This window comes from Sinohyriopsis cumingii, unplaced genomic scaffold (assembly GCF_028554795.1).
Source record: "Sinohyriopsis cumingii isolate HCF-2022 unplaced genomic scaffold, ASM2855479v2 utg002263l, whole genome shotgun sequence".
NCBI classification, from domain to species: domain Eukaryota; kingdom Metazoa; phylum Mollusca; class Bivalvia; order Unionida; family Unionidae; genus Sinohyriopsis; species Sinohyriopsis cumingii.
The window spans coordinates 255,562-327,650 of NW_028316174.1; the positions used below are offsets into that span (position 1 = coordinate 255,562).

At 34.8% G+C, this 72,089-nt stretch overlaps 2 protein-coding genes across 2 annotated transcripts in view; one reads left to right on the forward strand and one right to left on the reverse strand.

The window, feature by feature from the left end:
* Positions 1-1,288: 1,288 nt before the first annotated feature.
* On the forward strand, positions 1,289-58,206 carry LOC149770836 (dual oxidase 2-like). Its single transcript, XM_089949060.1, has 31 exons — positions 1,289-1,418; positions 4,960-5,040; positions 9,068-9,229; positions 10,689-10,873; positions 11,533-11,764; positions 19,050-19,216; positions 19,740-19,839; positions 20,939-21,038; positions 23,362-23,461; positions 25,049-25,148; positions 26,832-27,013; positions 27,358-27,542; positions 30,577-30,695; positions 32,084-32,245; positions 33,303-33,407; positions 36,588-36,796; positions 37,699-37,884; positions 38,361-38,571; positions 39,076-39,169; positions 43,567-43,748; positions 46,079-46,146; positions 46,650-46,881; positions 48,221-48,451; positions 48,980-49,073; positions 49,372-49,421; positions 51,594-51,875; positions 55,020-55,249; positions 55,836-55,994; positions 56,274-56,429; positions 56,950-57,078; positions 57,654-58,206. Exons 1-31 carry the CDS (start codon positions 1,358-1,360, stop codon positions 57,777-57,779), a joined length of 4,680 nt encoding a protein of 1,559 aa, XP_089805186.1. The 5' UTR covers positions 1,289-1,357; the 3' UTR covers positions 57,780-58,206.
* A 4,094-nt stretch (positions 58,207-62,300) lies between these two features.
* The window catches only part of LOC149770837 (dual oxidase 1-like), a 64,442-nt gene continuing 54,653 nt past the window's right edge, over positions 62,301-72,089 (reverse strand). The window contains exons 13-16 of the mRNA XM_089949061.1: positions 67,058-67,216; positions 66,329-66,481; positions 65,472-65,600; positions 62,301-64,674 (exon numbers count right to left, since the gene is read on the reverse strand). Coding sequence (XP_089805187.1) covers positions 64,552-64,674; positions 65,472-65,600; positions 66,329-66,481; positions 67,058-67,216 — 564 coding nt within the window. The 3' untranslated portion in view covers positions 62,301-64,551. The remainder of the gene's footprint in view (positions 64,675-65,471; positions 65,601-66,328; positions 66,482-67,057; positions 67,217-72,089) is intronic.

A 72,089-nucleotide genomic window follows, 5' to 3' on the forward strand; every position in this document is an offset into this window, starting at 1 on the left:
GTATGTATGTATGTATGTATGTATGTATGTATGTATGTATGTATGTATGTATGCATGTATGTGTGGGTGTGTGTTACTTAAAATACAGTATAGATCTGTCAAGAAACAATGTAAATTAATGATCTATCAATGCTCTCGTTTCAAGTTTGCGGGTGCAGAACTTCCGCTCACTGTAAACCAATTGCATAATTAGAGACTGATTTGTTTTGATGCATGGTTTAAATTCTTTTAATTAGGCAAAAAAAAATATTATAGTTTTGCTGTAAACTACTAGAGAGTATCCCGTCGTATAACTCATATCGTTGAACACTTGTGTTTTTAGTTACGATTCAATATCATAGCTGCAAATTAATCTTTTCGTGTGACTTATTGTTCCCATGTGGAACCGTTTTAAAAAAAAAGGGCACAACTGAGTGAAGTTGGCTAATGGGATGCTTGGTAATGTAAAGATGACCCAGATACGCGCACGTATCAGTTAAACATGGTGAGAAAGATGGTGTCGCAAGAAATTGTTGGGAGCATACACTATAATAATTTTAAATTTCCAAGCTCCCGTCTTCATTTAGTGGTATCCAGATTTGAGACCCCTACTGCTTGAGTAGTTTTCTCCCTTGTGACACTTTTTGAATCACCAATAAATTGAAAAGGGCAAAGAAACTTGTTCGATATTTGTGGTTTGAAACTGGCTTAAAATCCACATTCAGTTTTAACACATTTGTTTATTCGAAGGTGTCCTGCAAATAGCACGATGTGAAAGTCAAGCACAGACGAGAAATGTGTCCATACACCCATATCATGCAGTTAAAGGGCAATGTAACAGACAAGAACTGGCAAAATTTATTTTACGTTTTCCAAACAGAAACGAAAATGGAACTTCAGCTTGGTGTTTGTAAGTAAAGCTTCATACAATACTTTATTTCAATCCTAAAATTTATATAAAAAGGTATTAGACGATAATGATAGTGACACGAACAGGACGTGAAACATTGCAGTTATCGGGAAAACTTTATGGTCCCCGGTAGATATTTCGTGAGCACAAAAAAGACATTCGAAAAAAAACCAGGAGTTGCACGTTATCTTGTAGACAATCAATCACTTAAGAGCTTGTGGAATACCTCAACACGCCTTATAGCTTTTTAATAGATGCCAATCAATATATGCATTCATTATTTTGATTTCGTTATTGGTGACCAGCTCAAATTCAATTGCAATGAATAAGTGAGATGGTTGGTTAACATTTAAAGACAGCCGTGCAAATAAATCAACACTTCCTGGTAGTGAAATTTGGTATATATGTAGACTTAGTAAAGCCTGTCAGCAGGAGGATATTCCAGTTCCAAGTCGGATCAGAGCCGAGATGAACATTATTAAGTTACTTTGTTCTGCTTCTGTTGTTCTTCTTGCAAATGTTTCAACAGGTAATTATTATATCTAGATTTTGTATTCCTAAAATATTCAGGTTTGTAGCATACGTAACAAAATATGGGAAATTTTGGACCGAAGTTAATATTTTTAAAAACTTCTCTTCACGAGATCTCCAGGTGGGGACAAGATATCAAGTACACTAAGCTATACATTATTTACTTATGTACGTAACGCCTTTTCCTTCCTGCAAAGTAGATAAAATGACAATCTATCCAAATAATATCAGAAGCTGATATTTTAAAACTGGATATTGTACTGGTTGAAATAATTAGCACATGACAAAGAGCATGCCGTTAGGCATTCACATGTACATTTTGGCATAAGGACAATGCGGCTTAAAAGATAATTGCTGTATGTGTAATTTAAGGGGAAATAAACATTTAAGCAAATAACAAACAATCGACAGACGTTTTACCAGTATGAATTAGTAACAAAATCAGTGCATAGTAATTTCCGAAGGAAATTCGTTATTATTCACAATCTACGGTATCTAGTGTGTTCATACTCCTGGATGAAAAATGCTTGATATCTCCAACCAACCCTGGGTAACTATAACCGATAAGATCTTTCTTTTTGTTATTGCTTCAATGGAATAGTGTACATCTTTGGCAGAATAATGACTTATTTCAGATGATATACTTTTCAATAGCATTTTCCATATTGGTATTCATTTTACTGTTCTCACTTTTATTCACTGGTTGTCATATAATGGGTATAGAGCACAAACATATATATTTATTTCTGGCATCACACAGTTGTTGCAAATACGGCCGACTTGTACTATCATTAGTCTAAGTTTACTGAGTATTCGAGCTTTGGCTTTGTTGTCATTTTGTCAGATAGATTAAATCTTTTAGATATATTTTCCGTAAGAAGGTACATTTCTGATACAGTCCCACTGATAACCTTCCATTATTTATAAAGTGTTGGATGTTGGAGAGATGTACAATAATGTTTCTTATTAGTGCATCATCTCAAAATACATCTCAGCAAACTTTCTCGAATAGGTAAATGTTTTGAATTCACTTTTTTGCATGTTGTTAATATCTGACAAATTCTGAACACTTTGTTGAGTTTTTGGTTTGTTGGAACATTTTAATACATGTAATGCCGATCGATAAGAAAGATAAAGATCTATCACTATGATCTGCAGCTAAATATGATGTATGCCGGTCGCCTTCAGATATATGCATGTGATTTTACATTGGTAAATGACAGTGACGTGAAAATATCGGAGTAAGAGAACAACTATGCAACTGTGCAAGGAGTATACTGCAAGGTCCTGGGGCTCTTAAGGTATTCTCCGACTGATATTAGACCAAGTCGCATAAAGTTTGCAATGCTTTGTTATATTCTTCAATTTTCAGGCGGCTTTATCAATTCAAAGTTGTTCAGGAAGATGACCCTAGTTTTGGACGACCGTTGTCTGTAATTGGTGAGCGGCAAGTGACATCTGTGACGGGAACAATTAGCGAAAGACCCTTACTTAGTTAACAGTGAATATTTTTCTGTTATTACGTGCATTATTCGTCAGCTCTTTCTAATATATTGAAGAACCAATTAAAGCTCAGAAACATTTGTAGGCGGCTCATTATCAACACACCCGGGTTGAAATCGCCAAAAAGCAACTCGAAAAAATAAGGATAGGATGACAAGAGACATTTGAATGAGAGTGTAGGAGGCGACGAAACATTCTTTTACTTTTCTTTACTCAACTTCAGAGAAAACAATAAAGCTAACAAATGAGAAAACTAGCAAAGGCTACAAATATCTTGACCTAGTCGGACTGCTAAGAGAATTATACACTCCTTATGTTTCGATCGAGAATGGTATTTCGTCCTGGTACCTGCAAATATGACTGAATGTTATTTGTGCTTCAAGATAGATTGTTGCCAAAAGTAATAGAACATTACCTAACCACACGTTTACGCGTCGGAGGTATCCATCAACTCCATCACTCCACCCCGCAGTCGTATAAATCCGCCATCTTGACCAATTTTCCGCAGGACTCTATCATCCAAACTTTGCCATTTTCTCGATACAGCCCTAATGTAGCTCCACGTGCTTTATGGCTGACTTCTGTTATCAATTATTTGCTATGGGGCCTGCAATTCGAAAGCGGTCGTTTATTTATTTACTTGCTTATTTATATCTCTGGTGTTCGTACTGATTCTCTGCCCACAATAAATTCATAGTTATATAAGTTATATTCTGTCCTGTCAAAATGTACCTTTAAAATTGTGCACTATGTTACTAAATAATTTCACATATTTAGATGCACCATTCAAAAAGAGGACAGGTTGTCTTCTTTAAAAACATCACGGCGAGCTGGGAGTATTGCTACTCAGCGAGTCATTTATTTATTTACTTGCTTATTTATATCTCTGGTTTTCGTACTGATTCTCTGCCCACAATAAATTCATAGTTATATAAGTTATATTCTGTCCTGTCAAAATGTACCTTTAAAATTGTGCACTATGTTACTAAATAATTTCACATATTTAGATGCATCATTCAAAAAGAGGACAGGTTGTCTTCTTTAAAAACATCGCGGCGAACTGGGAGTATTGCTACTCAGCGGGTTATACTGTCTTTCTTGTTACTTTCAGTTAGATTATTTAGGTGTTTATTCTACATCTTTATAATTATGTTCCATATGTAGCTATCTTCAATCATCTGAATTAAATTAAGTTTATTCATTCAAGCTACTTTTGAATTTTGAGCTGGGTTTCCTTCAAGCATTCTTACGTGGGCAGTCATTTCGCGCAGTTTTAAGGGAGTCGGGTGGCATTGGTAAATGACAGTGACGTGAAAATATCGGAGTAAGAGAACAACTATGCAACTGTGCAAGGAGCATACTGCAAGGTCCTGGGGCTCTTAAGGTATTCTCCGACTGATATTAGATCGGAAATTTCGTAGTAAAGACATAAACTGCATTTCAAAAAGTAAAGGAATCGGTTAGACAAATATGGAATTCAATATTAAAAAATACCAAGAGATATTTTTGTTTCCCTTTAAAGAAATATCTATAACAATCATTGACTTACAGTTTATTGCAGATAGTATAGATTTTGGGCATTCGTCAATTGATAAGAAACGCCCGATACCAGTGAGATGATACGAGACTGCTAATCAGTCCACTTATGTTCCGCATGCTAATCAGATGCTCTGCTTTTGACATTGAAATCGACAGTGTCAACTTTTCAGTATTATTTGATAGTTGTCTAACTAAAAATAATTACAGATTTACTAAATGTATTGTATCGCATTATAATCCAGTTTCCTTTTGCCCGCGTTTATTTACCTTTTACTTCATTTGTTTATTTCTGCTACATAATTTACTGATGTTTGAAACGGAACAGAAAGCACCATATTCGTATTCATTTTAATAAAAATGTAAAGTCTGACTGAAGAATTATTCAACATTTATAAATGTCTTTGGCTAGGTTTTGTATAAACAATAAGCACAACTATTTAAATTAATTGTTATAAAATTAGCAATTGGTTTAAAGGGATCTAACATATCTTTTACAGCCTTCTCCACCAAGGAGTTTGAATTGACTCCACAGGATGGATGGTACAACAATCTGATACATCCTGACTGGGGGGCAATTGGTGATCTCTCTCTCTCTCTCTCTCTCTCTCTCTCTCTCTCTCTCTCTCTCACAGAGACATACGCACAGACTTGGGTTTCGCAAACAATATTTTCAGACCTGCATAGCTGCATCGTTGATGTAAAATTTATGGTATTTGCAACATATGTTAATAATAAATAGAGTAGCCATATTGTTTCATTAAATGTTTAAGTATACGTGCTAATTAACAGCAAATTATTATTGTATTATTATTTTTGTTGACAATACAATGCTCTACGTCAGTAAATCATCACATCACATCAATTGACAACACCGATTGTTACCTAAATACACGTCCAGCTATGTTTCGTTTATTTTAGCTCAAATTACTTCTGAGATGATATTCTTAATTAAAGTTTTGTTATTTTGCACAGTCTGTTTATCCAGAACAAAATATTATTTCCAACTCAGAGCTGTTACTACGCAATAACAATGTAGCTTGTTTAATGCTGAGGCAGCTAAAGTAAAGTGTTTTGCCCAAGGACAGACCAGCCGACCTTGGCTGACCAGATGGTAGACAAAAAAAGCACTCTTTCTATTACTAGTCTTGCACAATACCCTATGTGGAAGAAAGATGAAAAGAGATAGGGGCAGCTTTAAGTCTGATCAGCATTACAAGTTTACGTGATAAGATGACTGTTTAAATAATGATCACTATATCGGCATGGGAACAAGATGAATCGATATTGTATATCCAAAGAGTTTCCACGGCACAAATAATGTATCCATTTTAGTATGTGATACAGAACCATTGATAACGATCCAGGTAAATCACAGCGGACTCCAATTTAACAGATTCAGTCACTAAAGCTATAACTCCTTTTTGATATGTCACCTAAACATTGCTGAAGGTTTGTAATGCATATAGTAACCGCAATTCAGCTTGTAATCCTTGAGTGCGATGTATGTATGTATGTATGTATGTATGTATGTATGTATGTATGCATGCATGCATGCATGCATGCATGCATGCATGCATGCATGCATGCATGTATGTATGTATGTATGTATGTATGTATGTATGTATGTATGTATGTATGTATGTATGTATGTATGTATGCATGCATGCATGTATGTATGTAGTATGTATGTATGTATTTATGTATGTATGTAGTATGTAGTATGTATGTATGTATGTATGTATGTATGTATGTAGTATGTATGTATGTATGTATGCATGCATGCATGCATGTATGTATGTATGTATGTATGTATGTGTGTATGTATGTATGCATGTAGTATGTATGTATGTATGTATATGTATGTATGTATCTATCTATGTATCTATGTATCTATGTATGTATGTATGTATGTGTGTGTATGTATGTGTGTGTGTGTATGTATGTATGTATGTATGTATGGACGGATGGATGGATTGATGGATGGATATGTGCGCGTATTTATGTGTTTATGCATGCTCTGGTCTATCGGTCAGTATGTCTGTTCACATGTATGCATATCTGCATGCATATGATTGTAATCTTAAGCACTCTCACGCACATATATATGCATGCCTGAATTGATGTTTAATATAGATGACTCCAGAGATACAAGGATTTCACTAAAGTATTTCGAAAACATTTTCGTTTTCATTCATTATTCATTGTTTATTTCTACATCAATATATCAACTCATTCATCAAAATTATCCATCCATCCATCTATCTTTCCACACACTGATGCAAATGTGTACGCGTGCATTTGGAGGCGCCAGAATTGAACATGCTTTGACATATATTGAGGTATGGCAACCTGTATGATGTGGCTATTAATTACTTACAACGGGTTCATGTTACGATTATGGACTCATTATCTGGCCCTAGACGTTGAATGCCTAGGGAAGAAAAACTAGACGGATATCCGGAGGCAATAAATAAAAGGGTTATGTATTTATTTTTACTGATAAACTCTATTTATAATGAAATAAAACCTATGTAGAGACGTTTCGGCAAAATGAAAAATACTCTGATAAATAACTTATTTTGTTTGTGTTGATTTGTATATGGCCTTTGAAAATGTATAAACTTGTTAATTGTGGAATACAATTGATGTTATTGAATCTGTTATGCAGTATGTACAAAGATATCAAATCATGTATATATGATAAAGGGAATGTTTATAATTTTAATGTGTGAAAAGAATTTGTCATGGGGAAAAACATTTCTCAGTACTGTTTTTACTTTATCTGAACGCTTTAAGATTATTTTCAAATTGCAAGAATTTCATAAAACAAATTTGATTCGTGGTGCCGTTCGTCTTGCCGATGCTCAACAAATACTTCAGTTCATGATCAATATGTTTGGTAATTATTGCTATTCTTGGAAATGCAGATTCTTGTTGACAAAAGTATATTAATAGCATCTGGAAATTTATTAGGGACCAAAGGTTTTAAATTTGAGTGATAAGTTCAAGTCCCGGAAAACTGAGCGCATGAATATACATGTATGCACATTTACCATTGTGATCAAAGAAAAATGTAATGATATATCATAACTCTACGTTTCCATTCTTTGGTCCTAAAATATACCGTAAGTGAAATATATTTAACATGTCTTAGCATGAATTTCAAGTTAGATAGCAATATATGATTTACATGTTGCACATTATGGCATTATACATACTGTATAGATAATAACAGATGACTACAATTAATATAATTCATTTATACTGACACGCTTGTGCCTCTGTTGGTTATGTATCCTCGTGTATTGTTCATCTGTAACAAGGAGAGCTGATAGTAATTAAGAATGTGTATGTATTGCTTATCTGTAACAAGGTAAACTGAGGGAAATTCAGATCGTATCTTGTATTCCGCGTCTGTAACAAGTTGACCAGAGTGGAATAAAGAGCGTATGTTTTATTATGACCTGAGGGAAATAAAGAGTGTATCTTCTAATGTTTATCTGTAACAAGGTGGTTTAAGGGGAAAGAGACTGTATCTGTGTCAATGTGATGTGAGATGAACTCAGATTAGATGTCGTGTTCCTTGTTGTTAAAGTATGTCCTGAGGGAAATATAGCTTGTATCTTGCAATCCTCGTCTCGTAAAAGATGGTCTGAATTTATTAAAACTTGTATCTTGAGTGGTACATCTCTACCAAGGTAGTTTAACTAGAACAGAGATTGCATCTTTTATTCTTTATCTGCAGCAAAGTTGTCTGAGGGGAAGAAAGACTTTATATTGTATTGCTTATCCGTACAAAGCGATCTGAGTGGAAGAAAGACTTTATATTGTATTACTTATCCGTACAAAGCGATCTGAACGAAAAAAAAATGTATGTTGTATTGTTTATCCACAACAAGGTAGACTGGAATGAGGAGAATACATACTGCAACCTGCGTTGCTCACCTGTGACACATTGATCTGAGGAGAGAAAAGATCGTATTTTGTATCCAACATTTATAAGAAGGCGCCATGATTGGAATAAAGAGTGTTTACTGTTTTCTTAATCTCTAACTACGCGACCTGAGGGAATAAAGATTGTATCTTGTGTCGTGTACTTGGACCTTTAAGTATAATTTCATGCGATTGTACGTACAACTTCAATAAAATTAATTAGCTTAAAACGTTGTTTGGTATTAGCAGGATCTAGAAACTCACTGATTTTGATAATATAAGATGCTTCAACCCAAAGAACATTTTCGTGTTTCAACAAAATATTATCATCTAATGAGGTTATCAAAACTAATGTCCAAATAAAGATGCGCGTGTTTCAACGAATTCAGCATGTAAATATAACTCACATTACCGTATGTTATTCTGGATATTCAACAGTTTGAAGGGATTTAGTTAGGTATGGAGCAAAAAGCAAAGGTTCTTTTAATCTGCAAAACGTTTGGCTTTTTAGATCTTTAAAGTAATCAAGGCGGTAAAATGGGGGTGTTTACTAATTTTTCATTCTCATTGGGGATTTTTCAAGCAGAAGAAGGAATGTATTTAGATAGCGATATATGATTTTATAACAAATAGCACAGCCTATTATGCGGAGTATCTGACATCACATTTCAGATGGACATCTAGTACGAAGAAGCCCTGTGGCATTTAGTGATGGTGTGTACGAACCGTCGGGCAAGGACCGCCCCAACCCCTTCATCATTAGCAAAGAGGTGCATGATGGACCGGCTGGTCTCGGATCACTTCGAAACAGGACGGCCTTTCTAGTCTACTTTGGTGTTTTCTTTCTTTCTTTCTTTCTTTCTTTCTTTCCTTCCTTCCTTGCAGATGAAAATTTATTTAACCAAAATAAACACATAATTGAGCAGAATAAAAGCTGGTAGATGTTACTAAAATATTGTCAAAATCTAAGAAAACCACTTTTAATGTATCTATTACAGATTTCACTGTTGTAATCAAAACGTTAACGATATTAATTTCCTCAATGTTACAAAAATGTAGATGTGTAAATTTCAAATTTGAAAACTATAAAAAGTGCAACTTGTTCAAGAAGCGATCGTTAATGTCAGTGATAGCGAACGCATTATTGATAAATCAAGCAAAAAGATGAAACGAGCGTGTAAAGCTCATATCAATTTATAACAATGGTTTACAATAGACATGGATGCATCATGTGGTGTGGTTCATACAGAAGAATTCAAAATAAACGAAGCTTAACTAATCACAGAAATGGTGCAAAATAATACCGCGTTCTCTGATAAATTTCGAACACTGAAACAGGAAATCGGTAAATGAAAAGGGCATTTGATGAGAAAACACATTGAAACCTAATAATACTTTGTTGACGATTTTAGCAGTGCACACCGCCTGCTGGATCGAGACGGTGTTGCTTCAAGTCTGTATGTAAGAGACGAACATTAAGTTGTCACCACGAAAATAGCTGCTAATGAATAAAAATATACGAAATGGCTGCTAGAATGTTTTTAGCATGAAACTATACACATGAATTTAGTTAACGTGCATTTTTTTTAAAGTATCATCCGTCCTGTTTAGCTGACGTCCTATCACATTGCTGAATTCCTGTCATAGCAGTTTTAGTAGATTAATATGCCAGTCAAGTCTCAAACGGCTTCGACACAATTATTGTCAAGTTTGAATGTTGAACCACTACAACATCTGGCCTTTTACATTGATATTTCCATTCAATTGGTAGTAAACTGCGAATATCTTGTTTACTCATTAAACATTTAAAAGGATAGTGGACCAAATCTTATATTGTAAATGAATAGCCAACACTAAAGCTAGAGAATAATAATGTTTCAATAATTCGATTGAAACACAGATAGTTAACTCAGCCGTCAGGATATAAAATATAATCTGTAAAGTCTGCAACATAAACAATGGTTTTAGGAATACCAGCAACACTTCTATCATGTGCATAAACATTCAACTGTTCAAGATACTTAATCCGGATTTAACTGTGCGGGAGACAAATATGCATGAATAACCATTTGACAATGTACAGAGAACTACTGCAGAGTGAACTGAAAATAGAACAAAGACACTTGGTTATTGGAGTGAACGACTGAAAAAATGAAGTTCCCTTTCAAATACATGTCACACTCACAGTCAGTACAAAGTTCTCAGTCAAGTATTTTAAGGCATTTAAAACAATTAAAGGCTGCTATTTTGACCATATTTAAAAATATGTTGTTGGTGTATTGCTTTTCAATAGGTCAACAGGTAGTAGAAGAAATTTTGGATGCCCAGAGACCGGGATGTCCGCGAGAGTTCTTCAATATCCCTGTGCCCATGGGACATGAGTATGACCCGGAGAGAAAAGGAAACATAGCGATGCCGGTACAACGAACGAGATTTGATCAGCGAACTGGACTCTCACCTAATAACCCGAGGCAACAGGTATATATGTTAGCTTCTTCAAACTTCAGATTAGTTTTTGAAATCAACCTCTGCACGGGCACTTCTTGTCAGCATGACATAAATAAATCAAAATGTATGGTGACTATCGATACAATTTGAGTAACACACTAAATGTATCGATACAATATGAGACAAAATGTATAAATGGATATGTTTCTACAATCCTTAACTTTTGTATATAGATAAAGATTTTGGACGTTCAGGACTAATTGCTTCGTACTGCTTTATATATTTTAAGTCTTTTATAATTTGCTAACTGGTTGCATTCAACATTTTCATAATGATTGAAGAATATGTTTAGATATTTTAAAAAAACGATGTTTCCTACCCTCGCCAGAAAGCGCTCAAAGATTATTAGCTCATTTATATTCATCATTTTTTGTGTTATATTAGAATGTTCTCATGACAAGAAAGCGATTACTGACAATGAAAGAGGATCTTACCCTTAATGTATATACTGATTTCAAATCGTATTCATGTCTACTAATGAGAGATATTACTATATCTCTCTACGTTCAAATATTTGCCTCCCATTATCCGACTCACGAGGTACAAGCGTGCCATAATAAACAATCGCCCAGTCTTTTATTGATTCAATGTCTTACAATAACTGTTAATGAGATTGGTCATTTTCATAGTTGAACGAGATCACTCCGTACCTCGACGGTGGGCTGTTTTACGGGACGGCTAAGGCCTGGACTGACGCACTCCGAGAATTTAAGGGCGGCCACTTAAGGGGACGTCTAGCAGCCCTGGATCCTAATGCTGATATTAGGGATAGTTTTCCCGTCCTAAACAACATCCGTCTGCCATTTGCAAATCCTCCCCCTCCCCGGGAACACGTTCTCAAACCCGTGAGAAGATTTTGGAGTAAGTAGCTATATGTCTTAAAATAAGACACCCCTTTTGCCACCACTAAAAGACTCATTCTGAGTTTTTCCTTTCCGTTTGTCCTTTATTTCTTATGTCCTCATATCTCATTCAATTAGCATTTCACATATATATGACTTCAATTTTGGTTGATATGCTGTATGCCATTGACACCACATGCTACATGCTTTGCGATTTATAAATGATAAACAATATTGTAGGGATGGCGTCCCAAAATCACCCTTCTGCAAACAAACATAATTTAGCAGACACTTATCTTTTTCCCAGTAATGTGGATCTTGTAGTTTTGTAACACCGTTTCCATTAGTAAATGTGTATGGCAACCTTCTTTGCATGAACACATAGAAATTTGCCCGACTTTCGTGTGCATATATAAATACACGAAACGTGATAAGATCTTTGAACCATTGATGTCAATTGCATATCTTGTGTGTATTTATGTATGTGATATTTAAATTTAGATGTTTGGTCTGCAGTAAGGGCATACCGTATGTATTTTACAATCTTCAATCAACTTGCGACTTTGTTTCACCACTATGAAAAATAGATTATACTTGATATCATAGAGATACCTCTTGTAACATATTACATCAGAAAGTTTTACTCTTGGAAAAGGGGCGAAATAATGCTAAAACCGTTCATAATGTTTAATATTAATTGAGGCTCTCTGGGGAGAAGGGAAATTTAACATCTGTCATTGAAAATGACATACCCATTATACCTAGAATCGGAATTTGGTTTTCAGTATAAAATGTCACTCTCGAGTAATCGGAATTCCCGCTATAAACTTCAAAGAATTTCACATTAATATGGACCTGTTCGGCAAAACGATTTGAACATGACATATCCGTGTTGAAATATATGTAGGGGATTGGAAAATGTTAAAAAGAAGTTGCATGAGCAGCACCTACACTTACTAACCAACATTCCGTTTAAAATGACCAAACCCAGTCAACTGCTCACTAACACCTTCACCTACTAAACAACGAAGAAAGTACTAACAAATGCAAACAGACATCCATGTCAAGGATAGGCGTGCTTATAGACATGCACACAAGCATCCGTGCAAACTCTAGCAGTCCTAACACATTCACAACAGGATAGTAATGGTAACATATACACACAAACAACAATGAAAGGGAAAGATTGCTCAAGATACACACACACAGCAATGAAAACAGTAGGCGTTCTTATGTCGATATACGCAAAAATAATATCAAACTGTCACCAGAGAATATGAGTGTTTACACACTAAAGACATCTTAGGGAGTTTAAGTTTAAATTCCAAAGGACATGACTTCTATATCAAAATTAGGTTTGATATTAAGGTGATCATCTGAAGACAAACGGAATTGAACACTAAATATAAATGTTGAAATATTTATCGGGTCATAGGGAAATATAATGTTAAAACTAAATTGAGTGACTAAAAGATGCACATACTAATTTACTCGCTGTTTGGACTGACCAGAACCTATTCATCGACCGACCAACACCTACACTTACTAACCAACGAAAAGACAATGAATACTAATACAACCGTACATGTAAATAACGTGTGTCTATACAAATGTGCATGAAATTGTATGAATAGGATAGAAGCGATCACACATGCGTAGCACAAACATCCATGCAAACTTTAAGAGTCCTAGCATATACACTAAAAATACTATCACCTCTCGAAACGATAGTAGTTCTCATACATACATACAAACATGCATGAAAAGGGTAGGATATCAAAAACATTTTATTTTGTTTCTGAAAAGGATAGTAGTACATACACAAATATTCATTAAAATGTTGGGCGTGCTTCACGATACCTAAAACAGTCATAAAAAGATAAGGGCAGTTACATACATGAAACATACTACTATACGGTCACACATAAGAGGGTAAGAAGGCTTACATACTAAAAACATTTATGGAAATTTGTGTTTTCTTTCGAAAAGAAAGAAGAAATTAAGAAATTTTATTTACGTAATACCTCTCTTCCCAAAAGGTATGGATAGCCCTGAAAATGACCCTTTGTTGTTGTTTTGGGTAGTTGATGTTATCGATATCATAATAAATGTTTTTCCTGGCCCATTCCGACAGCAGGTGCACATCGGACTGCAGTCAGTCCATATGTGAGTCTAACATTTGGACCATCTGCCGATATCTTCCAATTTTCCAATTGAGAGGTAAGGGAATATTCTGACTGCTGCTGCTATTGTTTCACTTGTTGTAAGAGGTATTACGTTTTGTATCTTCTTGTTACCTCAGCCTTTGTTCGACGTTTCTCAAAGTTCGGTTGAGGTGTGAAAATTCCCTCTTCTGTTTCTCCCAGTCCATTTCCTTTTCTTCGGCCTAAAAATCCTCTGTATCACCTCTGTTTCCATAAGTCCCTACAATATCCCTCTTCAGGGTACTTTGGCTCGGATGATACTTCGTTTTCTCCACCCGTTCCAAGAAGTGTTCCACTCTATTATACAGGCACTTGAATTTCCTCAACATCCCGACTTGATAGTGCTGTCTGGTCATTTTATGTTTCTTGATTGGTCGAAGAAATATAGCAAGACGTATTGTTTATTATGATTTAAGCATAAATGACAGAAAAAACTCAGTGGAGACTCGATGGTGATAGAAAATATCCTCTTATAAATTCAAATACCGTCAGATCTAAGAAATAAAGAACGTGTACTGGTTTTTAAAAACAACCCAATACAGTCAAATCCATTTATCCAAGCAAACCTTTCTCAAGCATGCCCCGCTAACGCAATTAACGAATGAAGTGGGGAGATCATGTACAACTGATAAAAACTCAAAACTCTTTTAAGCTGAAATATTTACAATTCTGACAACGTTGTTGAGTACGACTAGACTTCGAATGTTTTATTACAATGTCACTTTCTATTGGCGAACACGACGCTTTTGACCTAAAAAATATAGTTGGGATTACTTTGCAATAAAAACAACATTTCGACCTTTTGATCATTTAGGGAGAAATCACCGTCCAAAGCCAATTATTATATATTCTAAGGATAATCCCAATCTGGGTATATAAACAAAATACATGCCATATTGCCCACACCCCATCAAATTGAATTCTAGTAAGCTCACGTTATTGAACTGAGTGAATACAGCATACTGAATATGATATTCTCTTCGAGAGGAGATAAGCCATATAACTCAAATGTTCCACGCTGTAGTTGTTGAGAAGTAAACGGCAACATAATGGGTTCTGGGCAATGGCCGTCGTCCATATTGATGACATAATCTCGAACGTCTTTAAAGTTTCGATGAGGAAGCTGATCTTTAAAACACACCAGTGGATTCTAACAAGCTCTGTACGAGATGTGAGTCAGAAGCTAATGACGTACTAGGTATGTATAGTATGGCACACAAATAATACTGAATTCACACTTTACTTTTTGTTCACAAAGATCTATCAAGTAAGTCGATAAACGAATGTCGCAGTGCTTTGCTACAGGAGGGTTTCGATGCGTTTAATCTCCAAGGAAATCAATGGATGTTGGAAATGGTCAGTCTTTAGCCCATTTTTCCATGGTTGTTACATCTGCAGTGAGCATCCATTCTTCTTCCACTTTCGCTTCCAACGTTTTTTTAAACTTGTCATCAAACATTGGTCGTATTACACTTAAACAGCACGATAGATTTGACCCATTTACCATTGTTTTCTGGCCAGGAGCGTGATTTTTGTAACCAAACTGCAGCTTAAATCTTGTTTGCATTCTGGCCATCGTAACGTTTTGAGTGTGCTTTTTCCCCTTCCTTTTCTCATGATGTGTTGTTGCAGTTAATGTTCTGTTTTAATAGTTTATGATGCCTTTTCTCCGACTATTGATTTTCAGTATTCTGCATGCAAGATAAAGTTCACCGTGAAATCGGTGTTACACTGATTACATAAGTCAATGTATTGAGACCTAAAAATCCACGAATTGTTTTGGTCTGTCATAGTCTTTCTCGAGAATCAGCATTATTACACAATTCAGATACAAAGTGTTTAAAAATTGTTGAAATTCATTTGTTGATTGAGTTTCACGTGCGTATCTACAAAATACTTGTATATGAGATATCGCAACTACAAATGTAAACTACAAAATCTCTCTTCTAAATTATACATGGGGATAATATTATGCACCCTCGAAAGGAAGGTAGTAATAGCACGGAGATCGTCTGGCATTTTCAGGGTAAGCTGAATTTTATACTTTCGTAATTTAATGTCACACCACAACTGAAAAACACTACTAGATTAGATTTCTTTCTCTCAGGTAGGTAAACCCGTGTTGGGTCCTTCCATATATGTATGCCATTTCCCTTTAACCGGTTGGAATCAAACTAGCCAAACAAAGCCAAACGTAACATGTATTTGTCTTTGATTTGTGATTCTCAATGACATTGAGGTATCTTGAGTGATATGTACGGGAATGCCACCCAAAGAAAAGCATGCGTAGGGCATAGCTTTCGGTTGTAGAGTAGCAAGATCGTGCTACATGTGCTGATGTCTTAGGATGCATCAACTCTCGTGCCGCAAGACACACCATTACTTGGAGACAGTGGGTATATCACATTGCTTCTATGTGTAAGTCATTATTCTTATGTGAAGTCTCTGGACATAATCATATTTTTGTCTTAAAACTTATACCCAAGGTCGGTACTTTCACTGTGCTTTTTTATGTTCGGAAGACGCTCTTTTCTCATTGACAATCTACTAAAGTTTACTGACAATTTGACGATTTGACAAATGTACAATTTAAAAGCAATGGTAAGAGCTGTCAGATGTCAATGACAACAGCTGACAAAACTAATTTCAGTAAAGAAATTAAAATATAAGACGATAAAATTGAGTGAAGAAAGTGACTTTTGTGATGTTTTACACAACTGAAACACAATGCTAGATTAGATTTCCTTCTCTCACGTAGGTAAACCCGTGTTGGGTCCTTCCATATATGTATGCCATTTCCCTTTAAACGGTTGGAATCAAACTAGCCAAACAAAGCCAAACGTAACATGCATTTGTCTTTGATTTGTGATTCTCAATGATACTGAGGTATCCATAGTGATATGTACGAGAATGCCACCATTATATGGGCACGCGTAGGGCATAGCTTTCGGTTGTAGAGTAGCAAGATCGTGCTACATATGCTCGTGTCTTAGGATGCAGCAACTCTCGTGCCACAAGACACGCCATTACTCTGGTCGCATGGCTCAGCATCGTACTCGACTTCAGTGAACTTGGAGATAGTGGGTCTATCACATTGCTTCTACGTGTACGCCATTATTTTTATCTGAAGTTTCTTGACACAATCATATTTTTGTCTTAAACCTTATACCCGATGTCGGTACTTTTACTGTGCTGTTTTATGTTCGGAAGACGCTCTTTTCTCATAGACAATCTACTAAACGTTTACTTACAATTTGACGATTTGACAAATGTACAATTCAGAAACAATGATAAGAGCTGTCATAAGTCAATGACAACAGCTGACAAAACTCATTCCAGTAAAGCAATTAAAAAATAAGAAGATAAAATTGAGTGAAGAAAGTGAATGTTGTGATGTTTTTTGCATTTCCTTGTGATTGTTATTGACGCGAATATTCCAAAACTTAGTTGTATCCATGTGTTGACCTTTTGTCTTTCCTTTCCTTAGCATTTATGGGTTTTTCACATACTCATACTTTTGCGATGGGATTTGTTCTGTCTGATCTGGCAAATTCCCTGTTCCGTTTGTGTGTTTTTTTAAAACCATGGACTTGTTATCATTAGATGTAACTGCGATAAATCTTCCAACGTCTAAGTCCTACGGCTGACGCCGTAATAGTCGTCGTGAGTGTTGTCGCTGCTGGCTTTTCAGTGGCGGTCATCGATGTAGTCATGCAAGTTTTAGAATTCTAGAATTGTAAGGTTCTCTTTTTATAGGATAGTGAAGGTTACTTTCTCTTGTGTTTCGCCAATGAAGTTTCGTATATTTTTCTCAAGTGTTTTAACTCTGTCCAATTGTCCTGTTCCTTTTCGTTTTATTCAAGGACAAAATTATCCAGCTGTTCTTCTGTTTTCATAAACTATATCATATCTCAATAGCGGAGAAAGAGGTGAAGGTGGCACCGGTACAATACTTGTAAAAATCAGGAGTCGCAAAACACCAAATAAAAATGGAATAACACTCTCTACAGCACAAGTATCTGTACTTTAATTCTATTGCCGGCAAACCCAAATCAAAAAGTCTTCATTTCAGCCATGTTAAGCTTATTCACACTTGTAAATTGTAGGTACACTCATGTATAGATTTCAAATCATGTCCCAAACACATAATACTCTTAATTTTCCCCATCTTACATTATTAAACCCTTATACGTGAGTATGTCTTGAAAATTTCTTAAGTTAAGAAATTAGGGAGGATCCATTGTACGAAATTTATCCGTGCTACTGCAAGGCCCCGTGAATACTATACACGCTAATTCTGCTAACTAGCTAATTATTATTTTTGAGAAATATCTTCCAAACGCCGTCTCCCCATAATTAAACAACTCACTCAACTCTAACAAAGCTAGGTGTGTGTGTGTGTGTGTGTGTGTGTGTGTGTGTGTGTGATTTGGATTTTTAACGTAGTTTTAACAATGTTTCATTCATATCGCTACGATGTCTGCAATGTGGCAGTTTATAGTGATGTTTAGCTGATGTTTAGCTGTTTAGATGTTTAGCCATGGGACATCATGCCGCAGACAGGTAACATGATGTCCCACCCAGTAACATTATCCTGACACCAGGCCGACCAGTCCTAACACTAACCTCTTAATGCTGAGCGCCTAGCGAGGCAGCTGTTTGTACCATTTTTGTAAGTCTTTGGCATGACTAGATCGGGGATCGAACCCACGACCTCCCGCGTACGAGGCGGACGCTCTAACTACTAGGCCACCGGAGCTGTCTTTAACAAAACTATAAACAGAGATGTAAATATAAAGAGGACATATTCTAGATTTTTTACAGTTATAAAGTAATTTGTGCCAACAATACAATGCATATGCTAAACCAAGAGGTACTGTGATGTTTAATTAAGGACTTATTTCCTTAATTAGTCTTTTACTCTCGAACGCGACTAGTTTCTTAAGTACCTAATCTGTCGATAAGGGTAATATGTAATTATTAAAATGACATTCTTATCAAATAGATTTAGCTTTCATGTTGAGCATTAATACTTTTATCATTCTGAGTCTGTTTGTGTTTTTCTGAGGTATAAGCACGTATGAACGCAAAACTTTTCAGGGCTTGGAAATCCAAGGGGCAACGAAAATCCTTTGCTTTTGTCATTTGGAGTACTGTGGTTTCGATGGCATAATTATATGGCCCATAATATTGCAACAAAGCATCCCGATTACACAGATGAAGAAGTTTTCAACGAAGCCAGGAAGTTTGTCACCGCACATCACCAGGTGAGTTAACAACACACGATTCTATTGATGTCAACCATCTCAAATAATAATATGCCTCCATTGTTATTTTACAAAATGAATACGTAGCTTAGTTTCAGAACAAAATGAGTTTCTAATGGAAAATTGAATTTATATTCACACCGATTACATGTATAGCTTTCAAACGAAATGTACCATTAAAAAAGGCGGGAAAGTTTGTTATATTCAATCAGATGGCGAATTAGACAAACAGATGGCCAATAAAGCTTTCCTCTCCAATTTAATTTGCATTCTCTGTCCCGGATAACTCTGCTCAGGTTTGTAAAATGCATTTTAAAAAAAACTCCATCATCCTACGTTTGTAAAACTTGATGACGAATTTTCTTTCCTACTTTCATCAGTTTATTCTTTTCTTCGACGAAAGCTATTAAATGTAACATCAACATACATATTCTAGCTGTAAATGTTGTATTTGCATTATTGTCACTAAGGAACTACATACGTAACGGAACAAACAATAACAATTAACTTTTGTCTTCCACAGAAAATTGTAATGTACGACTGGCTTCCATTGTGGTTAGGACTGGATGAATTGGGAAACCCCACCCACGAAATACCACGCTACAACTTGAGTGATCCAAAGAGTGAGTAAACAACCATACCCATCTCAGTGGTATGCCATTCATTGATCTATCATTTTCCTGGGTTGTCAGATATCGTATGTTCTTGTCTAACTTAGTATTGAGACATGTAAGTTCATGATCTGACGGTGGGAGCCACACCTTAAAATCCTTGTTAAAGGAGGTTTCTTATTTCTTACATTTAATCGTCATCAAAAAAAAAATGACAGGGATGTCGTATAGACCTTATATGTCTTGCATTCAAAAACCTAAAAAAGAAATGACAATGCACGTCTGACTGTCATTTGTCAATTTCGTTAATTTTGATTGTGAATTTCTTCTGTTCGTTATTAATTTTGTTTTAAAGAAAGGCTTTCTTTTCCAGTGTAATCCTTGCGTACAGCTCTATCTATATTTTGCAAATTAAGTATTTATCTGGCAGATATATGAGTGTATTCATGAATTTCCACATCTGGTTATTTGTGAAAGGTAACGTTCATCTTGCTTTTCTTATTTCAACATATCTTCCTGATTTGACCTTTAAAAATGTTGAAACTTCTTCTAGAGATTCAAACGACAGCATCGGGGTGGAATAACATAGTGGAAGGAATGTATACCTCTAAATTAATACCAATGTCAACCCAGGGATTAAACATTCTGACCTTTTCATTTGTTCGTCAGAAAATAAGATGTCGCTGTAAATGGAATAATGCGTGTCAAAACAAAATTAGAACATATATTCCCATTTGTAAAGGAGAAAACACGATGTGATGAGAATTCATCCTAGAAAAAAACATACTTTTGACTCCAAAAATTAATTTCGACAAGGCAAAATCTTAAACAAAACTTTGCATACATTGTTCTGAAATTTTCAAATATGCCACATGATTGAGACCGCACGTTTATTCTGAGCTCAAATCAAGCCTGAATTAATTAATTTAACTAAACTGAAGTTTTGCAAGATTAGGAGGGAGAAATATGTTTCCACTTGAAAGGAATATTTACAACATAGCATATGTAATTACCCCCATCAACATTACCAGACAACTAACAACTGAATTTGTTTATTTTAAAACAAGTTTTGTCCCCACATTTTTATTTAACTATATTTTACTTATTTCAGATTCATATGACCCACATGTTCATCCGGGTATTTCCCAAGAGTTTCAGACAGCGGCCTTGAGATTTGGACACACCCTGGTGACGCCAGGCTTGTGGAAAAGGTATTTATCTTAAGTACATTGTACGCACACCTGCATCATTCACCTAGCACGGCGCCTGATAAAAAAGAGGTGTCAACAATTTGCAAATCACGAGACTCGCTGTAGGATGGGTGATGGGGATTATACTATAAATGGGGTAGATGAGTGGGTGTTTGTAAGACTATACATAATATAACAGTATTAGCTTCACCAGAAGGAGCTGTTCTTATGTCGGTTTGTCTGGTAAGATATATGTCCAAACGGATGATGAAGGATTTATTAAATGTTACGTATATATCTTAATGTTGTAAGAGATTCCGCTCTCTGCAAAATTTGACACGCGGTGGTTAATAGAGTCCCAATGTTCTGTACAATTAGGCGTTGTAATGATTTTCAACGTAGCCACAGTCATGTCAGCTTAATTCCACAAAACTACATTGCTCTGTTATGACATGATAAACATTTAAGTTAAAAGTGTCCATGAACTCTACAGCAAAGGAAAGTACCCAATGAATATAATGTAGATACCTGTTATTCTACACCTACTTTGAATCAGATTTCAACTACATACATAGCTAATTAAACACTGGACCATACACGTGTTCAGTCAATAAGATTAAATCACCGCCTCGTATCAAAACGTGAAATTCTATCCTTTGCATAAAATAATCATTTGCTGATATTTCGTTACGACTCGGTTCTTGTCACGAATGTTTCCCAATGTGCTTTCTCGTACGTTTTTTTGAATACAAGAATAAAACTAAAAGTTTGATACAAATAAGCATATTCATCCGTACTGATTGGAACATTATTTCTTTTTAAACAAGGACTATTCACTCAAAGATTACAACTGCAAATTATTTTGAAGAAAAAAATATTGATTCACTCATTCACAATTCTAACGGGCCGATATGAAACTTTAAGTTCTACCACATACCCGACTTTCCTTTTCTCCTAATATTCCTGTTCCTTTTTTTACGTTCTAGATTGTGTTTCATTTATTCATATTAATTAAGTTATATAAATGCTCATGCGCAAAAATCCATATCACAAACTAGTTTGCTTACAATCTACATACCAGACTTGCTAGTTTGCTTAGTGTCTATCTCATATTTAGCGCGCAATACTCTTTGGCAATAGGTCCGTTTTCCATGTTGGCCATACTATAAGGGTGTTATTTGTATGAGAGCACGTATTGTTTGTCTGGTATTGGATGTATTTTCCAATTTAACGTAAACATTCATTCATTCATTCATTCATTCATTCATTCACTGTGCATTCATGATCCTTTTTCTACAACGTATACCGTCCATGCTAGCTGATAAGTCGAGTCCAATCCAAGCAACATAGACCCTGATCTGCGGTCACATACTGTGCCGTCAAATTAGGTTATATGTTGGTTGTTCTACTGATTACTCCTTACAAACTGCATTGACCGAGATCTACCGGCGCATAATATGACGGCAGATACGTGTCTATGCAATTGCATTAGAATAGACTTATAAGCAAGCACAGACGGTAAAACTGATGCATCTGCATTATGTGTGGAAGAACGCTATATGCTCGCTAGTAATATTACAAGACACATTTACATATAATTCCTATAAAACATTGCTAATCAAATAACCTAGAATTATGCATAAAATGAAGCGATTCAAATAATTGCATACAAAGATAATGATGAAATATTATAATTACCACTTCCAACCGTTTTGCTGCAAATTGTATGACGATTTTGTATCACCGTATCACTGAAAAGTATTTACACTGGTAGAAGCATATGTTGTTGTCATATTCGATATTGAAATTATCAATGAATGGTTTCTCGTTTTCTATTGCATGAATATAGAGACTCAGGTATCAGCATAAAACATGACTGGTACATATAGCATGTATATAATATCGGAACAAGAGTTTCCATTATTAACAATTTAGTCAGTTTTATGATTTCGCTTAATTTCCCCTTTATGCTTCATAAACTTTTCACTAAGACACATTTCATTTTGTTTTCAGTAAAATAACAGAACAAACCATCAAAACACCCTGATTTTAGGTTTTTCTTTGTCTAATAGCTTTACAGGAATTAGTCTCCACCTTCATCTAGATCTGTCCAAGAAGCATGCAGTTTGAACAATGTTCTCTAAGTTCTCCTATTTAACTAATCTCGTATACTTTACAACTATCTTTGCTTAAAACAAGGTAGAATTTACGAATTAAACAGTAGAATCTCTCAGAAAGATCCCATCCAGAAGTTATGTACATGAATACTTTTTAAATTTGTCTGGAAAAAAATTCTGAGGGAAATATAAATGCGCGTGCAGTAAACCTGACAATTTCTTTGCAGAGACAGTAAGTGTGAATTTAAGACACTAAAACTGAATATACCCGGATCTCCAAGTAACGTTCACGCTCTTCGGATGTGCAACGCATTTTGGAACCCACAGGTATGTATACATTGTGGCACACTAACGACTGACCATGAACACTCTAAAACAAAAGTCTAAATTTAACGATCTATAGACTTTCTAGAACTGCACGAATAATGCCTACCTATGTATCTAAACAGAAACAAGACATAGGTGACATTAATCATTAAAATGGAAAGATCCTGTTAGAGATGAGAAAGGGACACAATATATTTCAATTCGCATCGGTCGGTACATTGAACTTTACGCAGAACAACAATAATGTATATATTAAACAAAATGTTGCTAACACAAAACATCAAGTATGGATTGAAAGATTACTTCCCTATTGATATTGTTTACTCAGAATAACGTTTTATATTCGACTCTAAATTATTGGTGTCTTACATGAGAGAAAACTATCTTGAGATCATTTCGTGGAAAGTACATTGCACGTGCGGTTGGGCTTTTTGGCTTCAAATAAATGTTATGGTAAAGATTTGATCTTATACGAATTTTCATTTCAAGTTATAACACCAGGTCAAGTTATAACACTAGGTCAACAATGAGATTCATAGGTTTCTTCAGGAGTGAGCACGCATGTATAATTATATTTACCACATGACGATCTCTCAATTATTTAAATGCAACAGCGAAACAGCGCAGTGATTGTACTCGGAAATTAATATGAATGCATAGGATATTACAGTTTTGCCCTATATGACATAATGGAGTAAATTCTGACATTACAAGCTGTAATCTTGCGATTTTCTATCAGAAAGACGTAGTAAAGGCGTATAGCACGCGAATTGTGAGATAAAATATGTTGTTATTAAATGTATGTATGTATGTATGTATGCATGCATGCATGTATGTATGTATGTATGTATGTATGTATGTATGTATGTATGTATGTATGTATGTATGTATTTATTGAAAGGTTCAGTTTGACGCAAGGTCTATGTGTTTATTAAATAGCACCACCAAAAAACATTGAAACAATTATAAGTAGAGATGTATTTCACACACACACAGACACACACACACGTATGTATGTATGTATGTTATAGCACTTTGATACGTGAAAGCATCATAAAATATTCACAATATACTGCTCAATTGATTTGTGCACGACAGCGAATTTCAAACTCGCTATTTTTAAAAAAATAGTTGTACACTTTTGCGCCTAGATGTTTTATTACCAAAGTGTCTATCTACATTGAAATTGCAGTCACTTAAGTCCCAGACACTTGAAAAAAGGGAGCTTTATCTATCGTTGCCAAGTGGTGTCATCCTTGACATTGTAGGTTTCCGGTTATATATCAGATACGTATCTGATATGTATCACTACTCTAATTGAGTTCGAAGTGTATTTGCTTCCTTCACTGTTTTGTTTTATCTTGCAAATTTAATTTAATCCTTTTCATAAGCTCTATGCTCTCATTCGGGTACACTATCTCCACTATTATAACCTGTAATTTAGACATAATGTATGCAAAGTTAGTACTATTGATAATATGATAGGTTGATCAGTGTGTAGAAAATATAAATAGATTCATTAATAATAACTCAACGCCAAAGTGTGAATGTTTATTTTCTGAATAAACATATAGTATTCTTTGACAGGAATTTCTATCAGAACAAAATGCTTTTGATGAGGTATTGACGGGCATGGCTTCTACACTGTCGGAGAGAGAGGACCATATTGTAGTTCCAGATCTGAGAAGTAAGATAGCAGAAAGCACCATATATATATATAAAGAGAGATAGATAGATAGAGTACTAACAGCTGTGTAAAAGCGATCCGATCGCTCTGGAAATACAACTATATAAAACTATTCTTTTCACAAAGGGACCAAGCTACTGAGGACGATTACACAAATGAGACTTGAACGAAACAAAATGATTTACAGACTATATATGATGTTTGGCTCTAGATATTTACAGAAACGATATAATTAGAACAAAGGAATCTAACTGATGATATAAGCCAGTACGGCAGCAATATAATGTTTGCGCCGTCGATCAGGTGGTCTACAACTCTCTAGTTCAATGTTTATCCCGAATACGGTACTTTGTTGAAATGTCAAACAATTATGACCAACGCAAGTTTTGTTCTAAAGTAATGATACAAAGTTGTGGTTTGACTAAAATTAAAATAAAATAAAAAGTATGCAATTTTTATATTTGAATTTGTGTATGGAATTCATAGAATTTGAGATCAGGAGTTTGAGACAGCTAATTATAGCTGAATTTATTTATGTTTGTAGCTTTTACATGTATAGTTATCTTAGCGTAGTGTGTTGCACACATGGAATCTACTTGATTGATTCCGCTGGGCTTGAATATTTGCATCTGTTAAAATGCAACATATTTCTTTCGATTTCATATTTTATGTGCCCCGTTTTGATATTATGTTTGACTCCTGTGAGGACTGAATCATTGAAAGTGTAGCCCAGGGAATATAAATATTCCACCACTAGGGGTTGTCCGTGTTTTATTGCAATGTGTCTTTAGACATATTGGATGCGGCATATATTGCACTGAATGACGTAAATCAAATTATCTGTGTTGGATGTTATAGACTGCTTCTGAATGTTGAACATTTTATCCGTGATTCTACTTGCAGATATGCTTCACAAGGCCTTGATTTCCCAACTGTTCTTTTATTTGAGAATGGTTTTAACTTTGCCCTGACTAACTAACGTGTCTCTCAAATCTTAGGTGTACGGAACGATATGCCATTCAGAGCAATGTTAAAGTCATTATCAAATTAAATATTTTTTAATACTGCACAATCTGATTTATTTCCTTCAGTGTACATTTTAAGTTGATCGTTGGTGTTCGACTCAATCGGTAGCTCCTCTAGGGAAGGTATTGGAAAGAATGCGTGGTTAAGCTGTAGTGGTTGAGAGAGAGAGATGGAAGTTGGAGAGAAGCTTTGCAAGACGGTGACAAAGCTTATAAGCAATATAATTTGAGGACGTTTTTTTTTCTTTCGGAGGGAGATTGTTTCAAAGTTGTATGCGTTCGTTGGTTTCCCACTTCGTCCATTTTGGGAGGAAATAAAACATACGGCTTTGGGTACACAAAAGGCATGTAGGTCAGTGTTTTACTATCTGCATGTCCTGAATCGTGCATGATGTAGAAGCATAATGTTTGAGGAGACACCGTAATGGGGCTTTTGTTTATATTTTTGAGAACCGCGCATCGGGTGATTGCGTGTCTACTTAACGTTAAAGTCAATTCTGGTGAAGCATGCATTTACTGGTAGGGTAGTACTGGATGAGGTTACCTGTTGTACGTTAATATGGTACAAAATGTTTCTTGACCCTAAATAATAAGAATATAATTAGAAATGTTATAATTGATATACTACTACCTGTAAATCTTCATTTCTTCTTTTTAGAACATTTGTTTGGCCCCCTAGAGTTTTCTCGGCGTGACCTGGTAGCTATCAACATCCAACGGGCGCGAGATCATGGACTATCTGACTATAACACAATCCGGGAGGCATATGGGTTACCTAGGAGACAAACTTGGGAGGAAATCAACACTTCCATGTATAATGGGAGCTTGTATATGCAAGGGGTACTTATCTATTTTTGTCAGTCATACATTCAAGATAGGATTGGACAAGTGTGATAGTTATAGAATAATGTAATTGGATCTGTTCACTGTTTAATCATAAATATATTGGGATTTTGTATTGTCTTTAGTGCATTAAATCTAGATTGTAGTGTGCCGATATAAGTTCTAAGGTGGTGTCATTATTTTATTTATTTTAATGTACTCGTAGTAAAATAACATCGTAAAGAATTAATACAACAATGACACACATGCACAAGTTCGCCTCAGACGTGTACTCTGCCAAAATTAAGTTGACAATAACAAAGATATTTTAATTTTGAAGTAATCTTGTATAACCTTCCCAGCCAATCGAAAACTTACGTCGGGTGTACGGAAATGCATCAAAACCGGATAACGTGGACCTATTTCCAGGGTCTTTGTTGGAGACAACACCTGATGGTATGGGAGAAACTTTTCGTACTATCACCCTAGACCAGTTCCTGAGGATCAGAAATGGTGACAGATTTTGGTTTGAAAACATCAAGAACTGGTAAGCTTATTTTATCACTTGTGTCGATATAGTGTTGTTAAACCAATGTACCAAAATGCGTATTTCACTGTTATAAATTAAATTTGCGAATTATCTTTATTTGTAAAAGATATACGTTGTACATTTCCATTATTGACTGATTATCGATGTAAAGATAGAATATCAGACTATAAGACTTGAATCTTTTAAACCGAAAGTTTGAATCTTGGCTATCAGTTTATTGTTTTAGACTTCACACCTTTCTGAGATGTTTGTGCATGGCCGTAACCTTTGCAAAATTTGTACTAAACATACACACAATGAAAAAAAGTGATTATGTCAACTTAATTTACAATTTTGGTGTCATTAATTTTGCAAAGCCCAGTGATACACTTTCGTTTTCAAAAAGTAGATTGCTTATCAAATGCCTTTCTCGACAATTAGGCGTTGTTCTCGTAATGTACTGTCACCAGAGTATTTACTAGTCGTTCGTCTCACAATATCACCGTATAGTTTTCCGTGCCGTTTTATTTAAAATTTTTTGAATTTTTTGTGTTGGCGTTTCTTAACTTTTTTGTTTAGTATCACATATGGCCGCTGACAAGCATTCCACATTCTTTACTGTCGCTGAGGATATCGTGTGCCATTTTTTAACCACTCAATGTAGTTTGAATCTGATATCGCTACTTACGCATACTCTTTTTTTACTCCACAATTTCCGTGTTGTTAGCGACGTTTCTTCTACTATATTACGTTCTATCCGCTGTTTGTTTGTATTACAATACAAATCTGAATAATAATTGTTAATGTTAATTAGAGCCTCGTTCGATGAAGATGGCGTAAGTAATAATATAATGCCGTTCGTCTTGTCCGTTACTCAAACATTTTGTCTTCCTGACTTTGCTTTCCACAACGTACATTTATCAAGGTTTGCTGTATTGCAACCCAATTTAGCTTGCTGCTTGTTATTTATGTGCCCCTGATCGAATTTGATTCCCAACTTCTAACGACATCATCTACAGAGGTTAAATACAAGACTGTTTGACCCTCTGGCTTGCGTTTCCTCAGCGTTATTTTAACAAAGACGGACTTTCTGGCTTGTATTTCTTCAGTATTGTTATAACCAAGACTGAACTGCTGGATTGTGTTTCCTCAGCATTATTGTAACTAATATTGTTGAATGTCAGCTAAACTTAGCATGCAGCTGTATATCGTTGAGATCGTAAAGGAATTTTATTGTGAATATTCCACATGATCTTTTGGAACAGCTATACTTTTGTATTAACTTTATTCATATTATTGGATTACCTTTGTTATGTTTACTAAGATTTATTCATATCTTTGGATTACCTTTGTTTTCTTCACTAAGGTTTATTCATATCTTTGGATTTCCTTTCATATCTTTCCTAAGGTTTACTCATATCTTTGGATTCCCTTTGCTATCTTTGCTAAGATTTATTCAAATATTTGGATTACCCTAGCTATCTTTACTAAGGTTTACTCATATATTTCGATTTTCTTTGCTATCTTTCATAAGGTTTACTCATATCTTTGGATTTCCTTTGCTGTCTTTCCTAAGGTTTACTCATATCTTTGGATTTCCTTTGGTATCTTTCCTAACGTTTACTCATATATTTGGATTTTCTTTGGTATCTTTCCTAACGTTTACTCATATATTTGGATTTTCTTTGCTATCTTTCCTAACGTTTACTCATATATTTGGATTTCCTTTGCTATCTTTCCTAAGGTTTACTCATATCTTTGGATTTCCTTTGCTATCTTTGCTAAGGTTTACTCATATATTTGGATTTCCTTTGCTATCTTTCCTAAGGTTTACTCATATATTTGGATTTCCTTTGCTATCTTTCCTAAGGTTTACTCATGTATTTGGATTTCCTTTGCTATCTTTCCTAACGTTTACTCATATCTTTGGATTTCCTTTGCTATCTTTCCTAACGTTTACTCAAATCTTTGGATTTTCTTTGCTATCTTTCCTAAGGTTTACTAATATATTTGGATTTCCTTTGCTATTTTTCATAAGGTTTACTCATATCTTTGGATTACCTTTGATTTCTTTCCTAAGGTTTACTCATATCTTTGAATTACCTTTGGTTTCTTTACTAAGGTTTACTCATATATTTGGATTACCTTTGCTATCTTTACTAGTTTTACTCATATATTTGCATTATCTTTGCTATCAGGGGCCCCGAGTGACCGAGTGGTCTAAAGCACTGACCGTTACGGATCACTGCCGTCTCACCTCTGCCTGCGTGGATTTGTTGTTGTTGTTGTCAGGTTTAACACCATTTTTCAGCACACGATAGGCTATACATGGCGGCCAGTATTAATGGTGGAGCAAGAATCCGGGAGAACCCCCGGAAAGAACCACTGACCAACGAGAAGCTACTGGCAAGCTTTCTCACATACCCACATTAGCCGAATCCGAGACTAGAACTGCGTGGATTCGAGTCTCAGGTTCGGCAAATTTGGGTACGTGAGAAAGCTTACCAGTAGCTTCTCGTTGTGTCGGTGGTTCTTTCCGGGGTTTCCAGGGTTCTTCCTCCACCATTTATACTGGCCGCCATTTAATGCCAATCGTGTGGTGAAAAATGGCGTTAAACCCTACAACAACAACAACAACAATAACAACCTTTGCTCTCTTTACTAAGATGTACTCATATATTTGGATTATCTTATGTAGCTATGCTAAGATGGGATAGTATCTTTGGTTTGTATTGCATACTTTACAGAGAAATGTTGGATTTTCAACTAATTTATTGCACCTCTATACGGATGGAACCATCAAACACTTATGCACCTATTATTCCACATATTCATCTGGATAAATTATGTTACTTGATTACCGACTCTCCTAACTTTTATTTTTCACCACATGTCCCCTGTTTGAGGACATAGCAAATAAATCGAAATCATTCGATCTCTTAGCTACGCATACACCAAAAGAGGCAGTTTGTTTAAAATATAATATGTTTAATAAACATTGTCATCTCTACGTCTCATGCCGACCATAACATAGTCATCCTTTTATTATCAGGCTATTCACAGAAGAGGAAATAGAAGAAATAAGAAATGTTACCATTTATGACATAGTAACCAAGGTGACGCGTATTGGACCCAACGATATACAAAGAAACCCGTTCTTATTAACCGATAGTGAGTACTGACATAAGACGAGGATTTATATTATTATCCTTGAATCGTCAGCTTCAACATATTTAGATGTTTCCACTGTATGTTCATGCAAGTTACACTTAGTGAATCGTACAGTGTGTGTGTGTGTGTGTGTGTGTGTGTGTGTGTGTGATTTTGGATTTTTAACGTAGCTTTAACAATTTTTCAGTCAGATTGCTACACTGTCTGTGGTGTGGCAGTTTATAGTGATGTACCACTTATCTAACTTTTTGGTATGACTTGACCAGGGTTCGAACTCGCGACTTCCGCATCAGAGGTGGACGCTCTAACTACTGTGCCACCTGTGCGGCGAAATGCACAGATATCGTGTACTTTAAATCGATATATACTTGATAAATACTAACGTTCTGGATGTAAAATATTAAATACATCCTTTGCACTTCATAACTTTTGTAAAACTACAATAATGATTTCCTCTGTATTTCTGCAAAGGCGCAAATAAACTTTATCAGTGTAGAGTAGTCGGGCCAATGATAACTTTTGCAGCCCAATTTCTCGTTGCGGCATAAAAATTCACTGAAATTGTTAATGGTAATTCAAGTGGTATTAAGCGTTTGCCTTGAATCACTGACATCTAACCTCTGTCAGCGTGAGCTCGAATCTCGTGCTTGCCAATGTGGGTATGTGACAAAGCTTATTAGTATTTTCCCGTCGGTCGGTTGATCTTAACGGGGTTTGTTCCTCCACCCATTATCCTGGCCACCATGTATAGCCTATGTTACCTTGAGAATCATTTTAAACCCGCAAAAACAACACACACACACTAATGGACACACAAACACAACAAACGCCCATATATATATATATATATATATATATATATATATATATATATATATATATATATATATATATATATATATATATGGGCGATTAGAGTGTGAAAGGGGGAGACAGGTGTTTCCGTATGGGTGCATTTTGAGATCTTAGTTGTAGATTCTTATGTACAGATTTTTTAATTCTACGAACATGACTGGGTCCTTATCCACTTGTGTCATGATCACAACTGAATAAATTTATCGTTAATCATACCTGTTTTATCGATTCTATATGTTGGTGTCATTAATCACTGGGCCAAGATTATGCATGGAGTTGATTGCATACGAGTTTAAACTTTATGGGTCAGCCACGTTTGTCGAAATACCGTTATACTCAGATATTGGATGCTTAGAATATCAATAGGCATATGAATTTAATGTTACTGTCATCTCAGTATGTATGTATGTATGTATGTATGTATGTATGTATGTATGTATGTATGTATGTATGCATTTATGTATGTATGTATGCATTTATGTATGTATATATTCATATATACATGGCAACTTACATGATTCCTTGTAACGTAGGTCCCTGTCCACAGCCCAAACAGCTAGTTGCTGACGGAAACGAGACGTTGAATGGAACTGAAGTAATCGAGAAATGCACCCCTCTACAACACTACGACTATTTCTCTGGAAGTGAAGTGTCCTTCGCTCTCACCTTTGTTGGACTCGGGTTCTGTATACCCAGTAAGTGAGCGCCCATGTATCACGTTTCATTTATTTGTTTACTCGCTGTTACGCAACGACCGATATGAGTATTAGATTATTTTATTTTTAGGTTGTTATTAGGTTGAGAAAAATAATATATGTTGATATCTCTTTTGAAAGTTTCGATTCCTTGTTTCATTGATAGTTAGCTAAATAGATGGGTGGGTATTCGTTGATAGCTAAAAAGATGAGTGGGTATATATTTAGGTAGGTATTTATCTAGATTAATAGTTATGCTATCAATTGACTAATGTGTCAGCCAGTTATTTAATATGCTAGTAGATCAGCAGCAATTCATCCAGTTAGTTATTTTATTTAGATAGGTTATCAGTCATTCGGTTACTTATTTGTCTGGTCGCATGAGTTCTGGTTGTCATATTTTGGGTAGAAAACACGTTATACCGTCGGTTTCCTTCGAGTTTCTCTTACTTGACAACAAGTTAGCATCATTTCTCGCATAAGTAGACAAACTATATACGCCTGCTGAATCTGAGGTTTCTATTTTATTTCATGCAACTGACGAAAGTACTCGTTATATTTGGTTCTTCTTATAGTTTTAGATAATTTATTTGCAGGAACCATGTACGATATAAAGTTGTATCCATAATATATTTATAGAAATCCGAAAATCTATCACTACCCCAAATTCTACTCAGAAGAACACAAACATACAACAACAACAACAACAACAATAATAATAATAATAATAATACATTATTGTTACTTTATTATCATTATTATCATTATTATTATTATTATTATTATTATTATTATTGTAAAACTAGATGAAGGATACTAACGACTAGAAATAGCATTTTGTTGTAACACATTTACATTTATTTTGGATAAATTATTTAACTGCAAATATGTATCTTCCCAAATATGAAACAACTTTTTCAGGATTTCACTACTCTAACGATATTTATGTAGACACTTGCAAGCTTGTATATCAAAACTGTACTCTTCCTTTGTTGCCTGTATGAATTTTTTTCGGATTTCTTACATTTGATACATCAGTTTTATTATATACGTGCAGTTGCTATTGGAGTCCTTATCGTGCTGGCTAAATGTCGTCAGAGGAAGCTGCAGGCCGCAAGACGGGTGTTCCTTAAAAACGACGATGACCCTAACACCTTTCAGTGTAAGAGTGAATTATATTTCTCTATCACTTACCTAAAGATCCATTTTAGACTTGCCTTTCACAGCGAAATGCAATTTCCGGTTCTCTGTTCTTTATATCGTTACCGGTCCCTACATAACACTAAATAACCCGTATTCAGAAGCTTTCCATCAAAGGTTGCGGCTAAATTATGTTATCTTCCACTACCACCACTACCCACCGACTTTTCATAACACTGTCCATTCCATCCACATCCGATAAATCAACACAATGTACTTGACAATGTACTGAAAGATTTATAAATATAAGTCTTTTCGGTTCTTACTAAACAAATCAAACAAGAACAATATATATATATATATATATATATATATATATATATATATATATATATAAGAAAAATAAATTAACTCATAAAGCCACTTAAGTTCTCACAAACGTACATAGCACACTATACAAAACATCTGGGGGACACACACAAGCACGCACACGCACACAAGCAAACAAACACACACACACACACACACACACACGCCCGAAGTCAGTTATTTGGCACGGCTCCAGACACATCACTAGCTACAACAATCCAAACTCTCTCATGAGCTAATGCAATGCTGGCAAAAGATAACTAGAAAGGTGGTATGTCAAATTCATTTCTTCATCTTCATTGGTTTTCTTCACAGCAGTCGTAGTAATCGATGGGCATCACATCCCTACGTTTTGGGGGAATTTATACTTGAATTCTATGCAATTCTAAACAAATTACGATTGTATACTTCTGACGAAATAAATTAGAAATAAGTTCTCTATTTTCGATACTTGCAGATTTGAAAGCGAAAAAGAGAGTGAAATTGAAATCGGCCGCATTGTTTTCTTGATTGGTGCACGAGAGCAAGACGCCTCAAAATATGTGTGATCTAGTGATTTGTCATTTTGATTTTCAGAACACTCTAAGTGAACCTTTGGTTAATGTTCCGCCGTTTTCCTGATTTCGCATTTGTTTCTATTTCTAACTCCAAACGAGAAAATTAATAATTAAATAAAAATTGGCATAATGTGTGTATACTGCTGTAATCAATAACACCAAAATTTCATTAAAGCGCCTGATGTATGCAAGCAAGGAGTGTATATATACGCAACAGAAGCTACCTAAATCTTCAAACATAATTGTTCATAAAATACTTCATTGTATTAGTCAGTAATCTACCAGAATTATTAGCACAAGCAATGCTCTACCCCCTTATTGACAAAATCTGAAAATACTAGCCCTATCTGGAAAAGAGGAGGGTACTAAATGGTTTCTAAGTTCAACTTTGATAATATGCGATAAAAAATAGATACTATTTATACAAAACTCATGCTTATGGACAAAGCATATTATGTCCTCGTTGGATTGCAAGTATATGAATATACAACGATGTTCTATTGAATGGCTCATAAAAGCACAATATTTGATGCAGTCTAAACGAAAATGCATTGATGTCTCTGCTCAACCATATGAACAATTATTGACTAATGACGAATGGTTTTTCGAACAATAATTGCTTAATGAGCTACAACGTAGAAACATTCTTGAATATAAAAGTTGTATTAATCTCTCACTTATGCAGTATTACAACAAAACCAGATCTAGACCACAATTCAAGTGTAAATTAATATATGAAAGGTTTATCCTGGCCTCTAATGGGACAATACCCAAAGTCATATCATTCCTTGAACGAAGAACTGATATCTGTCTGCATTTAGTCAATTACAAACCTACACATTTATTATCATGTAAACACGGGTCAAGCTACAGTACATTTTGAAACAAAGTGTTTATCGTTATATAGTTGTATGTTTGAAGCGTCTCATTGAAAGCCTTTTCAATTATGTTTCTTCTAAAATTCTAGCATATGACTAAACTTTCCTTTTAGCCAATACGCAATTTCTTTTTTTTTTCTAAGACACGATTATTTATGCTTCAATTTATTTTTGTTTGTATTTCACCTTTTTCATATTGATTGCTGTTTTGTAAGCACTGCTGTCTACTCGATATAAGGAAAATCAAATAATGTTCATTCAAGTTTCAGATTAGAATTGGTTTCAATGGTTTGGTGATTATTTCCAGCGTTGACTGTCCTGAGACGGAGCTTTATCAAGATTTAAGCTAAGCTGTTTATAGGAACTCACATACCTAGAATCTGTATCATTCATTATATATAGTGGCTAATTTACCCATATAGTTTTTTAATGTGGTCATTGATTTAGTTTAGTTAGGATTAAGCTGTACTAACTATGAATCGGACCATATGTTGAACTTTTCTATGTCTTGTAAATCATAAGCAGCCAAAGCTGGATTTTCCACAATTATTGACAAGAATTTATCATCAGCAAATACCTTTATTGTGGGTTGAGTTAAGTATAATAAATTAGAATTAAAAATTGGTCTGAGTAGATCCTTGACAAAGAAAAGCTATGACAATGTGCTCATCTGAAATGCAACATTATATAACAGCATTTGGAGTCCTATCAAAAATATATTTTTTAACCATATCAATAATCTACCACCGATTCCTATACTTCGTATTTTCTAGAGGATACTGTCATACCAGAATGTGTCGAAAGTATTATTAATATCATAACATACCACTTAATATCATTTGCATCGCTGTGTTTCTTGCAAAAGTCATTAACAACACCATACAACTGTAAAAGAGCTTATATTTAGGTGTTAAGGCAGATAGAACATGATTAATTAGGCTGTTGGTAGTAAAAATAGTTATACGAATGCAAGGTATAACAATGTTTAACAAGTTACTCACACAATTTAGTAGAGGAACAAGTCCATTACTAAAGATATATTTGTCCCCACTTTTTGTAGGAAATATGATGCTTGGAACAAATCGATCACTATATTTGACAAATGTAGCAATAACAGTTGAGCGGCCTCCTTAAATGTCATAAGGTTACTCTCATCTGGAACCACATGCCTTGCTAATGTCTTGGTTTGAACGTGGATCTTTAAATGTATTTATGCTGTTGTGAAGACTATGAATTGCAACATCAGAAAGAGATTCAAAAGGCAGGATGATTGAAGTACCGTTGAGAACGTATTGTTCAAAGAAGTATTTCTGCATCAAGTTGCCTTCATTTCCATATTTAGAGTGGCTAATGACTACATCTTGAAAATTTCCCATGCTTAACAATTTGATTCCACAGTGACCGAATGGACGGGACCTAAAGAAGGTGAAAGAAAAATCAAGGTCAAGTTTAACCTGGGCAGAAAGAAGATCCATATCACGGACATTCTTAAGAAGCCGCTACGATTGATAGATTTGCGCCTAAATACAGAGAAGATTCATATACGTGAATCTGACGACAGACAGAGAACGCTTATATCCGTTCGCGTGACAGGAGAAATAGATCTGGTAAGATGGTTAAATTCTTCATTTTAATCAAGCAAGCAATTCCAGTTTTTGTTTGTGGGGTAGTTTGAATTTTCCCTTCGACCTGATATGTAAAGGTTGGGTTAACAATTTCTCGTGAACCATTCACAAGGACTGTAATAGAAATCACTTAAGTTCACATTTCAAAGACACTTTTCTTTAATCGTCAACAGCATTGGTGTATAGTGACTTGAACGAGACTAATGTTTACAGTTTTGCTGGGTGATGTTTTTGTTCTTTATGAAATATTTGATAAGATAAATATACCCTAACTTTCGCGTGTTTCGATAGCACTTATTTTATGTAACTTCAAATGGAAAGCTACATCCAACGAAACTGACAAATTTCACTTATTTTTTTGAATACTGTTAAGAGGAAATAGTTATGACCGAAAACGCTTTTATAAGCACTGTTTGTCACATTGGCATTCAACTATGAATTATAGTAAATACAATATTACCGTCACTGTTTTTCGAGAGATTTCTGTATATCATAAGACATTAATTGATTGAAATAAGTGTATGCGTTTGCTTATTATATAATGTCACATAACAGAATTGTTAAAAGACAAGCAATTTTTCCTTTTCAATTTAAATAGACATAATACAATTATGATATAGTATGCACATTTTCCTTGTGCCTGGACCTTATTTAAAAAAAAAAAAAAAAACATTTTTTCATGTTCTACTTTGCCATAGAGTTAGCGGGAAGATCACATCCCTACAATCAGATATACTAACTGTGATAAATTGGCACTATTTAATAGGTACAAAATGTTTGCTATATTGATACCTCAAACTATTGTAACCACAAGTAAAATAGGTTTGCATATGGACTATTTTAATACATACATTAAAGTCATTATATCCCTTACATATTTACAGATCCTTCGATTTGCAGACGAAGGTTACAGAGACAAGTTTGTCTGCAAGCTTGAAAGTTTCCTGCAGGAGGTCGGAGTAAGCAGCAAAAGGCTCAGGTTTTCTGAAGCCATGATACTGAAAGACGCAGAAACAAAGGAAACAAGGAAAAAGTTACTGGATAATTTTTTCAGAATGGTGTGCTTACAGGTATATTTCACAATCATTTTATTAAGAAAGTTTTTGTCCGTTTTATACATTTTCAATTTCCATTTACACACATTCGTTGTAAGATCAAAGTAAAACAGGTAATACGTTTTAAACTGAGCTAAACTAAGGAAATATCTAAATTTTCTAGATGATAACGTTTGTTTTATTTATTATCTTCAAGAGATGATGTTTTTGAATTAGAGGAAAATACGTTGACAACGGTTTCGCATGAAATGACTGGACTCGAAAGGAAAATATTTCTTACCGCAGGATATATGTAACTTTTTTTTCTCAAACTTTGTTTCACTAAAAATAATCTTAAAGCACTTGAAAATGGATTGTATCACTCTGAATAATTTATTTTTCCGGCTTGTTATGTTATTGCTTTCAAGATCAATATTGTTTACTTCAAACTACAAATATAAGTTATGTGGACCTTTCCGTACATACGGTTGCTGTTTTCTATTGTTTTGTAGGAGTCTCAAGAGGAAGTAAACCTTCAATTAGACTCCAAATTAGCCAATGACATCCCAATAACTCAATTAACTCGCACCGAATTCGCCGATGCTCTAGGACTAAGACCCAACTCTACGTTCGTCAGAAACATGTTCCTCATAGCGGATAAAGATAAAAATGGTTTTGTCAGCTTTCAAGAATTCATGGACGTGTTTCTGATACTAGCCAGAGGTAAACACACCTTCTTTTATATCAGCTCCAAAGCTTTTGTCGTATATTTGTATTTGGTATATTTATATTTGGCATATTTATATTTTGTATATTTATATTTGGTATATGCCAGTGCTTCGTTTCGTGTTTCGTTTCGTACAGAACGTACCTTGTATCACATTTTAATACTTCTATAATTATCTTTCATTGCATTATGTTAATTATGTATTATAGTATTTCTCATCCCTCTCTAGAATAGACAATCCGAAATGTACTTGGATGATATAAATGACACATGTTGGAAATATATATCAGGGTATGACAAATAGATCCATGATATTAAAATTGTATTTTGTTGAAGTTTGTTATTTCAGTTTCATAGATTGATATTATTCTTAAAAGTAGCAACATTAATTCCCGCAGAAAGTTTCGGTCTCCAGCTATGTTAGTTTCTAAGTCGTTTACAAGTATTCAGTTCACGGTATTTGTTTGGGGATCAATTCAGACATTTTATTACTTTCTCAGGTAATGCTGAAGAGAAGACAAAGTTGTTGTTCAATATGAATGACTTAAGGGGGAGAGGATACTTGACAAAGGCAGACCTTGAAAACATTATAAAGTAGGTCACTTGCATGTATATATGCACAAATACACAAACGTACACGTATGATTTAATTTACTGATAAAATAACAGTTTCAGTGCTGGACCACTTTCCTTACTCCTTTGTGAAAAACGAAAACTCCCTAGAACCTTACTGTCTTTAATATTGCACGAGAACAAAGGCATCTATATATTTTTATGCATTAGTGATATTTTCAGACCTAGAGTGGTTTCTTTGATATGTCTGAAAGACAAAATACACCCCTTAATGTTACAATACCTAGACCATTTTCCTTACTTTCTTACTGTTCATAGATACATCAATAAAACGTTGTCAGGAAAGTCAATACGACTGAAAATGTAACAAACATTTATATCTGATAAAATGAGTTCTGCTCCATGGAGATCTCTATAGCAAACAAAATTATAAACATTATGTTCTCATCATCATAAGCAGTGATAGATAATACAATATATCTACACTGTTTTACCGAATGAACAGAGTAAATCAATCTGTATCCTGACTTGTAATGATGATAATAGTACCGGACACTAGTTGTTTGAAGTTATTTGCTTGAAAATCAATAGTTAATGGTTTGAGTCTAACTTTTGCCACAATATTAATTATATATGATTAAGTACCACATTTGCGCAAATAGATTTAGGCATAAAACATTGCACAATTGAATTTTAAAAAAAAACACAAATTGCTTTGTTTGTGGGTTTAAAGCAACCTAGTTCTCAGAATTACATGGGAGAGTAGCTGGTCATGTACTAAGCAGCCTCGTAACACTATTATAACAAACTATTTCGGCTTGCATAACAACAACCAGTCTATAGTTTTCTGCTATTCGTGGTAGTTATAACGAAACTGCTCCACTGTTGGAGACATTTATCTACGATCTGTGATCACAATATGTGTCCCGCTTATCGTATACCGATAGTAAATGTGTTACCCGGCTCTAGTGCGTCTGCCACACAGTAAAGATTTACTATGTACTATTTGTTTGCATACATTGATTAAACACATTCTTAATAGGAAAACTTTGTTAAGCCGAGAAGTGTATTGTTTATGTTGTGTCCGCCTTTTGACAGTGAAGTGGTGCCAATCTATGTACACAAAATGTATGTCATAGGCAAGCATGACATTGCAGTCCACTTGTATGCTAATCGATAACTGTCTGCGTTCATTGCTTGACAAACATGCCCCAGCTACCAAGTGCAGAGTATCAATTCAAAAGTGTTCTCCATGGTATAGCAGAGTTAGGTACCAGCTTTTCACTGCTAAAAGAGACCGCCGTAAAGCTGAGAGGCTCTGGCTTTCCACCAGTCTCATTGTTCATAAGCAAAGCTAAGACGAATGTCACAAATATAGTCCATGCAGCGAAATCAGCCCACTACACTACTAAGATCATGGAAAGTTCCAGCTGCAAAGAGCCCTTCGAGATTACTAACAAGCTAATGTCAAGGAATAAATCAACACCACTTCCAACGACCTTCGCTCCAGTCGACCTTCCGGACATGTTTGCAAATTTCTTCCGTGACAAAGTACAAACCATTAGAGATAAGCTTGACATCACAATTTCAATTGACTCGTCGTCACCATACAGATGGGATACAGAATTTGAGCGGCAACAATTAGCGGCATTTGAACCTGTCTCTATGGATTTTGTACGTACAATCGTGATGAAGTGTGCACCAAAGTCATGTGAACTTGATCCAATTCTAACATCACTGCTGCTTGAGTGCTTAGATCTAGTATTGCCTTCACTAAATAATGTTATTAATACCTCTCTCTCATCCGGAGAATTCCCATCATTTTTCAAAACTGCCATTTTAAAGCCTCTGCTGAAGAAACCAACACTAGACCTTAACGATTTAAAAAACTACCGCCCAGTTTCTAATTTCCCATTCATATGAAAAATCTTAGAAAAGGTTGTTCTATCCCAGCTTGTATCTCATCTAAATTCAAACAGTCTTTTTAGCAATGTACAATCTGCATATCGCCCTTGCCACAGTACTGAAACTACTCTTCTAAAAGTAGTTAATGACATTCTCTCTGCGTTGCATAGCGGAAAGATTACAGTCCTCACCCTCCTTGATCTGTCTGCAGCATTTGACACAATAGACCATAATATATTACTTCACCGTCTCCAACATGTATTTGGCATTCATGATACAGCCTTACTGTGGTTCAAGTCCTACTTGGTCAACAGGACACAAATTGTATCGGCAAATGGAATACACTCCAGCCCAGTTGATCTATGTTGTGGTGTTCCACAGGGGTCTCTTCTTGGACCTGTTCTCTTCATTATGTACACTCAGCCGCTCTCAAGTCTCATAGATCATCATCCAGTGTCTCACCAATTGTACGCTGGTGACACCCAAATATACAAATCTAGCCACCCAGCTGAAGTTGATGCTACCATCGAAGGTGTAGAGAGGTGCATTTTTGATGTGAAATCATAGATGACATGGAACAAGCTACAGATGAATGATGATAAAACTGAGGCCATTCTGATCACAACACAAAGACTTATTCATTTACATCCTTTACCTCAAACAATAAATATCAGCAACGCAAAAACAATTAAATTCACACAATCAGTACGAAACCTAGGTGTTACTCTGGACAGTACTCTTATATTGCACCATCATGTCATGAACATATGCAAGGCTGTATATCTTGAGCTGAGACGCATCAGCTCAACTCGCAAATATCTTTCAGTTGATGCCACTAAAACTCTTGTGTGTTCATTAGTACTTTCAAGACTGGACTATTGTAACTAAATTCTGTCTGGTTCATCTCAATATCTACTCCAGAAACTTCAAAAAGTTCACAACACAGCTGCTCGGATCATGCTTAGAGTACCACAATCAGAGCACACCTCCCCGCTACTCTGTACCCTACACTGGCTATCCATTCGATCCAGAATCAAACACAAAATTTGTTCTCTGTGCTACTTTTCACTGTCGGACTCTAGTCCAACATACCTATCCGATCTCACCCATGTCTACACACCAGCAAGATACTTACGCTCCTCTTCTTACAATCGTATACTCATTATTTCCACTATGAAAAAAAGTCATATCGACAGCGTTCTTTTGCATACCAGGGCCCAGCAACGTGGAATGAATTGCCCACTGAACTTAGACACAAAGACATAGAGATCACATTCAAGAGGGCTCTCAAAACTCACCTATTTCGACTGCAAGAACAAGCTTAAAGACCTAATAATGTTTCCTACCTGAAATATTCTCAGAATGTGTTTTTATATTTTAATGTTTTTCTAATTTCATGGTGTTTGTTTTTGTAACAATATTATTATATTTTTTTATCTTATAGGTGTTGTCTAATGTTGTAAAGTGCTTAGAGCTTCTAAAGATTAGGCGCTATACAAAGTCCTCATTATTATTAATTATTATTATCATGCAGTTAATGTTTGGACCTCAAGGAAATTTACATTCTTGCCCATGTTTCAGAGCAGAGTCTACTTGATTTTCATTAATTTTCAAAAATACCGATAGTACTGGTCTCACGACTTTAAACTTGATTTTGATTGTCTTTGAATCACTGTACGAGATTTAAAACAAAAATAAGAACAAAATGCATAACTCTCTGACATCTACACTCCTATTCTTCTGCATTGTTTGCTGTTACAGACATGTAATTTGGCATGTGTTATTTTGTTATGTTTGCGAACATTAAATAATATATAAATGACTAAACTGAAACATTTATTTTCACAACGATCTAAATAATGTCGTTCTGGCTCATCAATTTCTAGGTCAATACAAATATTTTCCAGTATTAGCAACAAACTGAAATAAACTAGTTGACACATAATATAGTTGAAAGGTTGAATTCCTGTAGAAACAGCCATAGAAAGTTTCGCAAACATAACCGTTTTACTGTTTTATTTATTTGTCTTGTCCATGTTTTGTATTTGACTTTGAAAAAGGCTCATTAAAGAGTCGAAAGCGTTCAAGCTAGCTTGATACTAGTTTTGCACTGTTCGTTGTCAGTTTCTTGCATTTATATATACAAAAGCTCATTCGTGGCCCATTAAATGTTGACTGGCGTTTACTTGAATACGTACGAAATCATCCCAGTCATTTAAATCCATCAGAACTACAAATGTAAAGAAACTTTGATTACTAGCTTACATGCTGTGGATTGGAATAGCTATGAAAGAGAAAATGTTCTTTTGGAATTTGGAGAACTAATCTGCATATTGTACGTTTCACTGTTCGGTTTCATCACACCCATTATAGAGATAAAGGAGGGTTGAGATAGTGAAAACCGTATTGAACACTGTATATTCCCTTGTCAGTTTTGATGATATGTTTGATGAGGTTAATTATGAATTTGACAGACAGGACCATACTTACGTTGTATGTTTCCGTGTATCCAGGTCGATATTGGAGCTGTCCGACGGCAAACTTGGAGATGACCAGGTCAATATGTTGATAGATAATCTCTACTCCCAAGCTGGACTTCGGAGCGCCGACATTATGGGTTTCGATACATTTAAGCAAATCTTTGCCTCAGACGAATATGAAAAGGTTTTCGAGAATGCAACTCTCAGACTTGACGGTAAGAGATAATTTTCTAATTGTATCTTTTACAAAACATAATTCAACTGTAACGAATATACTCTCTCTCTCTCTCTCTCTCTCTCTCTCTCTCTCTCACACACACACACACACACACACACACACACACACATACTGGGTAGCTATCTAGTAACACGACATAAAGTGTTATCATCATTCGTTAAGAGAAATAAATGGAGTTAATGTGCTACTACTTGGTGTTGTGTGATTTCAAGGTGTTGTGTAATTTCAAGGTTGTGATTTCAAGGTGTTGTGTGACTTCGTGATGTTGTGTGATTTCAAGGTGTTGTGTGATTTCAAGGTGTTATGTGGTTTCGTGTTGTTGTGTGACTCAAAAGTATCAGGCACTAAAATACTAATATTTACTTTTGTGCCAGAACAGCAGAATACTACATATTTCTCATCATTTTTAAGACTTCAGCCGAAGGGTCAGTGTGAAAAATACATAGAAACTATTTATTTCATATGTTCATTTAAATTAATAATGTCCTCATTGACTGTTTGGGATTAATACATTAAATTTTACTTACGTGAATTCATTTAAAGTCATGGAAGATTGCATTATTGTGTTACATGAGGACATTAATGAATATTGGAAATTATCAGTATCATTTTATATTTCTTTACTTTTGAAAGGGCATTTAGTATTTTTTGGTTGTTAATTCACAGCCCTATAAGAGTCCTTTAAATTTACACTTTGTAGTGTAGATAAATGCATTGTTCTTGATTTTACTTAAATTGTTGCTTTCACTTCCTTTCAGTTGCACTCTTTAAGACCTAAAGTCGTAGCTCTGTATATTTTGAAGTAGTTTGAACAAACGTGACATTATCATCAACGGATTTGTCCAGTATCATACCATCTGAATTCATTGTCACTATTGAATATACATTTTAGCATCGTTGTTCCCCGTGCTTTGTTAATAGTTCTCATACAAACTTTATGCAACATCGAATCATATGAAGAATGTACATGAATTAAACCAGATTTGAGTCACCTCACAAATATATTGATCATGGTAACATCCACAGCTTAGAATATCAACACGAATGTTTGTACTTAATCGGCCATATCTTGTAAAACTGCTGAATCAATATGCATAACATTTTTGTAAAAATTGCAGTTTAGATTTTATATTCATTTAAGGTCCATTGGAAGAAAAAAGAGCTTGTCTTACATTAATATGATGAAGAGCGACAATTTGTTGTCCCCACTTTGTTTTCGTGATCACTGTTACGTACATTTCTGTCGTCTTCATATCACATATATGTGAGATCGTCCCGTGCATCACGTCATCAGTTCATGCTTATATGTAGGTTTCATACCTCACTTTTGTCCAAGAGGTATATAAAAGAAACACAACACGTGATATATAATAATACCCATTTCACCCGAATAGGAAACGAGAACGTTTCAATCGTTACTCGTACATAGAGTTATTTCCTTTTTTATGTCATGATGTGGATTCAATTACCTAGGGCCTAATCTTAACATAAATTCCCCAAATGTGTATATGTCCAATTGAAATTGCAGTCATTTTAACTTCTGCACGAGATGGCAATAATTCCCAAAGTCTAGTAAAGACGATGTAATGAAACATATCCAAACACATAATGTTGTCCAACAGAAGAACGGATGTACAGCAATTGGTTTGTATATACCCGTACTCTTGCAAACGGCACTTGATCTTACGTCATTTGAATTTTGTATTATACCTGTATAGAACGTGTTCTTTGTAGCTATAGGTAGTTGAAATTCTTCACAAATGTCTTGAGAAACAAGCTTAAAGAAGCCTCGGTTTAAGGTAGAAGATTTCGTCATTGTGGTGTTTTTTTCCTTCTCTTTGTTTAAAGTGGCTGTTTGCTTGTTTTGTAAGGTTTTATGGAAGTCTTGGCCAAAGAGCCAAGAGAATCGTTGCTGCTACAAATCTACTGAATTCTTCTTTTGTGAACGTTAAACAAAGTAAATATGTAACGATTTCAACTGTTCACTTTACAACTTTAATACCATCAATGTTGGTTGAAATCATGAACCTTTCAAATATGGATGAAACCTGCAAACAATTATTCACACTCATTTCTGGAAGAGAACTATTTAATCTAATTCAACAACATTGTGTAGATTGTGTTACTTAGATAAATAAATATGATTTGTTGACACACATGGCATTTGCATCAACACGTATATGTGGTAATCTCATTTTACCCTCAGATACTATATTAAAAGAAATGTAAATCACCGAACGAATTATCAAATGACATTTGTTTACTCTTATAAAATAGTTTCATATCTTTTATCGTTGTACTTTTCAGGAGAAAGAAAAACAGGACATCTGGCCAAAAGATTCCAATCCTTACGCGAGACGTTTATCGATGGATTCGCGTAAGCTCTGTTTTCCATTTCATTGGAGTTTCAAACAGTTAAATATATAATAAAACATAATCACATAAATATTGAGAATCAAGCCTTTCATCCATCTCTCTCTGAAATGTATACAACCAGATTGAGCAATAAATACATCCAATAGTTAGTAAATTAGATACCCTCAGTACAAATGTCTAAAGATTGCCTGTTGCGATAGATTCCTTTCACTTTTAATTAAAATTATAAAGCCATTTAACACTATAAAGTATTTAAGACTTGCCTAGAACTGTTGTTGTCTTTGGTCATAATGTACGTTGTTCATTTTAATACAAATCAGATATATCTTTTCCTATTAAACAAGCCAATATCATGTAGTGATTAATATTGCATCGTGCATTTTGCTGCCACTAAGTTCAGTTCCTTTACATATAAGCTTGAAAGTGTTTATTAACTGACAGTGATTGGTCAGAGAAATGCACACACAAATTATGTTTGCATGCATTTTGTTAACTTCGATAGATCATTTTGTTTTTAAGCCGTGGCTTTGACAACAACGATTCATCACATGCAGCGTTATCCCTCACGAAATCGCAGGTGACGATCACAACCAAGCACAAAGAGCATCCGAAAACAAAGTGGGAGAAAAGAAAGTTTGCTTTTTTCAGCTGGGTAGAGAACTACCGTCGTCAGATCTTTTGGGTTACCATCTACATTCTCATTACCGTAGGAATCTTTGCAGAAAGAGCCCACTGTAAGCAAATTGAATCTTGTCACATTTATTCTTAAATGAAGCTAGTAAACTATGAATATGAGTATACAAAGACAGGGAAAGTACTGCACGACCGTTACGAATAATATTTACAGAAAATAAGCTTGAATATCAATAAGGAAGGTATTTCGTTAGTAATACTATGACCATTAAATGCCAGATCTGACGATACCGTATATACTTGATCGTAAATCAGGTTCAGGTTCAAAACACTTAGGCCATTATCTGCCGACGCCTTATGCGAAGGCATATAAGTGTCTGTCTTGTTTTTCGTTCTATTGAGTAATCGTAGAAAGCTGCATCGACCAAGATCTATTATGAGACGACAGATCTGGATTTACGATGTTGAATCCGACTTATACGCGATTGCATACGGTACGTCTTGTCTAGTTGATTAGACAACTTCAAGGTCATTGCAGTAGAGACTTGCTGATGGGAGAGAAGAAGAAGAAGAAACATTTAAGAAAATATTTTTATGAAAGCATTTGTTTCAGACTTCACATGCTATATTGACTACAGGCTCCTCGTACTGACTACAGTTTGTAGTACATGGGCATAAGGGTGCAGTTGTTATGCAAGCTCGATTTTATAAGGTGAAACTCGATTACCATCAAAGCAGATAAGGTAATCAAAATATGCCACACAATTTTTTACAGGTACCTTAGCCGAGTTTACAAAATATACTAGTATCTCCAGATTATCATGCTACATAATTATTATCAGTATACATTGTGAACGTAATTATTCTCATGTTGACTATAACAATAAGTATTAAGTGAAATTCAGAGTAGGTATTGCACACATTGTTTTGCCCCATGCTGTCTCTCGTTCAGTCATAAATCCCATAAAATAGTAAACACAAGTAATTGATAAAAATACACGAGACACCAGGACAATATTGAATGCAGTAATCATATAATACTCATAGATACACGAGCCACCAGGACAATATTGTATGCAGTAATCAAATACTACCCATAGATAATTGATGAACTGTGCATTCCTTCAATCGATAGTACATTCAAACTTGCGTTAATTATTGCCCAAATAAATGAATCACCCGATTAAAATGTCCACGTTTTAATTTTTGTAATAATTATAGAAAAATGTAAACATTAATTTCGCAAACATCTTTATTTTTAGAGACCGTCAGGTCCAAATTGATGGCCGCTAAACACATAATTTGGCTCTGTTGAAAAAGCAAATCAATGAAATTAATGACAGTTCAAAATCCAAAGTTTAGTTCAATATCGTTATGCAAATAATAGTATAGAGGGCATGAGAATGCATCTTTTGTTAACATCGCAATTTTTATATCCAGATTATTCCTTTCAACTTGAGCATGGTGGCCTTCGTCGCATAGCGGGTTACGGTGTTACGGTTACACGTGGTGCCGCCAGCGTCATGATGTGGACGTACTCAACTCTACTAATCACCATGAGCAGGAATACAATCACCTTCCTGAGAGAAACGTTCCTTCACAGATTTATCCCCTTCGACTCCGCTTACGCCATGCACAAACTGATTGCTATAGTAGCGCTGATATTCACCGGTTGGTTTCTTTGATATAGTTTTTCGCAATTCCATATAAGCTCAAGGCACCTTATTGGCATACACCAAATTTCTAAACTTGTACCTTTTTCCATTTTGACAGGACGTGCCGAAGCCGAAATGAAAACTAGCACATTCTAAGAAATATATTTATACATATTTTATATTTAGCCTAACTGTTTTTATTAATGTTTATTTGAAAAGGTTTTCTTCCCGTGTATTTAGTCGTGTTTCCCTTTACAGTTTTACAATTTAGTGTGCAATCGGCAGTGTAGAGCCAGCGTTGTGCTAACATGCCGAAAATTGAAAACATTCCTTTTTATCAAACTCTGCTTTATTAAATCTTTTCGGTGTCTTCATTTCTTCTATTTGTTCACTAAAATGGAAAGAATTAATGAGCTAAATTTATCTTGAAAAAATGCCTTATTATCTAGTATAGTTTTGAAATTCCATGTTTCTCGCATGTTGTTGAATTGTTATATATATTTATCAATGCAATAGTAAACTATTTATTCCACATACTTTTCAGTTGTTCATTGTGTGGGACACGGGATTAACTTCTACCACATCTCCACACACGCATCCATGGACATGAACTGCCAGTTCACAGGATATTTCAGGCCGTAGGTGTTCTAAGTATTGTACAATTATAATGAGCCTCTACCGTAAATATAAACATTCACAGCTCATGTGCAACGTCCAAATGTTATATGAAGTACTCATTAAACTCATAAAGTATGATATGAAGCCTGCTAACAATAGTACTGGTGCGATTACAATCAAATTTATGTGAATCCTCATTGTCTGCATTATTCTTTGAGTCGAAATTAAGTTTGTATTTGTAAGACTTTGCCATCACTTTCTTTTATACTGTCGCGATTAATTTCAGCTTTCTCTAGTTTATCAAGGTTGTTTTTTCAGATCGGACGTCCTTGCTTCCTTCCATTATTGGGCATGGTTGACAATAACTGGTGAGTTAATTATATAATGTACAAAAACTAACAATAAAATCACGTGTCATCACCTCATCAAGTATGTATTCTTAAAGGAACTGGCAAATCATCGTGTGGATACACTCACAATGGGAGCATGAATACAAGTAAATGAGAGAACGGGCGTTGACTTCACCGTGTCGTTCATGTACAGTGAAACACTTACCGCAATAGATTTGTGATTTTTCATATTATATTACCATCCCACAACTGTGGAAATTATTGCCAGAATGATAAAAGTATTGCTGGCAACAACGAAAGTAGAATAACGTGAAACAGGTTAGTTAAAGAGGAGGAAATGAAGTAAGGCAGAAGGAAGTAAAGTAAACGGATATAAAAATGAAATAATTTGCTTCGTCGTCTTTTTCTTGGTAGTTGGAAACCCATTTAAGTGTATCATTCTCTGGAAATAGAAGAAAATGTACTTGTTGGCATGTATTTGTTATTGAGCTCCCTCGGTGGCGTCAGATAAACATATATATTCTCGAATCAGCGCAGCTTTGTTATGTGGACCTACATTCTCATTTGACGGTTCTGATGAAACTCGACATGTATTGTGATGTATATTTAGTACATGTGTAGTGACACTTTAAGTACCATCTCAGTCTTGTTTAGAAAAGGATTATCCCTTCCCTAGATAGGTCAATAATATGATTTAGTACGTTCTTCTTAACAAGACCCGGTATCTGGTTTGCCTTACATATGTTGTGTTTGTGGTATTTACTGATGTCAGTGTCATGGTCCTGTATAACTAATACTGATTTTTAATAACCACAATGGAACTGTTAAGAATGTTCCACAGCATTGCTGCCGTTAATATATTAAAGGTTGCTCATGTTTCTGCATACAATTACAGTCGCAAGTCTTTATTTTGTAACCTGAATTCCAAAGTCGTTCTCGAGTTCTGCACACTAGTTTAATTATTTTATAACCTGACATCTTACAGCATCGTCTACAAGAAACTCTAACATAGGGTTAGTCAATAAATGCCTTTATTTAGTATGTGTATATTGCCGGAGTAAGAACTGAATCTTGTGCGACAAAACATAGGACGCTTTGTATCCGTTTCGGTAATGCAATCTAGGTATCTGTCAAGCAAAGTTTGAACTTTAGAGCAAATGTGAAATTGGTTTCAAATCACTTTTATTAACTGATGGTAAAATGACTATGTCGATGCAAAGGCAAAAAAAAAATCCTAAAAGTGTTTTAATTTCTGTTATGCCTTCTTACCGGTCCCAAACGTGTGATAGAATGATGTAAAATAGTCATCTTGTTCCATATCATCATAGCACTGTCCAACTTGCCCGTAAAAATCATGGCTTGGAAGAGACACGAGTATAATTTCTGAGCAGACAAACCGATTTACCAACATGCCCGAAAAGATGTGCATAAAGGAAAAAAAATTAAAGATAGGATCATATAATACTCGGAAAGAAGACCGTCGCCATGTGATAAATCCGTTAGAGACCATTCCCTCGTATAACATTAGTTATGCCTTAGGGTTAGGGACTCAAAAGGAATTCACAGAAAGGTCGGGGCCTCCATATTTGTTTCCAATACCTGTTTTCTTTTTTCCCCTCCCAATGATATATCTGGTACCCAACTCTAGCATGTCCTACGACTAATCCTTATATTCTTCTGTACACATCGGGATTTGCATGCTCAATGCAAACAGAATAAGATGAATAAATATTAATTAAGCCTTTAATTAGTCATGCAAATTTCGGCTTCATATGATCATATATCAAACCGATTATATATATACATATATGATGTATGTACGTGTGTCTATATATATATATATATATATATATATATATATATATATATATATATATATATATATATATATATATATATATATATATATATATATATATATATATATATATTGTATATATATATATATATATATATATATATATATATATATATATATATATATATATATATATATATATAAGTTGTGTAAACAAATATCCGTATTTAGCGTATTTATCATTGTAAGACTATTTTTATATGGAATCCTATTCTGCAGTCCATGTATGATAAACTTGGATGATTCTTCACTATTTTGTTATTGTTCTTGTTATCATTATATTATTATTATTATTATTATTATTATTATTATTATTATTATTATTATTATAGGGATAACAGGAATATTTCTGGTTCTGATCGTCATCATTATGTATGTTTTCGCCCTGCCGTACGCTCGTCGCCATGTATTTAGGGCTTTCTGGGTCACTCACACTCTGTATATGCTGCTGTACGTCTTATTGATTCTGCATGGGTCCGGACGCCTCGTGCAGGCCCCCCTTACCCACTATTATCTCCTTGGGCCACTCGTGCTATTTGTACTGGACAAACTTGTCAGCATGAGCCGGAAAAAGATTCCTATACTGGTGAAAAAGGTGGACCTCTTGCCTTCTGGTGAGTATCATTTTTAATAAATTTGCTAAATCGATTACTTATAAAATTTCATTGTATATAGAGGTGTTGAAAGATCTGAAATTGTCAAAAGGCTAAAATTTATTTAAAAATTACTTGTACTCATTTACAAGAATATCGCTGAAACATTTGTGAATTCATAAATCGCAACTTTCCAGTGTAAGGGTGTGTGTTATATTGCACTAACTCTTGCAGAGCAACCCAAAGGGAGAATATCTTAATGGGAGTGTCTGCAGAACACTTGGAAATATCTATATCACAGCAAACGCATTCGAGTACTAGACCACGTTCTAATTTAGTTATCTTTCATGCGACTTGACTTCAGGACATTAGGTCCTGATTGTCTAGCTGTATACAGTACATAACCTTGTTTACAAGTTCGGCTGCAAATGTGTCATTGACACTCTTTCTGTTTCTAAAGCTATGTATCATCTTTCCATATACGATAATATTTATTGCAAATATTATATTCCTATCATAATTATCAGTCGCAAAGGAGTTACATATAGTTTTCTCCAATTGAGAGTGTGGCATGAGGCATTGTGGGCCACAGTGAAGAAGTATAACATGGGTCAAAAGTTAACCAATACCATCAAGCAGCTGTACGCCAAGGCTACCAGTGCAGTAATTGCCCAAGTTGCTGTGGGGGACTGGTTCCAGACAACAGTGGGAGTGCGTCAAGGCTGTCTCCTGTCACCCACGCTTTTCAACATCTACTTAGAGCGCATCATGAGCGAAGCCCTGGAAAACCACTGTGGGACAGTCAGCACTGGAGGGCGTAAGATCACCAACCTCCGCTTTGCAGACGACATTGATGGGCTGGCAGGCAGTGAAGACGAGCTAGCCACCTTAGGGAAGAACCTGGATGAAACATCTTCCAGATTTGACATGGAGATAAGCGCTGAGAAGACAAAACTGATGACAACTAGTGGCAAACAAATCTCAGCCAAGATTAAAGTCAGAGGACATGAACTGGAAACAGTGAGCCAGTTCAAATATCTTGGTTCCATAATCACTGAAGAGGGATCAAGAGCAGAAATTTTGTCAAGAGCAGCACAAAAAATGGCAGCTATGTCAAAGCTAAGACCCATCTGGAGAGACAAGAATATATGTATGAAAACTAAAATCATACTATTGCGATCTCTAGTCATCTCAGTCTTTTTGTACTCATGTGAGGCATGGACTCTGACAGCAGAATTACAACGAAGAATCCAGTCACTTGAAATGAGATGCTACAGAACCATCCTTGGCATCTCTTACATGGACCACATCACAAATGAAGAAGTGCGTAACACCATCAGGCGCGAAGTAGGCCAATATGAGGACCTCCTCACCACCGTCAAAATGAGAAAGCTGAAATGGTATGGCCATGTCACTAGAGCCAACAGTCTATCCACAACAGTACTGCAGGGCAGCGTCCAGGGTGGCAGAAGGAGAGGTAGAAAGAGAAAAAGGTGGACTGACAACATCACAGAATGGACCAGGAAAAGTTTTGCGGAGACACAGGCATTGGCACATGATCGAGAAAAGTGGAGGGAACTGGTCAGATGTTCAGCAGCACAGTGCCTCAACGACCACACTAGGTCATGAGACTGATGATGATGATGATGAATTGAGAATGCTTTATTTCTTTCATTCAATTATTCATTAGAATTACAAAGTAGTCTGATATTCGGATTTAATTGGTTCGGAATTACTGTGAATTCATTTAAAGACATTTTTTATTATATTATTTTGGTTTACCAAGACTATAGGCACATCCGTACAATAGTGAACTTCATTCAGAATACCACCAGAACTCATTTGAATTTTTCAATACTTTTGGACCTGTAATAGAACATTTAGGACTATTTAGGATTTCATTTACGATACTGTAAGTTATTTTGAATTTTAATATTTGTATTTTAGAGATATAAATTATATTTTGACTGTTACAAAACGTTATGGTATTCGCTCGTTTTTGTTCTTAGTTTAATACCTTAGATTCGTAACAGCATCTCCTCTGTGAATATGAGATAAAGACGGAGGAACGGACTATATCATGCATTACTCCTTGACTTATCTCAAACTATAGCTATAGCGGCACGTGTCTTTATTATTATCCAGATTTCACCTTCAATATTTGAAGAGTTCTAAATGAATTGTATTGTGCCGAAAATGTCAAACACATTTTGGATAACGTGGAAGGCAGTATATTTATAGCTACCATTGTTGGAGTTGCAGTGGATAACCGTTTGAAGGCTGATAGCAGCTGTGAGGAAGATTAGCTGTTTCTTAAAATCTTGCTCTTGGAAGTCGTGGAATTGAGTTACACTCACGTCTAAAAAAAAACTTTTTTATTGTACAATTCTTCAAATAGATTGTGTATTACTTGCAATGTAGACATTTGTCAGTAACCACCAGGATCAGCTTTACTTTTCCCGATACCTTTTTAAATGGATACGATAAGATCATAACTCCTTGTATTCCTATGTCGGTATGGATTACAATTATATTAATATATCCTTTCTGGGTGATGAATCACTGTATCTGTGGTGTGCTGGAAGTATTACGATCGATAACACAAGTCGTTCCACGACTCTTGAAAAACATGGATATAATTCATAATACTACACGATATTCATTTGGAAAGAATATCTAAAACAAATTCGATATCCACAATTTAACTCGGCGACACAGATATATAAATAGTAATACTTTATTACATGCATGCATGCATACATACATACATACATACATACATTCATACATCTCCAAACGTATAAGATATTAATATGTCTTCCAAAACAAAAGCGTATCTACTTATCAATTATATATTAATGTACATATATATATATATATATATATATATATATAGAGAGAGAGAGAGAGAGAGAGAGAGAGAGAGAAATAATGAAGAGCATTTAGTTGACAAAGTAATAAGGATTATAATTTGTCTTGTGTTTTAGCATACAGTACCATAATGAAATCAATAACTTGGATTAGTTTCTGTCCTAATACGCAACCGTCATATCATCAGCAATACAGTTGGGTTCAGAAGATTCGCACCAACTGACTTCAGTTTTCAATATTGTTAAGTTTTTCAAAGGTTTTTTCAATAGTGTAAGACATAATGGATCGTTGCAGATGTCACGGCCTTGACCTTCAAGCGACCTTTGAACTTTGAGTACAAGTCGGGTCAGTGGGTTAGAATAGCGTGTCATGAACTCGGGGAAAATGAATACCACCCTTTCACGCTAACCTCCGCTCCACACGAGGATCAGTTAAAGCTACACATCAGGGCAGTTGGGCCCTGGACCATGAATCTCCGAAAGGTATATGACATTAATGACAGGGGAGACAAACCACTACCTATGGTACGTTCTTTAAATTTTATTTTTTTACATATATAACCTTGGTACTCTTGTACAACATGAATAGCATTGTGTGTTAAATCCATGGTGAAAGTGATACAAAATACTAACTGCTAATCGTTGGAAACTTTGCAAAATACATGTATGAAGATTATTGGTTACTATTCTGAGGCACATTCAGATACACAATATCCGTAGTCTGGCAGAGAATAGCCGTTTCATTTAGTAACACGCTGTCGATCATTGATTATTGAGTGATTTTAACTTAATTTGATCCAAAATTTTACAACCTATAAAAGGTGAATGAAATATATAGCAAACTATCTGCTAAAAGACTTTCAAGAAAACATCATTCATATTTATAGTGTTTTAACATAAATTGTGCGATTTGTGGCCCCGTGCCCAGCAATATATTTTCAAAAAAAAAGACACAAAATCAAATACAAGACAGATTATAATGCCAGTAGGATTGTAATTTACAATTGAGGGAATGAAAGATAAAATATTATTGAATTCGATATAGCTTGACCGTATGCACGTTCTATATTAATGTTTGACACCAAATCTTCAGATGTTTCTTTTTACACAGTTGTACCTGGACGATCCGTTTGGGGAAGGACATCAAGATTGGTACAGGTTCCCAGTGTCTGTGCTGATCGGAGGAGGTATTGGCGTTACTCCTTTTGCCTCTATTCTCAAGGACATTGCCCATAAATCAAAGATAGGAGCCAAGTTTCCTTGTGAAAAGGTATAATGTTCAGCACAATTTACGGTCTGTACCTCTTACATCTCCAATATTAAACATATGTATGGCTCGATATTCTGCCAAATGCTCAGTATTTAAAGTTTCATTAGCTACACATACACCGCATAAATCCCGTTGCGCTGGAGTTCATGTCGGCAATAAAAAATCATTATTTCAGTATTTTCATGTTGCCTGCATATGTTCCACAGTAAAACTGAATAAATATATAATGGTTAACTCCAGAATTATCCTCCTAGAACTGCCAATTTATTTCTCTTAAAGGTATATTTCCTATGGGTTACAAGAACACAGACACAGTTCGAATGGCTGACAGATATCATCAGGGAGGTGGAAACGACGGATCACAAGAAACTGGTCAGCACACACATTATCATCACCCAGTTCCAGCATAAATATGACCTGCGCACCACCATGTTGGTAATACTACTTCTTCATATTGAACACATTTAAACTGTATATCGCCTTCAAACACACATCCAACTGAATTGTATGATCTGTAATAAATTTGGATATAGCATGTAGGTTTTGCTGCATAACATCCATCTGATTATGTTTTCCGTATATTTTAGCTCGCAAAGGCAAAGTTCCTGATATAAAGATAATACATATAGGTCTCAGTTTCCTCGACCATTATGCAGACTCAATCACATTCTATTTCTACACGTTTAAAAGCAACCATGTGTTTGAGTATCTGCTGTTTAAGAGTCAAAGAGATCCAGTCAGGCAGATGTAAAGCGCATTCCTACCAATGGATATTGCAGCCTTAGAAACAGCGACTTCTTACTGACGGGCTTTTGATTTAAAACAACAAAACAAAACAAACAAAATTTTGTTTTAGTCGTCAGTTCTTATTTTAACTTACATTTAAATTAAATCAATTTGCTGCCATTCTATCTTCTACAATGACACCATATCATCATGACACTATGTTTTCCAGTACGTTTGTGAGCGCCATTTCCAGAAGATATCCGGTAGGTGCCTGTTTACTGGACTCGAGGCAGTTACTCATTTTGGTCGTCCTGATTTTGTGGATTTCTTCCAGTCCCTTCATTATGAACATCCGAATGTAAGGAAAACAGACTTCGTAAAATACTGCATGCGATTAAAATTTATGTAAATATATAATTTAGTTATGCTTTGCTGCCTCAGCATTTTATAATTAATTTTTTTGGCATTATTTTACTGTTAACTGTTCAGTTTTATTTCAGATTTGCTTACTAAAATTGTATGAGGTACGCACTGTATTATATTTAAGAAGGCACTTCATATCGGTCGATATTTTGTGTTCGTTTTTTGTTTACGATAGGACAGTCAGGACAGTCAACAAAAGCTACCTCGATGTCTCCTTGGAATGTCACTTATTTCCCATGTCAATGGCATGATACAACAAATAATGTGTTAAACGCACAACTAAAAATCAGCAAATCCATCAACCTCTTTAATCATTAGAAGTCCAACTATCAGTATAACTGGACAAATCAGTTCGATCAGCACGACCATTTAGAGCTTGTAATACGGATTTTTTTATTTATATTTCTTCTTTTATGTTGAATATCAAAAGATGGTTCTTAACCTGTTGGCTGTTTCTTTTTTGCGTATGTGATCATTCGTTTTAGCATTGCATGTTGTTCCTTGTCACAGGTGAAACAGATTGGTGTTTTCAGCTGTGGTCCACCGCCAATGACCCTAGCAGTGGAGAAAGCATGTTCTAAGGTTAAGCAGTACGAGGATTTTCCGTCATATCAACACCACTTCGAAAACTTCTGAGACTCATATACGTGGGCAGAAAATAGTTTACTTGTTCAATGTAAATAAGTTAGTTACTTAAAGCAACATATTTGAAATACACTGAGATCCAGTTCTGTATATACATAATGTGATATGAAGAGTTTTTCTTCTGAGCAGATATTTCTTTATATACCAGCTTGTATCTGTAAACTGTGGCTAAGAAGCGGAAAGGTTGTGTCACAGTGTTTATATCCGGTTTATATTCTTTGGAATTTATTTTGTCTTCGTTTGTGTTCATTTTGTGCCGAAAGATCTGTTTTGAAACCAACATTGCATAAGCTCTAAGTGTGTCTTATCTTAGTTGTTTCTTCTAAAATTACCCTGTTCAACAAGTTTCAAGTTATTGTATTGCGATTCTCCGTTGTAATTCATCTCAACACTGAATAAATGAGTTGTTGCATCAAGAGTCTCATGTCGTGTTCGCCTTTTATCGGTGTCTGGCTATTTTATGATGATGTTCAGATAATAATGATTAAAAGCGTCTCTGATGTTTAAGATGAATGTGCCATTTGCGTTCAACTTTAATCCGGACAAAATAAGTTTATAAATATGTGTAGTTGTTTTCCTTTACCTCTAACGGGTAGATGCGGAATGCACTCTTCTACACTATCCATGAAATAATTTCTAGAATCACTAAGCTCCATTTTCTGTGACGTTTTATGCAATGTATGTTACTTGCTAAAAACAACAGCACTTAGACTCTTTCTCAACCCACCAAGTGAAAGCTGTGACAGCGCCGTGATTTGTGACATATATTTAGTAAGATGTATATATATGTTCCCGTTTGTAGACTTTTACATCTCATTGAAACAGTGTAATAACCAAAGTCTCATATGTACGAACATCCTGTTCTACAATACAATTGGGTTGTTCCAGTTCTTTCACATTTTTGAACGCGTTTATGTAACAGGAAAATTACAAAAACCAATATTGTCATAGGAAACGTGTAACAGAGATGTCTCAATATTTTCCTAGGGACATGGAAAAAGTGCATTCTTATCTCTTCCTTGATACTTTGAGCGGAAACAGGAATGCTAATGGTGATATCCGGAGTTTGTCAAGGTAGTCGCATCACCTTATGTGCAATTTATAATGCCCCACCTGTGACATGGATTGCCGAGTGCCTTTCGTAAATTATTAAATCGAATTAACCAAATGCCTGATGTTAATACCCTATAGGCTACGAAGTTATGAAAGCAGTTTTGATACAGTTGGTAGGTCATATGGCTGCAGGCGCTCAAACGTTCTAGGGTATGCCGGAATATCTCATTAAAATAAATAATAAAACGGTTTTTATGCCAATGGCTTGTCTATCATCTAGTTTTTGGAAGTAAAACAGGATATTAACTGTAATTACCTAGATGTGGAGTAGATGACATTAGTCATGTATGGAAACAGTAGATTGTCCAAAATAATGGTTTGAATCAATTAGGTGATCAACGAGTTAATATATACAAGTTAACAAAAGCACCTACGAATTTCTTCCGTTAGCAACAAAAGAAGGCAGATGTATACCATGTAAATGGAAAAATGACATGCATTGCATATAGATTGATTTGAAAAATACTCAAGAAAACATACTACATGGAAGTGGTCTTAAATTGGTCAGTATACAGCAATATATACTCATTTAAACCATCAGAAGTGACATACATTCAGACACTTGACTGAATGTGCTTGGCTAACTGCAATACCCATGTTTGCTGAGTCTCTGATTGCTATAAATGTACTTGTTTGATGTCTGACATTATTACAACTTTTTTGTGAGTAGCTATTGCACAAAATATATAATATGATTTGCACTTTCAAATTTGCAGAAAACGACATATGCAATTTTTACCTAGTGATAATAAAGTCTGCATTTGACTGATCCTGTTTTAGACGGTACGTCTATGGAGTTGCATAACTTGTCTTTCCCCGAAAAGGTTGACATGTGGTTAATGGTAGGGATCTCAGCAGTTTTGAAGACCAAGGATAATGGTCTGTTCAGGTGGGCAAGTATATGGTGAGAATGGTAGACTGTCAAACTCGTAGTCTTCAGAATTGTGGAAACAATTTGACTTTGAACGGCGAATTCATTCTCTCTCTCTCTCTCTCTCTCTCTCTCTCAATACAAAAAGTAGGCACGGCTTTATATCATGTTACACTACAGTAAATGGATACAAAATGTAAAATAATCTGCTTAATAGAGTGCCCTAAAGAGTTAGATATGGATGGATATGAATAGGAATATACTGTTTTATGTGTTACTTTGCATAGGTACTGCGATTTGAAAAAAAGATGATGCAATCTATTCAGCTAATGACGAATTTGGAAATGACAGATTGTACACCCGAGTCAGCGACATTTGTTGACACTTGGTTAATTGATCACTAATGTGGGACATGTACTTAATAGGTTAATTGAAATTTCTATACAATCACCAGAGCCCAATCCATATTGGCATCATAAAATCTTCAAGTTAATGCACACTCTGGATTTTTAAACTATCACAGACCTATGATTTACGAGTCTAGCTTTCACAGTGTATGAGTTTTTTTAGTAAAGCAAGTGTACATAATTCGAACTTGCAAACGGATGCATTGGATGCATCATTTAATTATATCAAATTCATTGGCCTGGTGATTACCGAATATATTTAATTTTGAAATAGAATATTATTTTGTATACATATGAAATATTTCTCTAGAAATTGTGAGTGAATTTTATTAATGGTGTAACGAACCATTTAACATGTCTTTCAGCTGAAATTAAATGCAAGTACTATTACTAGCATTATATAACGGATATATATTACAATGACTCAATTTGACATTTTTGAAAAAGTTTTAATTAAAATACTTTTGCACAACAACATAACATTTTCCCTATACTACTTCCAACATATAATATCCACACTTTATGCTGCTAAACATAAATACACACAGTACATTTATTTCTAAAATAGATTATAGCAAGGAAATTGAACATTTGGAATTCAAACTTCCAACGTAACCAGGTATAGACTTTTAAACTCACAATTTCTTTGCAACGCAGTTATCTGCAGTTGCACAAATATTGTTCAAAACAAAGGGTAAACACATTATACATTAAATTGGTTTTCTGGAACTAGTTTTCGCCCATATCTATACTTCCATTTTAACACTTAATAACTTTCAACTCAATGAAATTAATTAATATTTACTGCTGTCATAAATAAATGTAGAATTGTAATTTAATGACTAGGATATTTTCTTTACCTAGGAAGACTAATCATGCATATATGTATATATATATATATATATATATATATATATATATATATATATATATATATATATATATATATATATATATATATATAATTGAAAAATTCTGATACTGATTTTGTTATGATTCGAATTGTCTGCAATGTAAATTTAATTTAATAAGTAGCAAATGATGACCAACTGACTGCTAACCTACAATACAATATACTTATCATTGCGCCCATTAAAGAAAACGTAACATGAAAATACACGGTAACTTGCTCTTTTATACATGTTTCATGGTCACAAATACAGTAACAAAACTACTTTTTATATCAAGTACTAATATATTAAAATTTGAGTACTGCAATTACTGAAAGCATTTTTGTTTCTCATGGCATAACATAATCTGACCTCCCTCATTCCACCCACAAGACTAAATTCTCTTAGCACACTCCTACGATTTCCCCAGCCAATTCAGCAGTTTACACTCAGAACGTACCCAAACCGAAACGTACCCAAGTCGAAACGTACCCAAACCGGAACGTACCCAAGTAAAAACGTACCCAGAACGAAACATATCCAAGTCAAAACGTACTCAAGTCAAAAGGTTCCCAAATTAAAACACGTCCCACACTTGCTTTAAATGACATCATTTTTGAATATATCATATTTCATGACAGAGTGACCGGCCTGATGTAAAAAAGAAAGATTAACATATACCCTTAAAGAGGAAAAAGTATATCGGTATATAATGGAGATAACATAAGTTTTACTATATTTTTACCTGCAGTTTCTTCAAATAGCAACAAAACCTTCGTTTAAGAAAAGAATGCTGCACAATGGCCAATTTTTTAACAAACATTTATTACCTCCTTTAACTAAGAGAAACATTAACCAGTCTACCTTTAAATTCATGGGTCCTAAAACATGACAAAATATCTATGATATCGTTTTGATATGCGTTTTGTGAATTATCATGTTGTCCGCAAAACTTTTTCACGCCACATTTTATATTAATAGTATTATTTCCATAATACAACACGTAAGGAATATACATGAATCCATGACATACAATTACTTCACAATCAGTCCTATGATTTTCAAACTGCGAGTCTTTAAAACAGCTGATAATGATACCATATTTACATAACAAAAGTTATATTGTATCGGCTTTCATAGTGTAACCGTAATGTAAACCTAGACAAGAAGAAGAAGAGGATGATGATGAAGATGAAGATAATAATATAAGAATGATGAACACTTTCAAAAATAAGAGAGCAAGCAATAATATATTTGCCAGCAAATATATTCAGCAACATTTCAAAACCATATCAATTATATAAGGATCAATGCCAATGAAATCAATAACCATTATCAACATGAGATATACAATTTACATCATCATTAATATGTCTGAACAAATCACATTTTGTTTCGTAAGCAGATTAAGTGCGTGTTATAGTGTAGCAAAATGCTAATATTATCGATTGATCCTTTTCTAATTTGTCTTCCTTCCCATCTTTTAAACAATTCAACAGTACTACCTTTCTCTTAACAAATGCTGAATCAAACATGGGAAGACTAAACTGGACTTAGATGTCCTTCTTTCCTTCCGTCTGTCCCACCTTCCCTTCTGCATAGTTGATTTTACATGGGCTTAATTCAAATTTAGCACGCGGTTTAATGTTGATGAGGCCTTGGTCTTTGCCCGAGTTTAGCTGTCATCTTACAGCACAATACATTCAATAGTTTTTGTTTTCTTTAACCTACATATTTGATATGCATCTCTACTTTTATGACACTTTGACACATCTTAATTGCAAACTTGCTCCGACATGGTTTAGTGGAGTTATAGCCTTTAATTTATGAACCATCAGTGTTTACCCTAGAGTAAGTAACACCATTAATTATTAATAAATTTCAAAAATTGATTTTATGGATAGCTTGATCATCCTTTCTTATGGCTTATAGAGCATGATCCATAAATCCACCTACCTTTGTTTCCTCACAAACACATTTTTGTTTTAAAATGTCTTTCAGCGAAACGACTCAGTTTTAGTTGACCTTTGATGAGGGTAATTATCATCAGTCTATGTTATGTTTAGTGCAATTATAGCTCATTATTGTGCGACGATTCGTTTGCATTATGTACAGTAACTCGTTGGATTTAAAATGAAGCTCAGTGCGGTTGGATGTGTTGCATTATATTGATGATATCGGTTGATTTTTTCAGCAGAACATTGGACCCTGATTGGCGTGCCCACTAAGGACTCCGTTGTTAGCCTACTAACAAATTTAGTATGCATATTATTATTTAGGATACCGTAAGTAAGATTTATTATTTAGCTTTGGTATCTGTTCAGAATGCACCGTATTATTTTGGCAAAATAATGATCCGTGGTTGCCTGACCCACCTCATTTCCTTTCTGCGCAATTACTCCAGTTTGCCACTCAACTTTATACTGACGAAACCGAAACCTTGGCTAAGTCCAAAATTTCACTGCTGAGTAATCATGTAGTAGGCTTGTGATCTCTGATTATCTGATACTTTCAATTTGGTTGCAGACAATTATTACCTTAATAATATTGGATTAAAGAAAATTCTCATATGCAGCATTATACTGTTGTGTACTTCAGCATAATTTTATCTGCATCTGTTTAGGTCAGTGTTACTGCTGAGATCATACATTAAGTGTTTGAATGTTCTGCTTAATGACTAGTGGCTTCTGTACAAATGTACCTTGAGTAATGTACTATATCACCACTGTCAAGTAGCCATTTTCTGAACACAACTACACTCCCTGTTTACAGGGAAAGGTGGGATCATCAGCTCCCGAGATCTGCTTGTTGGCAATTAATCAAGGTAGACATATAGGTCTATTCAGGGCAAATATAACACATTTGTACGACAACATTAAAAGAACACTTGTAATAAATAGGTATTTTATGATTGCAACTATTATTTACATTGAGAATAAAATAATGCAGATTTGCTGACCACTGAAATCCTTAACACCAAATGTAATAAACAAGTTGATATGCTTTTGTTTTCTCTATAACTCTGAAACATGTACCTTATATTAACAGAATGTTACATCTTAAACGGAAAAGATAGCATGGCTTAAAATATCAATCTAACACGAAGTTTATATGCATCATGAACATTAATAATCGAATAATATGGGAACAGATTTTATGGGAACAGATTTTCCCTGGCTGTCGAAGCACTGTCGTTTTTTGTTCTCTCTCTCTCTCTCTCTCTCTCTCTCTCTCTCTTACAGGCACACACACATTTGCAATTGTTTTATTTTGCGTAGATCAATGTCAATTGTATTTGCCAATACTTTGTTTGTTGCGAAAAATCATTGTTTTAAAGGTCTTTTCTGGAGACGATCATCTAGTTATTCAAATATATAGCCAACCTCCACCAAATATAATGATTAATTTACATGTTTCTTCCTTGCCATCAATTTTTTAAATGGTTGAATGAATACATTGGCAATGAAAACTGTAAATGAGATCTAAAAGTTTTCAAAGTGATGAATGTAGGTAGGTCTGCTAAACTTGTTGAGCTCCTTGCATGCCTTGTTTACGCTGTGTGTCATTGGTACAGGCCCACAGCTAAACACACCGATCTTCTCCACCTGTTGAAATTAAAAGAATTAAATGTTTAAGTACATTTTAAATAATACTGATGGGAAACGGACGTAACCGGCAGTGACTTTTTCACTGACACAATAATGAAGGTAAACATTTAAACGCCATAACAAATGCGATTAAATGCTTTATATATGCATTTTAAATTAACTTGAAACAGACTGCCATTAACTGCATTACGATTGCGTTGTAAGTTTTATGAGTAACAGACAACTATCAGAAATTCCGAGCTGGGTAACATTATAATGACATACAACAATCGCAATTGATTTTAAAGGGAAGAAAAGGCAATGTAATAATGTATTACTATTGAAGTTAGTTCATAAGTAGTCAGTGTCTCGTGGAAAAATTAAGAAGACCTTCCTTTAAACTTGTCTTATCTGATTTATGTCGTTGGAAAGGAAATAAACTTCAGATAAATTTCTGAGAATCACTCAATCTCTACCTCACGAATATAAGGAAGTTTTCCCAATTATAAAGAAATTTTCGCCTGTATGTTTCCTCTACCAAAATATAAAGCCTCTCCAAAATTTTAAAACGCATTCAGTTGAATATAACGTTATATATGTCAAATGTGACACTGAGTTTAAACTATCGGAACCCCCTTCTCATTTCATAGGGTTCTACTGTTTCAGTGTTCAACAGATGAACAGTCATATGTCGTAAAAATATTGCATTCTCGCGCTGTCAGAGTGGTGACGCTGAAGTATGTAGACACACATGAAGTTAATTTTGTTTCATATTAAATCCAAAACTGCCTGGAGGATCAAAGCATGCCAACTACCTTCTTGTGACTGTAGCGGAGAGCTTCCAAAAAGTCATAGAATCGTGGTCTTCCAAAATGAGTTGTGGCTTTCAAGCCGGTGAACAGACTCTTTCCAGCTACCCTTTGAAAGTGCCGCTCACATATATACTTAAAGAAAAATGATTAGTATTGTTAGTAGTAGTATTAGGAGTAGTAGTAGTCTATAGTAATAGCAGTATCAACAGTAAATAATCTGACGTTTGCTATTCATTTTTGTTATTGTTTTGTCAATGTTATTAAAATATTTTCTCTTCTCATCATCATCATCCTCCTGCTGCTTCTACTTCTCCTTTCCCCTCTTCTTCTTCTTCTTGCAATGTCCTCGTTTTTGTCATATATTTTGTTTACAGTGTACATGTACAATACTCCCAACTGCTGTGTATTGTAAATGAAACATATAAAGCAGGATTGAATATTTGCAAAGTTACTTGCCCATAGCTTTAACTTACAGAGTATACAAATTGATTTTTGAGGTAATATTTAGCTTAGCTGTTGTACGTGGCTGAGCAGAACGTTATCATCTTTTCGGAATTATACTTAGAAAATGGAAAAGATTACCTTATCTTGGAAACATCACGGTAGCAATAGATCAGTGTACGTGACCAATGTCCTTTCATGGCAGTCTTAAATCCATACATTTCATGTTCAGATCAAATCAGCAGATGAAATTGAACTATTTTCTTGTTTTTTTTGCATTTCGTGCCGAGATGTAACATCCAGCTTTCTTTGCAAAATTTAGTTGATTGTTGCTTAACGGTCAAAATTCTATCAAACTTGTGCTCATGGGCTATCAATTAAAACAAGTTTTAAAGAAAAAAAGAAAATCGGTGATCTACCAGCATGGTTGTACGCAGATCAAATCTCCTTCTGAACTCGGTAACGAAAATGTGCACATCTACTAAGTCATTGCAGTCGCTCTCCACCTCGCGAATAATATCTGTTAACCATTCGAACTGTTTCTGTGTTCTCGTCACCCACATGAAGTACACCTTGGTAGAAAGGTGGAAACGTTACCCAAAATCACTGAATGTCGGAATCAGGAAAACGTTGCTGAATTTATATATACTTCTCGAGGTTATTTATCTTTAGTTGCATGTTCAATCACAGACGTGATAATAAGACATTATTTAACTACTATTTGATATGTCGACAGGAATAGAGGTGAAAAGTATTATAGTTAGAATTTTTTACAAAGCGTACAAACATAAAACGAAGTGGCTTTATAATTGACATTTAAAGCAAATAAGCGCTAAATGTGATACTTTTTATATTAACTACCTCATAATGTTTCTTCTTGATCAGCCACAAATAATTAAAAAATATAATATTTTGAACAACATTTTGGTGTAACACAAGCAGAAAAAGAATAAAGATAAAATATTTAGTAGCACATAGTCTTATGTTGGATAATATACTAAGTTTTGTCGACCATTGATCAAGTGTAATGACGTCAATCGAGTACGATTTACTGTACAAAAGCTATTTACGACACTCATCAAATTATTTAAACTTTCATTACGATCAACGTTTAATTTTTATATATAAAAAATAGAGAAAGTGGTCACCTTTTTGCAGAAGACAGAACTTCCCAGGGACGTTTTTTGGACGATATCCTGCAAAATTGATGCATACGGTGTGACGCCAATCCCACCTCCGATCAGTACCGCAACCTCATACCGGTACCAATCCTGATGTCCCTCCTCAAACGGACCATCCATCAAAAGCTGGAACATACAAACATATAATGCTCTAGTTTTGCTTAACTGGTAAAAATACGCTAACTTGGATTTAGTAAGCCTTTGAGCATGTAAAAATAGCAAAAGTGAACGAAGTATTGGCAGTAGACATATAGCTAAAAGGGTGTAACAGCATGAAGAACGTATACAGCAAGAATAATGAATAACAGCATGAAGAACGTATACAGCTGGAATAATAAATAATATCATGAAACACGTATACAGCAGGAATAATAAATAATAGCATGAAGAACGTGTACAGCAGGAATAATAAAGAACAGCATGAAGAACGTGTACAGCAGGAATAATACAGAACTGCATGAACAACGTGTACAGCAGGAATAATAAAGAACAGCATGAAGGACGTGTACAGCAGGAATAATAAATAACAGCATAAAGAACGTATACAGCAGGAATAATAAATAATAGCACGAAGAACGTGTCCAGCAGGCATAATAAATAATAGCGTGAAGAACGTGTACAGCAGGAATAATAAATAATAGCATGAAGAACGTGTACAGCAGGAATAATAAAGAACAGCATGAAGAACGTGTACAGCAGGTATAATAAAGAACAGCATGACGAACGTGTACAGCAGGAATAATAAATAACAGCATGAAGAACGTATACAGCAGGAATAATATATAATAGCAAGAAGAACGTATACATCAGGCATAATAAATAATAGCATGAAGAACGTGTACAGTAGGAATAATAAATAATAGCATGAAGAACGTGTACAGCAGGAATAATAAATAACAGCATGAAGAACGTGTACAGTAGGAATAATAAATAATAGCATGAAGAACGTATACAGCAGAAATAATAAATAATAGCATGCAGAACGTGTACAGTAGGAATAATAAAGAACAGCATGAGCGTATACAGCAGGAATAATAAAGAACAGCATGAAGAACGTATCCAGCAGAAATAATAAATAACAGCATGAAGAACGTATACAGCAAGAACAATAAATAATAGCATGAAGAACGTATAGGGGTTTTCACGCATAGTATCTCCCCTTGAAAACACCAGAGGGCATATCGGTGCAACTCACTTCCGGATAGTTCAATCAGTTAAGATGGCAGATGTAAATCAAGAAAATGTGACAGACCGCTCACATTATACAAGCAGGATCACTATCTTAAAAAGAAATTCTATCAATATTTGATCAATTATTTTTACATCTTTTATTTTTTTTTTCACTAACTTGCGCTGCTCCCAGCTTTCAAATAAATATTATCTGCCCATTTCAGAACTTCATTATCTTTCCTTTACTACCTTATGCTCTAGTTTGTATTATTGATTGTGCTAAAGTGTATCCTGCGTAAAAAGTTCTTGCAATTTATCTCGCTTGAAGAATAATGAAAATATGTTTATTTTGTACAGCTTCAATAATAGCAGCTAATGGAGGTTGAACGACAACGAGAACAAAATTCTAACTTCTTAAGGTTTTTTTAATTATTGATTTAGACTTGCTTTTCTATTAATGTTCATTATATTTTTCATGAATCAACTTGAGTTTTTGTTTTTAAATGCACAAATGTCAACCATGCTTGAACAGACAGGCGCACGTACGAGTCTCATTGATGATTATTTTAATTTTATTTCCTTGAACGGTTGGAAATTTTAGAGTATACACTTTGGAGAAATATCGATATTAGACACACTATACGTGCATACAGCATTTGTGGCTCTCACCTATCTGTCTGTCTGAATGTATGTCGTCTTTCATCTGGTGCATGGGTATGTATATCCTCGAATGAATGGGTGTTCGCATATGTATATTACATAAACATACTTCTGGTTAAAAACGAGTATAAAATGATGCTAAGTTAGAAAGAATGACTGATAGATAAAGACAACAAATATGAATATTTATGAGTATAAATTTATTATTAACTTGTACAGTATGTTCTTACAAGCAGTCTCTTTTTCAAATCATACTGTTTGCAATTTTACATCCGGTCACGTGGATCAATATTGATTTAAAAGGCGAACCAAAGTATTATGACGGAATCTGTGAAGTAATTGAATCTTTAAAACTTACATATTTGATGCAAGGAAAGTCAAACAGAATTAAACTAATTTTAAGAAGGCTGTTCTAGATGAATTTGCTGGTGGCAATCAGAAATGTTGTCTAAAGACCACAGCAAATTTGAGAGTTATTACGTGTCAGCATAAGCAAAGAAAAATCATGCTGAAAGTTATTGCATGTACCGTCCGATATTTGATGTTTCAAAAGTCAAAAAGAAAATGAAACAACAAAAAAAATACTTAATTGGGCATGTTATTTAATCTGAACATTTACAACCTAATATGCATAAATATTCCGTCTGCATTAATTACACTCATTTATCTTTATAATAGCTAATGCAATAATTGCGTTGTTAAATTCCTCTGAATACATTAAATGCTATGTTCCATTAAAAAAAAAACTGTTCTGGTTTAAAATATTCAGCATTACAAATCAGCTGAAGTATCGAACTTTCTTAACGTGTTATCAACGAACTATTAGCCTTGCGAAAATAACTGAGAAAGAAGGATTTATCAACACATGAAAAATGCAAATTGTTGAGATTGTTTTCGATAAGGTTATATAACCAAAACTCTGCAATAAATGTTTAAAATCGGAGAGCAGAGTAAAATGTTCATACAAATGTGTCTGAAATTATGGATAATGAATTTATATTATCAGGTATGAACAGTCTATTTAATTTAATTATTTGATATCATTTAAGTATGGACAGTAAATATTATTTAATTATCTGATGTAATGTAAGTATGGACACTGAATCTAATTATCTGATTTAATGTCTATAACTATTCTTATGTATGAACAAAAGATGTTTGACATATATAACTGATTCATTGGCTTAACCATAATGATCTGTAGTACAGCTAAGATACCTTCCTTTGTTAACTTTATGTTTCGCTAACCAAGTGTAGAACGGTGAACTATCCGGAACTGGAAATTTTTTGTGGGCATGCGCATTGGAGCTAAGGGACGTAATTTTAGGCGCTACGATCAGTAACTCCGTGCAACCGTGAAACCCCCTATACAGCAGGAACAATAAATAATAACATGAAGAACGTGTACAGTAGGAATAATAAATAATAGCATGAAGAACGTATACAGCAAGAATAATAAATAATAGCATGAAGAACGTATAAAGCAAGAATAATAAATAACAGCATGAATAACGTATACAGCTGGACTAATAAATAATAGCATGAAGAACGTATACAGCAGGAATAATACATAATAGCATGAAGAACGTATAGAGCAGGACTAATAAATAATAGCATGTATAATGTATCACAGCGCACATAAACGTTATTTTTTGTCTTTGTTTTAAATAATCTGTGTAAAGTTATTAAATTGATAGCACCTAAGAACATTTGGAAGTAGCCATTTATGTACTAGAAACCACAACAAAACATTCAAATCAATGTCTTGAACAAATGTAAGCAAATCTGGCACAAATTAATCTGGAATGAAGAGCTTTGAAATCTTTGAAATGCCGCCCCCGTTGCTAAAAATAGTAAAGCTTGATACAACGTCTTCGCAGAAAACGCTGAACAGAGTTCAAACAAGCTCTATATAAATTAATTTGACACAGAGATCTTTAATATTCGTGCAAATAATACCGAACAGGAAGCAAAAGTAGCCTTATCTAATAACAATAGAAGTACCTGGCCGATTTCTTTCAAAAAAACAATTTCATCAAACATATCAGAAAATGTCTGGATTTTTTAGGCTATAGGGCTTGTAAAAGTGAAGCCCATCCATCATTAAATACGGCCGCTTTTACAAAATATAACCGAAAATTATTTAACTAAATTCTTGAAGCGATTCAATTTATAGCAATTGACCGGAGTTGACAGAAAGCAGTATGGCAATAAGACCTTTTAAATTGATGTAAATGATGCCGATTCATCATCAAATATGACAGGCGCGGCTAAATATAATTAATGTTTCAAATATATATATTCTCCAAAACTACTGCATAGAAAATTACAAAACCTAACGAACACATCCCACCTTGGCATGCCTTTGAAATTTGAACGAAAGATACCCACCCGCCATTAGATATGGCGGCCGGTTCTTGAAAAATGAAATCTTCACATGTAATCTTAACAAAAAGCCATCAGAATGTCACCATATGTCAAAGAAAACATTCTGGCATAGAGAGGTTACACGTTTTTAGCGGTTTTAGAGCTGTGTGGGTGTGGTGCCAAATGAAGACAATGGGACTCCAAAATCTAACTTCTCTATAACTGAACAAATTCCGTGAAATATAGAAAAATACAGGTTTAATTTTTCAAAATTAAATTTATTTTTAAATATTCTCTTTTAAGTAGTATAATCTGTTTTAAACAAACTACAACATCTGTGGTCCTTCCTAGCTTGTCCTGTTTTCGTAGTACGGGGTTTGAAATGTTTACATAGGGGATTGATTTGTCGTCAAACATTTGCAATGTTACTGAAAATGAAATACTCTTTAATTTACATCTCCCAACAACGACCTAAGAGAATTTGACAAGATTTTATAGAACGTTTTCTACCTCGAAGAGTGTATGAATATATATATTTATATATATTAATGATAACAATCTGTCATCCGGTTTGGCTGCATCGCTATCAACAAGAAGCCTGTCATACACTCTTCAAAGCTTAAAAGAATTTGATCAAATTGACACCTGGAATGGTTTTATTAATTATACAAATGATGGTCAGACATCAAATATGTATGTGATATCTATCATTATAAGTGAATTACACAGTTTTATATAAAGCAAAGATCTGCTAATTCGAATTATAAACCTTTGAAATAAAGCGTTCTGCGATTCGGTATTG

What these genes read in the sequence shown, in the direction of transcription:
- LOC149770836 (XM_089949060.1), top strand. Translation starts at nt 1,358, where the DNA reads ATGAACATTATTAAGTTACTTTGTTCTGCTTCTGTTGTTCTTCTTGCA. An exon ending in ACGCATTTTGGAACCCACAG is followed by an intron (nt 23,462 to 25,048) that starts GTATGTATACAT and finishes ATTCTTTGACAG; the next exon opens with GAATTTCTATCAGAACAAAA. An exon ending in GGTGGACCTCTTGCCTTCTG is followed by an intron (nt 51,876 to 55,019) that starts GTGAGTATCATT and finishes GGATCGTTGCAG; the next exon opens with ATGTCACGGCCTTGACCTTC.